This window comes from Lates calcarifer, unplaced genomic scaffold (genome assembly GCF_001640805.2).
Source record: "Lates calcarifer isolate ASB-BC8 unplaced genomic scaffold, TLL_Latcal_v3 scaffold_29_63, whole genome shotgun sequence".
NCBI lineage: Eukaryota > Metazoa > Chordata > Actinopteri > Centropomidae > Lates > Lates calcarifer.
The window spans coordinates 1-56,274 of NW_026118155.1; the positions used below are offsets into that span (position 1 = coordinate 1).

Here is a 56,274-nt window from a genome sequence, read left to right on the forward strand (position 1 = left end):
AGAATGGATTTAAGTTTTAGTTGAAGTGTGTAGAAGAGTGGATCATGTTCACTGGATGTTTTTTCATTTACAACTGTAAGTGAAATGATATTTTCTCTTCTTTTGATTTTAGACAAACACCCTCCATCTTGTAAGTAAAACTTACCTACAGATTAAAATTATTTCAAATTATTGCTCAGATGAACTTTTTCAGAACTGTTTCAGAAGTGTTTCTAAAAGTTCACTGCAGATCAACAGTGTGTTTCTGATCTTACAGCTCCTGAAAACAGCACTGAGCTCTCTGCCAAACTGGATCCAGAACTGAGACTGCCAGACACACTCAGTGAGTCACCTCATATAAACCAGACCCCATATGACTGAAGAGGACCTGCAGGAAGGTGTAGCTGACACAGTGGTGGTTCAGTGGTGGAGCAGAGTCTACATGGAGGAGTCATCAGAGGGAACCTTTACCTGTAAGATCAGCCCAGAGTCAGTGTTTGAAGTCTGCAAAGCAACATCTGGAAAAGACTGATTTTGGAAACAGGTACTGTTGACTCAGGTTAGGACCTTTCCACCAGCAGACATGCAGCTTTATGTACAAAGATACAAAGATAGTATCCTAGTATTCTTTGCTGTGCAGCTTCATTTAGTGTGATTTTATATGATATATGAAATGGCTGAAATGACTGTGATTTGCACTCTCTGTCTACCACTGTGAACTTTCACCTACTTTTGCTGGTGGGATACTTATTTACTAAGATCCCACTAAAAATACTACAGCCAATATATTTGATTGAAATGATGTAATGCACAATATAAGATGATTTTTCAGACACTTCAAGCTGGAAGTGTTTTGATACCTTTGTATATCCATCCTCTGTTTTGTAGGCATCAGTTAGCTTTGGCTAATCAGGCCACACAACTTTTTTTTGTCTTACACGATGTCACCAATGTCAGATTAAGTAATAACAGTGTCATACATTCTTGGTCTCGTCTGGACTGGGAGACTGACAACACTCTGACCAATCATTGTTCACACTGTCCAGAGGTTGCTTGACTTTTCATGGAGGTGTCATGGACCGTCTCAGATGTCACATGGCTGCTCTTCAATTATGTCACACTACAAGGCCAGTTTATTATTGTCAATGCTAATATTAGCAGCCCAACATAATCAGCCTGGATTTGTGGAGCCTGAGCTGGGCCTTAGAGGAGCCTGAGGTTATAGAGTCACACAGTTTTACTGCATCAACACCTGACACTTTACAAGTAATGTCCACATCTCTAAACACATCAAGATCTTGATCATTTTGAATGATATTTTATGGTTTTAGAAGAACTCCATGAACTACAGGGTTCTGTAAACATGGAGATACTGAAAGCAGTTTTCACAATCACTTCTTGTCATGAATTATTCAAACCATGTAAGACAGGACGAGTGACACAATCCATCAAGAGTTTATCATAACAGAGGGGTTGCTAACTGGTGGTGATAGGTAACACAGTGATGGTGGTTGTATTACTGAGCAGGTATTCACATGAAGCTGCCTGTTAAGACAGGTGGGACAGTGTTAGAGGACGGTGTCACCTGTCAGAGGACCCAGTAGATTTACACAGCCTGATACTCATCAGGGCCTAATGACAGCTCAAACATCATTTACAGTGACATGAGAGCATCTACATTTTACTGTGAATTTATAATCATAAATGAAAGTCAAAATCAAATGTATTGTTCTTTATTTTGATGCTGGTGTTTCACTTTTTAATAAAGTCCCAGATTTTCAAACGTTTTTGTAAATTCACCTGCTGATCTGTGACTGTAGCTGCAGTAATATGAATGTTACCTGAGCGTTCAGTATTCACAGAGGAGTTGGATGAGGAGCTTGATAAAAGCATCAACTCTGAGCAGAGTTAACACTCAGACACGTTTAGCGCAGTGTAGCATGAACACTGGGAATAAGAAGAGAAAGCAAACCAGTGGCTCTGTTAATAGTTCTTAACTCAAGTCTGTGGGCCCTCCCCAACTCTGAAGAAATAACCAGTGTTTTTCTAATGTGATTCAAAGTCATGAAGATGTTTCTGTTGTTTTATTTGAGCTGCAGTGTGTTCAGCTCTCTGATGTACCACACAGATGGATGTGAGAGTCTCAGAATGAGAATACTCAGTGAGTACTTGTAGAGCTCAGTAGGTCCATGCAGAGCAGGTTGTTCACAGCTGCTCTGTCAAATCCTTTGTGTTAAATGACAGTTTTGGACTTGAGCAGGTCGACAAGTGCAGGCAGATCAGAAGGAGCCTCTGACAGGAACAGATGCAGCAATAACAGGTAACAAACATTTACATGAAACACAGACGCTTTCAAAATGTTCCAGTTCCATACATGGATCTAACAACAACAAACTAATAACATTAATAATATGCTGAATTCTAATTGGTCAGGATAAAGTTCCTGTTCACCTGTAAGGAATCACTAAGTGGTGAACACGCCTCATATGACAGAAAACAAACAGTCCTGTCATCAAACCAGGAAACGTCATTGGACCAAAGAAAAAGTTCGCATCAGCTGATTCCACTGAACCTTTCAGCTCCATTTGTTTTTCAGTCCAAGATGAAGTTAGAGTTTCACACTTTCAGCAGTTTCACTGACAGAACCACCAACAGTATTTCACTATTCACATAAAATGTCTTAATATACAGGCAGTTCTTAATATGGTTCACTTAAACTCAGTAAACACAAGTACAACACATACAACATGTTTTGTTGCAGTGAGCAGCTTCAAGCTGTCAGTGCTTTAGAAATACCATCATGAGGTGTGTCATCATATTGCTATCTTTTTATAGAGTTATTAGGAACTAACCACAAAATAGTCATGACACAGTTTTCAGGAAATAACACTAAAAAGAGAACCAGGACCATTTCCTTCTTTTTGACCCAAAGTGTTTAAACAAATGTTGAGATGTTCTCAGCTGCAACACGTTTTAAAAACCTGAAATCTGTCTTTGTCTTTCAGTGAAACACTCCCTGACTTTTTTCATCACTGAATTCTCTGGACTCCAAACCTTCTCACAGTTTGTGGTTTTCTCAGAGATGGATGGAGTGCATCTGTCTTACTGTGACAGTAACAAAAAGAAACCTGACCTCAGACAGGTCTGGGTCAAAAAATTAACAGAAGATGATCCTGAATCCTTTATATGGTTCACTCAGGACTGTGCTGTTTACCAGCAGCGGTTGAAATTTGAAACAGTTTGAAGCCATGTGTAAACCAAACTGGAGGTAAGTTGCTGCAAAGAATTATTCCTGGTTATTAAGTCAGATGTAGCTTTTTAACATTTACCTGAACACACACACATACAGTGACTCCTCCATCACAATCATTCATCAACAGGTTCATTCACACAGATTCAGTAGTTTGATGTGAAACAACTTCTTCATTCACACACCTGACTGAAACACAGTCATTCTCATGTCAGTGTGATTTTTGTTTCACCATTTTTCATCAGACTTTCTTTTAAAAGCATGAAAACCAGCATCCTAATGAAGTGGTATCACAGGAGTGTTAGGAACAAGGGAAGGGACAGAAAGCAAGTTTCAGACGGGTTAGAAGAAGATATGTTGAAGTCTATGATTAATGTTGAACTGAGTCATTATACCAGAGACTGAGCCACAGGTACATCAACCACTGAATGATATGAATTTACTAGAGCAGGAGAGAGCTGAGAAAAGAACTGATTAATTCATACCAACATTTTCATTTCATGTGAGAGAGAAGAGAGTCTCTCGACTCCGTCCAAAGTCCCAGAGGCTCTTTTCCAACTTTCAGTTCCTTCTTGGCCGGGCAAGTCCAAGACCTGCAAAGACCTTAGAGCAGAGTCCGTTTGGCTTTCTGTTCTCTGCCTGTGTTTGTTAGGGTTAGGGTTTGGTAACTCCAACAATTTCACAGCAACCATCACCCCATTTCATCACTGATTACTTATAACATAGCATAACACCTTAGGTTGCTTATTTTATGTTACCCTTAATAAACAGCCTTTTCATTAAGCTGTTACTGTGCTGACCTCCCTTCTTTGTTGTGCTCTCCAACAAGCTGGGCAGAACAAGATCTTTCCAAAGTTGACAAATCACCCAGCTCATGTATCGTCTTTCTATTTTGTATCACGTTCATTCCATACATAGATATTCTTTACACATTTAATTTTATGATTATCAATACAACATTATTTTATCCATGATTACAATCATCTGTTTTAACTCACATTCACTGGTGTCATACCCTCTGCCCATATCACTTCCAGTGTAATGACTCACTTCTCTTTTTGACCTCTGCAGGCTTTCAGGGAGTTTCCAACACACGCATGTCTCAACTTATTTTCCTATAAATACTTTTCACTAGTCGTTGTGACACTTAAAACTTCTTATTTATTACAAATCATACAGCTTAATGATTATCTTTCAGCAAAGCACTCTAAAAAGGATTGTGCATCTTACTTTCACAGGGAGAATTTAGCATTAGTGCACTTTCTTTGGCAGCGAGGGCGCTCAGATTTCAACCCTTCTCGACAGTCTGAAGGAAAATGAGGTAGACCGCATTTTGTCACACCTGCTGAACAAGTTTCATCAAGGATATGAGAATGAATAAAGAAATTGGCCAGAGCAGTAACCCTGAGACAAAAGGAGAGAAACAATCCTTAATAGAATAAGACTGGGTCACATTAACATAAATAACACGCTGAGAATTATTGGTAAGCATCCAGCTGATTTATAGATCACGCATCAGCCTTTACAGTCTGTGTGCTCTCTGTATACTATGTCCTAATTGTGTATTTTTAGGAGAAATTCTGTTTTTTTCTCCACTGAAATCAGCCTTAGTAAACTGTATAAACGGATGGATGGAAAGAATGTGTCACATTTTACTGATGGATATGGAAATGACAGGAAGATGCAGGACAAAGAATAGTGGTCAGAAAGTGTGGAGTTTCTGAAGGGAGGGGTATGTCCTTCCTGATTTCCTTCCTGAGCAGCTTTTGTTCTATTACCTGTGGCATTTCAGCATAATTTCACTATTTATTTTTCAGCGCTGGATGTGGAAATGTTGAGTTAAGATAACGATAATGACTGTGTACAGACTTCTACTGAAATAACATTTCTCACCCTCACTCTCTGTTCTGCTCCAGACAGGATGAGGATACAGTAACAAGGAACAAGCCAGAATGCAACAAGCAACATTTTCCACTCCACCAGTGAAAAGTCTTCCTGTGTGGTGGTAACAAGGGAACGACACCCTCAAATTACTTATCCAAGGTAGAGTATCTTTATTTATGTGTCACTTCTGTGAGGTCAAGGAAATTTACCACTGCTAGTCAAACAGGTCAGTGTGCTGACATGGAATAATCATCCAACATTCATTAACAGGAGCAATTATAAAAGACAATAGGAACTTGTATTCACAGACATAATGACTGTAGATATTATATAGACTCGAAGTGCATTCTTTAAGATGATAAACTACATTTGTGGTTTACTTTGATATTCATCCATTATCCTGATTGTGTAATGCTTAATTTCCCTTATTAAGCAGATATTGTTCAGTAAACAACCAGCATAATTAGTAAAAAGGTATTTTCATTAGCACTGTGTACTGTGAGAAATTTAAATCATTTATTGAAATGATAGTGTTCTTGTAACCAGCCTGAACCAGCAATATACCTTGGATCATTCTTCATCTAGTGTTGCTACTCCACCTGGACTCTTCATCTGGAGAAGGAACAATTATGGTGAGAAACAAAGATGTTTTCTTCATCATTGTTTCCTTTTTTGCCCTGAGAAAACCCAAGTTATTTTTGTGAATCTGAAACTATTTCTCCTGTAGGGAAAATACCGATTTTTAACTCTATATGAGAGAACAACCATCAAGCCTAAAAAAAAAAAAAAAAAAACAAGATTAAAGGACCCCAAAATTGTATTTGAAGTTTGTGTAATTTATCCCAGCTTCATATAGATGCATCATCTAATAACATCCTGCTGTGTGGTTAATCTTTAAAAATCTATCACACTTTATAAACTGATTGTATGTAAATTAAGAATTTATAAAGTAACTGCTAAATAAATTCAAAAACAGGATAAGAAATGTTGTGAAGTAAAGGTAAAGTATCTACAAAACTGTTCTCAGGTACAGTCCTTTAGTGATGTCCTACTGAACCACAGTTTACCACCACCCCTAAACACATACACTTTGAGTCTTCATATTACACAATCAGTGCTTTACATTTATTGATTATTGCTAATATTATATCATTTTAGAGGGTCACATTGATTTTATCAGACCGTATTCTTAACACTTCCCCATTTCAGAGTTTCTCTGAGTTTTCCTCAGACTTCTCAGTTTGGAGTATAGCCCTAAAAACAAGGCTTAAATTAATACAAACTGGTCATTACTTGTGGTAAGTGGAGAGAGGAAAGTGGAAATGACACACAACGATTGACAAGATTTCTTAGCTTGTGTAGCTCACCATAACTGATAGAATAAAATGAAACTGTAACACAGAGTAATGTGATATCAGGCACTGTGCTGGGATCTGTCTCTATCTCTCTCTCAGATGTCTACAGTGTCCACAGATGTTTGGCTGTGAATGGGATGATGAGACTGGGGAGATTATTGGTTACTGGTCTTCTCTGTACTTATGATGGAGAAGACTGCATAGCATTGGACCTGAAGACACTAACCTGGATCACTCCCAGACCACAAGCTGTCATTACAAAACACAAGTGGACCCATGAAAGGGCAAAATTAAACTTCAATAAGACGTACCTCACTGAGCATATTACTGATCCTCCCCAACCATGGAACCTTCCAGATGAGAGTTGATCTAACCTTTCATCAGCCTTAACTGCAGACTGGAGGAGGTACGACAGAGGACATGACAGGTGTAGTAAAAGGAATCTTTACTTGGTAGTTAAACAGGTTGATACTGAACATATCAGTAAGTATTTTAATGTATATAGTAAAATGCTGTGTTAGTGGTTGAGTAAGTGCACATGAACAAATGATGTTTTCTTACCTGGAGATGAAACATAACAGAAGAGGATGAATGAAGATTAAACTCTGTTATAGAGAAATAGTTGTAACACTGACTGACTGACTGACTGACTGACTGTTTTCACCTGTGCCTGTTTGTTTGTTTATTTGTCAGCAGGATTACACAAGAACTACTGAACCAGTTTTCACCAAACTTGTTGGGAGGAATGAGAATTTTTTTTAATCACTTTCCTCAACATTGCGAGATCAAGCATTTTTCTACATTTCTACATTTTTCTACACACAATTTCTCAGGAAAAGTCTGAACCATGATGTGAACAATCACACATATTTATGGTGTTGAGATATACGAGTTCATACTGTCTGGTGCCAGTTAGAGCTACACAGGTGTACAGGATTGTTTGACCTTGACAGAGGTATATGTTACTGTATGTTCCTAGTACATTTCATGTGTAGTAACCTCCACCTGAAAGTTCCTGAAAGTTACAGTTCTTCTCTCCTCATTTTATGCAGTGGCAGCTATAACTTTGAAGTTGTTAGAAGGCACCTTTAACAGAGCTACTGGTTAATAATCATAATCAATCATAGCTGACAGTATTCAACTCAAGTCATTTATTCATCCACTGTTTCTGTCTTATGTATCATCCTCAAGGTATTAACATGAGAATATAATGGAATGGAAATAAACAAAAACCAACTGCAACAATGCAGAGATAACAAAATAAATGGTATAATGTAACTAAATATAATAAACAATATGTAAAAACTTACATGTTCCAGAGATAATTTCATCCATTTTGACACCTCACGATGATTATTTTAAAAGACAATAAAAGAAAAAGAGACAAAACTGCTCCATCTTGCTGCCAACACCCGCCTGTTCTCGATACACAGTTCATTTCCAACGAGCTCCACCTTTTTCCATCCACTTGGAGAAAAGACACGGGACAGACGACAACAACTGAATCAGCTCGGTCCTTTACCTGTACGTCTTCATCAAAACAAGATGAAAACATTATTATTGTTGCTTCTTCTCTGTCACGTTTCATCACCAGGTAAGATTCACATTTCGAATATTATCTTCACACTCTACTCAGCTCTACATTTTAATCCTGTGTCACACTGCTGCGTGATTTAGTTTCATTTTCACTTCGTCTTGATAAGACTCTGAGTTTTAACTGAATCCTACTGAATAAATCATATTTATGATGAGTGTTATGGTGAAGTGGTATTTATACTGAACACCTTGTTTGTCCCACAGTCAAACACTCCCTGAAGTTTTTCATCGCTGCATCTTCTGGAATCCCAAACGTCCCAGAGGTAATGGCCTCTGCTCTGGTCGATGATGTTCATGCGGGTTACTGCGACACCAACACACAGATAGCAGACGTAAAACTGGACTGGGTGAAAAACTATTTTGATAAGAACCCCGAGGACCGGGAGTGGTTCGTTGCAGAGTGTTTTGTGAATCTGCCTAGATTCTTCAAAGTCACGATTTCTTTGTTGATGCAGGTCCTCAACCAGAGAGAAGGTACAGTATGAGATATGTCATATTTAGCTTTTTACTGTTCAACCGTTCTGCATCTTAGCAAAGTGACCCTCTACAGTGTGGAGGCGCAAAAGTGACACAGGAAATAAACAGAAATTACCTTGATTTTTAAAAATGATTTATTAAAATGTCTTTTTTCTACTATTTATAATAGTACTACTATATAGTACTATATATAATTTATAATTCCTCCCACAGTCCGATGACCTAACTCTAGATTGGCCGTAGGTGTGAATGTGAGTGAGATTGGTTGTTTGTCCAGCTAGGATAGGCTCCAGCCCCCCGTGACCCTTAATGGATAAGCGGTATAGATAATGGATGGATGATATATTTAAAATATTCAGCTTTTTGTGAAAATTCTTTCCCATTCAAATGAATAGGTGGAATGTTGAAATCCTTGAAAACTTTATCTCCTTTTAAAACTTTCTAGTTCAGCAAACTTTCAGCTAGAAACTTAAATTAAGCTTTAAACAAGTCCCAATAATTTCAGCTATTATTCTATCATTCTGATTTTTGATCTCTTGTATAGTTTTTTAATGACAGCAGTTATATTTATATTTCATCCTCATTTCATGAGGTTTTCTGAGTTTATAATGGGTGTGTATTGCGCTGGCTAGAGTGGGTGATGTCTACACGGTGACATCATCCACCAACCATTCTATCACTCACTCTGTAGAGTGGAGCATGTGTAGACTGTGTAGACTCTAGCTTTCAGCCCCTTAACTTTTCCTCAAATTTTTGTGCTTCACCTCTTCTCCTGCCCACACCTTTCACGTCTCACACACAATTTATACCTCAAATTGTAGATATTTTTGTGCTCTGTCACACAGTGTGACTCCCTAAGCCATAGGATTTACGGTTTTTGAGGTAGCAGTCTCTGATCACCAAGAGGAGCCCTCAGCTGCTCCATTGATCTCCATATAGCTCTCTACAGGTATTATCCAAACCAGGCCAGTTTTTAAACTGCCATCCTGTGGTCATTTTATACTTTATCTACACAAATGACACAAATGACACATGTCTGTGGTAAAGTCTCCTGGAACTGGTAGCCACCAGATTTTATCAATAGATGTTGCGATTTTTGAATTGATATGAGGAGTTCAAGAGGTGCACAGAGCTAAATCTGACTCTGAAGAGAACAGTTACAGTTACCATAGTAACCTGTGAGTGCAGTTGGACTCAAACAGGTGACTGTGATCAGCTGATCTCTGATGTCTGTGCTGTTTATCAAACTCAGACTCACTTTTCTGTCAAAATCCTGCTACAAACTGTCTCCACAGCACATAGAAGACACATGGATTCCTCTTAATCAAACCCTCAGCAGCTGATTTTACCTTTAAACTGTTTCTACCTCATCTACATTTTAACTTCCAAATTTTGATTCTCCATTTAGCTGTTTTTTTTCCTATTCTGCTTCTGACCCCTTTTCAGGTTGTAACTACTCCTTCATAGTTTCTGCTACAGAAACCATTCAATTATCAAAATGTTCGGGACACTTTTGCTTTTATTTGACTTTTCTAAAAATATTTTAGCTCTCATTCGAATGGAAGCTTCAACTATTGTTTTCATGAGGGGGAAATCCCAGGGAGAGAGACATGAGACTGGCTGGGTGTAGCAGGGAGAACATGGTTAAGTAATGCACACAAGACACAGGGAAAATACTCTGACAACAAACACAGGGCAGCCAAGTGCATTACCACTGGGTAAGTGGAACAATCTGGTGACAAGTGACAGGAAAGCCAAGGCTGATATACTGAGAGCTGATGACTTGATGTGGAGCATCTGAGCCAGGCAGTCAGTACTGAGCCATGCCCCTGCAGAGAAACACACACACACACACAAACACACACACAAGCACAGACAGATATGGGGGAGAGACACTGGGAAACAGAACAGAAACAGAAAATAGACAGGGAAGAAACACAGGGGAAACCCGAGTGAGAGGAGGGGCCATGACGAGTACATTAGTTTGAGATTAATCGTTCGGCCTGGAAAGTTGGAAAGGTTTTAAGATTTGATTCTTTTATTTATTTTGGTGAAAATCCAGTAGAACCAGACGTCCAGAGCCAAGAAAGTAAAAACCCAAGTTGTAATAAAGCATTGTTTTCCTTATCATGTTAGTTTGTAATCAGATTAGTACAAACAACATGACACAGTAAGTCTTTAGGTTTCAGGTCTCTGGAGTTGTAGCTTCCCTCTTTGTCCAGTTGGTAATACAACAGTAGTTATATAACGACTATGATTCTGTGAATTCCTGAGTAACTGCCAGATATTCTGGTCACTCAGACCTGAGACTTTTGATTCATTCAGCATCTTAAACCCTAAGCCATGGACCAATCCAGACAGGTGTGACTTTGTATATGTAACAGTTTGATGTGCACAGAACACAAGAAGACAAAGTGTCTTGGTGTACTGCCAGTGGCAATAATCCTTTATTAATAAATAAACCTTTCTAACTTTTAAACAGTAAAACAGAAATTGGGTTTCATCACTCACATTACAGTCTCTGTCTCTGTCTGTCTCTGTCTCAGGTGTTCACATTTTACAAATGACAGAGGGCTGTGAATGGGATGAAGAGACTGGAGAGGTTAATGGTATTCTGCAGTATGGTTATAATGGAGAAGATTTCATATCACTGGACCTGAAGACACTGACATGGATCGCTCTGAAACCAGAGGCTGTCGCCATCAAACTGGCATGGGATTCCGAAGAAGCAACAATAAAAAGATATGCAAATTTCTTGACTCAGCTTTGTCCTGACTGGCTGAAGAACAGTATCGACTATAGGAATACCTCTCTGCTGAGAACAGGTAGATTCACATGATGATGTAGTTTCACAGACATAATATTCATGCAGACTAGTGAGACTGAATTAGCATTGTGTTAGCACTCCAGTCAGTGGGTCTTTGGTGGTTGTGTAGCAAAGGGGTTATTATGTTGTCCTGTCATATGTTTTTAAGGTGAATGTCTGGGTCTGTACATGAAGTGCTTTTACCTGAAAGAAAAGTTAGTTACATGTTGTGAGCCTCATCTGTTGAGTCTTTAGTTCACTTACAGTAAGTATATACATACAGAACATACAGATGGATGAAATGTTGAAGGAAAACCTGAATTATTAACAAGTGAAGAAACACACAGTTAAGCTGTTAACATCTGATCAGACTCTGTGGCATAAAAACTCTGAACATACCCAGCTGATTCTGATTTTTATCAGACTGGAAATAGGAGAAGTTCTACATGACATTGAAAGAGTTTTCATTGTTGGGACACAGATGGCAGGAGGGTCAGTCTCAACGACTGCTCAACTGGCAGGTGTTTCAATAGGAACAGAGACTAAAGTGTCATCTGCATTTAGATCTGTGGAAAACATCAGTGAGAAGGAACTTTAATTCTTTCAGTCTAGTTTCTGTCATAAAGTCTATTCTCCATCATTTAGTATGTGTCCTCTTCTCTTCTCTTTCTCTCTCTCTCTCTCTCTCTCTCTCCAGATCCTCCCTCAGTGTCTCTCCTCCAGAAGACTCCCTCCTCTCCAGTCAGCTGCCACGCTACAGGTTTCTACCCTGACAGAGCCATGATGTTCTGGACGAAAGATGGAGAGGAGCTTCATGAGGACGTGGACCAAGGAGAGATCCTCCCCAACCATGATGGAACCTTCCAGATGAGTGTTGACCTGAACATTTCATCAGTCTCACCTGAAGACTGGAGGAGGTACGACTGTGTGTTTCAGCTCTCTGGTGTGAAGGAGGACATCATCACCAAACTGGACAAAGCAGAGATCAGGACCAACAGGGGTAAGACTGAGATCAGATCAGGTGGTGATTGAAAATACACACCTGTTTGTTTGTCTAATAAAGTAGATCAAACATGTCCTTCTCCATCCAGTGGCAGAGACAGAGTGTGAATGTTGTGTTTTGGTTCCAGTTCCTCCCTCAGAGTTTCCTGCTGCTGCTGTCATTGGAGTTGTTGTAGGACTGCTGCTCCTGCTGCTCTGCATCTCTGGACTCTTCATCTGGAGAAGGAACAATAATGGTGAGGAACAACAATGTTTTCACTCTTTATAAAGACATTTTTACTTCTCTGTTACATTCACCATTTAACACTCTATACTTGAAATAGAAATCTGTGAAAATTATGAAGAACTTCTTCAAAACATGTAAATGTGTTTTCTTTGTGTTTTTTCAGAAACTCAGATTTTTATTGTATTTATTTATATTTTCAGAACCTTAACTACTGTAACCTCTCATCTGTATTTCAGGCTTCAGACCTGCAAACAGTAAGTTTCCCTGTTCAATGTGTGTGTGGTATCATTTGTTTGTGAACATTAACACTCAGTCATTCATGTTCAGTCCTGTTCATATCATGTCTCTTTATGTCAAATGAAACTGTTTCTCTTTGTTTCTCTCTGTAGCTTCAGACTCTTCACCTCCAGATGCAGCCTCTAACTGATCACAGTGAGTCCTGCATCATATCAACTACACTGAGCAGATATACAGTAAATGACAGGAAGTTTTTTAGCCTCATGAGTGTAGTATCTCTGGAACACCTCAAAGGACTTCCTTCAAATTTGGTAGAAACATTCATTTGCACTCAGAGATGAATTGATTAGCATTTGGTGGTCAAAGGTCAAATGTCAAGGTCATGTTAACCTCACAAAACATGTTTTTGGCTCCTTGAATGTGACATCTCAAGATCACCTTGATGAAATTTCTTGCACAAATGTTCACTTGGACTCAAGGTGTTAATTCTAGTTTAATATCACATGTCAGCCTTCACAGTCTGTGTGTACAGACTGTAAAACGTCTTTCAGTTAAATTGGACCGATTTTGGTTTCATTCATTGGATTTTGCCATGTATAACACAGACCCTCCTGAGGTTCAATGAATCTGAACCAAGCCGTACCTCTCTGTATCCACTAGGAAAAAGTATTGGACAGCAGCTGAATCAGCTCAGTCCTTTACTCATACGTCGTTATCAGAACAAAATTTAAAAAATATATTTTTGTTGCTTCTTTTCTGTCACGTTTCATCAGAAGGTAAGATTCTAATTTTAGATGTTAATTTAAGCCTTTAATTCACTTTCTACTCGGCACTGCATTTTACTCCTGTGCCAGATGATGTAGTTTCACTTTTACTTCAACTTGATAAGACTATGTTTAAAATCAGATTCACACACAGTTCTCTCTCCCTCTCTCTCTCTCTCTCTCTCTCCAGACCTTCCCTCAGTGTCTCTCCTCCAGAAGACTCCCTCCTCTCCAGTCAGCTGCCACGCTGGCTGCTTCTTTAGTCTAGCCAGCCCCCCTAGAATTCACACACTAACTAACTGCTATAGAACCAGTAGCAGAAGCATATAACCTCCAGGCAGTATTTCTAGTTTTTTATACGAATGTTGTTTGATAATGAATTACACCAGTCAGGTTTTAATGTGTAGTCTTTAACCCAGTGTATTAAATATCTGTGCTGTAACTTGTTGATATATTTCAATAACTGTGCATTTTGTTTCAGAGAACATTTTCTCTGAGCTGCCGTTATATTCACTTTATTTTTGTTGCATTTGTTTACAGTCGTTGGTTTAAGAATCTGATTTTAGTTTCTTGTTTGTTTAATTAAAGTTAAATCATGTGTCTGTTAATGTGGATGATCAGAAGTCTAAAGAAAAAATATTTCAGTGCTTATTTGTATACTGTATGTTGCTGTGTATTACACTGATTTCAATGTGTTTATCTACCTGTGAATACAGGACATTTTAGATTAAACCACTGAATGATAAGTGTTTAACTAGAGCAGCAGAGAGCTGAGAAAAGACAAACTGAGATAATATCAACATTTTCACTTTATGTGAGAGAGCACTGTTCATGTGTGTCTGAAGGAAAATGAGGACATGGACGGACTCAACAAGTTTCATCAGGTACTATCAGGATGAATCAGGAGGAAAATAATAAGCAGCGTTCCACAGAATCAAAATAAATCTGAACAAGATAAAGAGGGAATGTTGAACAGAATGAGACTGGGTCACATTAAACTACACAACACACTAAAAAACATTCAGCTGATCTTTATATGGTCCAACATCACACATCATGTTTCACAGTCTGAGCCATATGACACTCTGTGTACTATGTCCTAGTTATTTGTAGAAATTCTCCAGGTGGCGTTGGTCACTCGTTTTCCTCCAGACTCCACATCTGCCTCAACACCCTCAGTCACACCTGCTACTTAAGAAGGATTTCTTCAGCAGGTGTTGTTCTAAAATAAAATCACTAAAATTTAAGATTCCTTATTTCTGTCTGATATTTGTTGACAAATCAGGTTAAGAAAAACCCTGGGGTGCAGTGACTGATTTACAGGACTGGGCGTTCTTCCAGCTCTGGGAGAGGAAGAGACCAGGGTGGAGAATGGGCAGCGTCTCAGCTCCTGGACCAATCAGAGGCAGGAACCACAAACAACTACAGAACAAACGAAGGCCCCAACATGTTGTTAATAGTCTGAGGAGGAAGGTCTGGAATCATGCCTGATTCGTTTTTCCACTGAAACTGATCTGTTCCTCAGTCTTAGTAAACGGTATAAACAGATATATTTGTGTGTTTGGAGTCACAGTTTTCAAAAAGAGGACAAGTGAGAGATTTTCTCATCACATTTTTTTTAATCGGCTGTTGTTGTAGGATCAGTAACTCTACGGGCGGTGGCAGCTTCTCTCCACAAACTGCGAAACTTTGATTTTGATTTAACTGGACAGATTCTGGTTCCATCAGTTGGATTTTACAGGATGTCATGTGATTGTCCTCGTTCCCTTTTCAGGCGAGACGAAGTGAATCTGGACCGAGCTCCACCTTTTTCTATCCACTAGGAGGAAGTATTACACAACAGCTTAATCAGCTGAGTCTTTAACTCGTCCGTTTTTATCAAAACAAGATGGAAAAATTCCTTTTGTTGCTTATTTTCTGTCACGTTTCATCATCTGGTAAGATTCACAGTTTAAATATTTATTAACTCTTTTGTTCACTTTCTACTCGGCTTTGCTTTTCCTGCAACACATTCCATAGTTTCAGTTTCACTTCGACTCAATAAGACTAAGTTTGAACTGAATCTTACTGAACACATGATATCTCTAATGATGTATGTATGTATATTGTGTGTATATTTCTAATGATGTATGTGTATTTTGTTCCACAGTCAAACACTCCCTGAAGTATTTCTTCACTACAGCTTCTGGAATCCCAGATTTCCCAGACTTTATGGCTGCTGTACATGTTGATGACACTCTGATAGGTTACTGCGACAGCAACTCAAAGACAGTGGAAATAAAACAGGACTGGGTGAAAACCTATTTAGATAATAACACTAAAGTCCTGGAATGGCACACTAGAGAGTGTTCGAGAGAGAGTCGGCCTAAAACCTTCAAAGTTTGGATTTCTAGTGTGATGCAGCATCTGAACCAAAGTGAAGGTACAGTATGTGAAACTTTTTACTGCTATACTGTTCTGCATCTTAGTTAAAGAACAGAGACCCAGAAATGACACAGGAAATAAATAAATGACCTTGCTTAATAAAAAAGTTAACTAGACCTAAATAAGTGACAGTTACAATTAAATAAATGTGACAATTTGTTTATTTCTACATTTAGTTAATTATTTTCCTTTATGATAGTAAGGGAGGTTGTCATACACCTTTGTCATTGTCAGTTTTTGTCCTCATTGTCTTGTCAGTGTCAGCATATTTGTGTTTCAGTTACACATAATTTATTATTATCATTTTGGTCAACACCAATGGGGACACAGATAAATGATAATGGTGGAAAACAAACAGGTAAGTTGAGGGTCTGTGAATAAAGTATGATGTGTCCTTTGTGTTCCTCTGGCTGCTTTTCCAGGTTCCATTTTCACATTTACATAATTGTAATAACTTTCTACTAAGCAGCATAGTGAAACTTCATCATTTGATCACTTGGAGATGAAACTAAGTAGAAGGAGGCAAAGGGAGCAGAACCAGTCTTTGGGATTGTCAAAGTCAGTGCAGTGTTTTAACAAGAGCCACAGCTACAGAGTCATTCAAGAGATCAAGTCAGACAGAAATCTAACTGGCATGCATTGCACATCACATCACAACAGCAAAATAGAAAATGGGTTTCATCACTATGAAGAAAAGTCTTTTATCATTTTATCATGACTATGAGAACATCACAGAACATCATTGTTAATGACTGTCTCTGTCTCTGTCTCAGGTGTTCACATTTTACAGAGGATAAATGGCTGTGAATGGGATGAAGAGACTGAAGAGGTCACTGGTTTCATGCTGTTTGGTTATGATGGAGAAGACTTCATATCACTGGACCTGAAGACACTGACATGGATCGCTCTGAAACCAGAGGCTGACATCATCAAACAGAGATGGGATGCTGAAGAAGCAAGAAATGAACACCATGAGAACTTCTTAACTGTGAACTGCCCTGAGTTACTGAAGACATCTTTGGCTTATAAGAAGAGCTTTCAGCTGAGAACAGGTAGAATGACACAATGATGCAGTTTCATGAACACAATAATATTCATACAACCTGCTCAGACTGAAATAACACTGTATCATTACTCCACTTAGTCTAACATTACCTTATTTTTGGCCGCTCTCTGTGGGGATAAGATTTGACTTAATCCTGACCAGTGTGCTCTGACACTTTCAGTCAGCTGGTGACAGTCAGTTACTGTGAGTTCAGTAAGTTTCAGATTCTCAGTTTAGATCATTAAGATTCCTGTTTGACTGAATATTTACACCGTATTTAAGTTTAACACTTAAGCACAGAGTACATATCACTGCTCAGCCTCACAGTGCTGCTGTAGACTCTTAGTGTTGCTGTTATGTTCCACACCTTATGTTGTTGATAGAGCTAAGGTTGGTCAGCCACAGTTTCCTACCACTGCTACTGATATGAATCAGCATGGAGACTCACTGTGCATGAAACTGTTATTCAGCAGATTGTGTCTTTAATTCTCTTTCTCTTCATTCTCTGTTGCTCTCTCTAACCTCCATTGTCTCTGACTCTCTCTCTAACCACCTTCTCTCCCTCCAGCCCTTCCCTCAGTGTCTCTCCTCCAGAAGACTCCCTCCTCTCCAGTCAGCTGCCACGCTACAGGTTTCTACCCTGACAGAGCCATGATGTTCTGGAGGAAAGATGGAGAGGAGCTTCATGAGGACGTGGACCGAGGAGAGATCCTCCCCAACCATGATGGAACCTTCCAGATGAGAGCTGACCTGAACATTTCATCAGTCTCACCTGAAGACTGGAGGAGGTACGACTGTGTGTTTCAGCTCTCTGGTGCAACAAGGGACATCATCACTAAACTGGACCAAGCAGAGATCAGGACCAACTGGGGTAAGACTGAGATCAGAGGTTGGTGAATGTGAATTTAGGTCTGTGGTTTGTTCCATATTTTAGATTTTGTCCTCCAGATCCTTGTCACAGGATCAGTGGTCAGATCATATTAGTGCAACAAGATTATGAGCTCCTTTTTATTTTTAAATCATTTTACAGAGCAGATTGTTTTCACCACACAAATAAAAGGTCTAAGCTGCCTGTCCACTGCTGACTGTACTCAGAATAACACAGAATATAGCCTGTGTTGAAACCTGCAAAATCTGATTTTATTATGCTGTATCTACTTTGTTAAACTGAGGAGAACTTTTGACTTTGATCATTTTTAAGTACACTAGTTTTGCCAGCTTTGTTTCTTTAAACTGTGTAACTGTTTATGGCTGTCTTAATTTGTTTATTTATTTAGGGTCTTTCTTTCCAATCCAATGTGTAAAGGCTTTAATATATTTCTATAGACATACACCTCAAAGATAATTGCCACAGCCATTGATTACACTGTTAATTCAAGTCTTAGTTCATAGTAACAAGCCAACACATATACAGCTGATTAAAGTGATGGATGAACTTCTGTTCTGCTTTATCTGTATCAGAATTAATATTTTGTTTTGTGTTGGTTTTTGTTTTTGGTGTTTTTTGTTCAACAGTGAAGCCCACCAACACGACCGTCCTCATTATTGTTGCTGTGGTTGTTGTTGCTCTCGTCCTCATCGCTGTCACTGGATTTGTGATTTACAGAAAGAGAAAAGGTGAGAGAGAAAATGGAAAGATTATCTACCTCACTGACAGTTTCTGTCCTTTGATTTTAGTCTCTGAGTTAATTAATTTATCTACATAATAAAACTGAATGGTAGAATGGATTTAAGTTTTAGTTGAAATGTGTAGAAGAGTGGATCATGTTCACTGGATGTTTTTTCATTTACAACTGTAAGTGAAATGATATTTTCTCTTCCTCTGATTTTAGACAAACACCCTCCATCTTGTGAGTAAAACTTATGTTTATTCTGTTTCAGATGACATGACACACTTTCTGCTGTCTGATTAAAATTATTTTAAATTATTGCTCAGATGAACTTTTTCAGAACTGTTTCAGAAGTGTTTCTAAAAGTTCACTGCAGATCAACAGTGTGTTTCTGATCTTACAGCTCCTGAAAACAGCACTGAGCTCTCTGCCAAACTGGATCCAGAACTGAGACTGTCAGACACCCTCAGTGAGTCACCTCATATAAACCAGACCCCATATGACTGAAGAGGACCTGCAGGAAGGTGTAGCTGACACAGTGGTGGTTCAGTGGTGGAGCAGAGTCTACATGGAGGAGTCATCAGAGGGAACCTTTACCTGTAAGATCAGCCCAGAGTCAGTGTTTGAAGTCTGCAAAGCAACATCTGGAAAAGACTGATTTTGAAAACAGGTACTACTGGTTTGGGCCTTTCCACCCAGCAGACATGCAGCTTTATCTGAGAGTTTTCTCCTTTTTCCAGATGTTGTCTCTTGATTTCCACATTTCCCTTTAACTGCTGTTTCTTAATGACATTTCAGACAATGTAAACTTCAGGCTGGAAGTGTTTTGATACCTTTGTATCAGTTAGCTTTGGCTAATCAGGCCACACAACTTTTTTTTTTTTTTTTTTTGTCTTACACAATGTTACCAATGTCAGATTAATAATAGTGTCATACATTCTTGGTCTCGTCTGGACTGGGAGACTGACAACACTCTGACCAATCATTGTTCATGTCCTCGCATTTCACACTGTCCAGAGGTTGTTTTACAAGTAATGTCCACATCTCTAAACACATCAAGATCTTGATCATTTTTGAATGATATTTTATGGTTTTAGAAGAACTCCATGAACTACAGGGTTCTGTAAACATGGAGATACTGAAAGCAGTTTTCACAATCACTTCTTGTCATGAATTATTCAAACCATGTAACACAGGACGAGTGACACAATCCATCAAGAGTTTATCATAACAGAGGGGTTGCTAACTGGTGGTGATAGGTAACACAGTGATGGTGGTTGTATTACTGAGCAGGTATTCACATGAAGCTGCCTGTTAAGACAGGTGGGACAGTGTTAGAGGACGGTGTCACCTGTCAGAGGACCCAGTAGATTTACACAGCCTGATACTCATCAGGGCCTAATGACAGCTCAAACATCATTTACAGTGACATGAGAGCATCTACATTTTACTGTGAATTTATAATCACAAAAGAATCAAACTTAAATGTATTGTTTATTTTTGTGCTGGTGTTTCACTTTTTAATAAAGTCCCAGATTTTCAAATGTTTTTGTAAATTCACCTGCTGATCTGTGACTGTAGCTGCAGTAATATTAATGTTACCTGAGCGTTCAGTATTCACAGAGGAGTTGGATGAGGAGCTTGATAAAAGCATCAACTCTGAGCAGAGTTAACACTCAGACACGTTTAGCGCAGTGTAGCATGAACACTGGGAATAAGAAGAGAAAGCAAACCAGTGGCTCTGTTAATAGTTCTTAACTCAAGTCTGTGGCCCCTCCCCAACTCTGAAGAAATAACCAGTGTTTTTCTAATGTGATTCAAAGTCATGAAGATGTTTCTGTTGTTTTATTTGAGCTGCAGTGTGTTCAGCTCTCTGATGTACCACACAGATGGATGTGAGAGTCTCAGAATGAGAATACTCAGTGAGTACTTGTAGAGCTCAGTAGGTCCATGCAGAGCAGGTTGTTCACAGCTGATCTGTCAAATCCTTTGTGTTAAATGACAGTTTTGGACTTGAGCAGGTCGACAAGTGCAGGCAGATCAGAAGGAGCCTCTGACAGGAACAGATGCAGCAACAACAGGTAACAAACAAGTGCAACACATACAACATGTTTTGTTGCAGTGAGCAGCTTCAAGCTGTCAGTGCTTTAGAAATACCATCATGAGGTGTGTCATTTAACTGCAGCCTTTTTATATAGTTAGTAGAAACTAACCACAGAATAGTCATGACTCAGTTTACAGTAAATAGGATTTTAAATGGAAGCAAGACCTTCCTATTTCCTTCTTTACCCATAATGTTTTAACAAATATTCAAATGTTCTCAACTAATTGACAACAAACAAAACATGATCCCATTTTTCTTACAGTGAAACACTCAATAAAGATTTTCTTCCCTGCATCTTCTGGAGCCCCAGATTTTGACCTCATGGTTGTTACACTGGTTGATTACTCTGTGGCTGGTTACAGCAACACCAATACAAAGATTAAAGCATAAAGTAATTCATTCATTTATTTGAATGTTGTTAAATAATAAATGACACAGTCAGGTGTCATGGGTTGTCATTTAACCAAGAATGTAAATATCTGTGTATGAACTTAAATAACTGAGAGGGAGAGGAACCAAGGGAGAGAAGAAGTAAACAGTAATATTCAGGAAGAAATAAACAGGCTGGAGTAGGGAGCATATCTCGTTGTATGTCTTTTCCAAGAGAAATCTGCAGGTGGCGTAGTTGCTCACTGACTTTCCTTCACACTCCACATATCATCATCGAGTTTAACACTTTCCCAGCCAAACAAAATCTCTCAAGGCGTTTAATCGCTCGACGTCCAGTCGACGGGGCTCAAGAACTATAAAGACGATGGAGTTAGTTAGTTTTCTGCTCGTCTTCTTTCCTGTCACACATTCAGGTGAGATCAACTTTAAACTCTGATTTAAGCATTTGATGTCGAAACTGATTCGTTTGTTTGTTGTATAAGTTGCAGCTCCTCAGTTTAACCTCCACTTGGATCATATTTATACAGTCCAAAGGCTTTGCCATGACAAGAAGAACAGGTAGGTCTGGTGTGTCAGCTCAATTTGTTGTTCGTATTTTGCATTTGAAATGAAGAACGAATTTGACATATTTTAGTTTTTGTTTTAAAACAACAGAAAAAAAAAATCCTAATTCCCCAAACGCCCTGATATGAAGAATGTAGCTATTATATTCAGGATGTATTTTCTTCTATCTTTCATTGGCCTTCTTTAAAAGAAATATGGCAAAATATGGATTACAGGTTAGATTAAAACAGGGTAAAGAGAAATAGGAAGTTCTGATGCAGCACTGAGGTCATATTGTTGTGTTGACAGAATACCATCAATCACCAGTTTAGCTTCGTGTAGTTGAAATATTCTGATTCAATTTGCTCACCTCTGGATTTAAGTTCAGTTCATTTCATTGACTGACAATCATCTACATAGCCCTTATCAGAGAACCTTCCCTTCTTTTGCTCTGGACTGATCCATACTAATGTCACACTACTTTAAAGTAACCCTATATCATTAGTAATCTAAAAGAAAATCCATAAATTACCAGTTATTGCCATGAATTACATACGTACTCTGACTTCAGGGTGTCACACATAGAGTCTGACTGTCTTTTGTGTTCATGCCTGATATGCGAATTGCTTTTATTTACAGTCCCTGATTTTAATGTCACATATTTGTTTTTTGCTTTTGTTTTTATTAAAGTTTAAATCGTGTGTCTGTGGATGTAAATTTGTATACTGTGTGGTGCTCTGTATTACACTGTATTACACATTTAAAATGTGTTTTATCTTCCTTTGAATGCAGGACATTTTAAATTGTGTTAGTGCATGCATACTTAAAATGGATATGCTCCAGGATATTCAAAAACCTGAAATCTTTCATTTCTCTTTCAGTGAAACACTCCCTGGCGTATTTCTTCACTGAATCCTCTGGACTCCAAACCTTCCCAGAGTTTGTGGTTGTTTCAAAGATGGATGGAGTGCATGTGGGTTACTGTGACAGCAGCAATAAAAGACTCAGACAGGTTTGGGTCAACAAATTACTCAATGATGATTCTGAAGACTTCAGTTGGTACAGTCAGGACTGTGCCGTTTACCAGCAGGTATTCAAAGGCGAAACGGACAGTTTGAAACAGCGTGTAAACCAAACTGGAGGTAAGTTCCCACAAAGAATTATTCCTGCTTATTAAGTCAGATGTAGTTTTTAACACTTTCCTGAACACACACACATACAGTGACTCCTCCCCTCAGTCTTTCAACAGTTTGATTCCACCAGATTCAGTTTGATGTGAATACTCAGCACACACATCACTGAGACCAAAACTACTGGATCCTACTGCACTTTCTGTTGCCATAGTAACCTACAGTGATTATTAGCAGTTCTTCAGTTCATGTTAATGAGACACAGGGTGTTTCTGCTGCGTCCGCGTGTGACAGCAGGAACAATATGTTTTAATAAATCTGGCTGAGAGGACAACATGGAATATGTCTCATTCAGATCGCAGGTTTAAAATGTTTAACAGCACGACTCTGGGACTGACCACAGATTGTCCATCCTAAAATAAATATATTACAGATTACATTAGATCAGAATAGGTGGAAACAGCTGTTGGTTGTATTGAATGATTGACAGATGGATGGACCAATCAGGACACAGACTGCCTCCCAGTCTCCATAATGGTCCTGCTGGTCTCTGCCTTTCTCTGAGCAGTTGTAGTAACACACTGCTGAACAGGACACTGTCCTGGTGGAGCAGGTGGAGTCTACTGACTGATCCTGGACTGAAACTCTCCTTCAGTGGAAGCTTCTAGAACAAACCTGAGGACAGTCTAGTCTGTAGTTTCTCACAGGAAGAGGATGTTGTTGGACTGATCCACAGGCTGCAGAGTTTCACTGGATCTAATGTTCAGTCCAGGATCAGGTTTAACCTGTATCTGCTGCTCAGGACTCCACCTCAGAGTGTGTGTGTGTGTGTGTGTGTGTGTGTGTGTGTGTAGATAAACTGTCTCTGTCTCTTTCTCAGGTCATCACATTTTCCAGTGGATACTTGGCTGTGAATGGGATGAAGAGACTGGAGAGGTCAGTGGTTATAGACAACACAGTTGTGATGGAGAAGACTACATAGAATTTGACCTGAAGACAGAGACATGGATCATTTTAACACCACAAGCTGTCGTCACTAAAACAGAGTGGGACAGAAATCAAGCTGGCCACGGTTTATGGAAACACTTCCTCACCAGTGTGTGTCCTGAGTGGCTGAAGAAGTTTGTGAACTATGGGAGGAGCTCTCTGTTGAGAACAGGTAGAATCACATGATCTGATGTAATTTCATGAACACAACAATATTTATGTGCATTCTCTGTTTCTAATCACAGTTAATACAAAGCAACATACAAATGCACTGTGTAAATATTTAAAGAACATTGTGCAATGCATGTTTTTCTTTCATGTTGATGGTGACAGTTTTAAGAAAAACAATGGTTGATATATGTCTTTGAGTATGAGAAATAATTTATAAATGTGTGTTTTATATTTTAAACAAATCACAGCTACACAAATAGTGTGCAGAGCCTCTAATGAGCAGTACTTTGATTCTCTCTCTCTCTCTTTCTCTCTCTCTCCCTCCAGATCGTCCCTCAGTGTCTCTCCTCCAGAAGACTCCCTCCTCTCCAGTCAGCTGCCACGCTACAGGTTTCTACCCTGACAGAGCCATGATGTTCTGGAGGAAAGATGGAGAGGAGCTTGATGAGGACGTGGACCGAGGAGAGATCCTCCCCAACCATGATGGAACCTTCCAGATGAGAGCTGACCTGAACATTTCATCAGTCTCACCTGAAGACTGGAGGAGGTACGACTGTGTGTTTCAGCTCTCTGGTGTGAAGGAGGACATCATCACCAAACTGGACAAAGCAGAGATCAGGACCAACAGGGGTAAGACTGAGATCAGATCAGGTGGTGATTGAAAATACACACCTGTTTGTTTGTCTAATAAAGTGGATCAAACATGTCCTTCTCCATCCAGTGGCAGAGACAGAGTGTGAATGTTGTGTTTTGGTTCCAGTTCCTCCCTCAGAGTTTCCTGCTGCTGCTGTCATTGGAGTTGTTGTAGGACTGCTGCTCCTGCTGCTCTGCATCTCTGGACTTCATCTGGAGAAGGAACAATAATGGTGAGGAACAACAATGTTTTCACTCTTTATAAAGACATGATTTCTCCACTGATGAATTTAACATGCAGGTTCAACTGATGTTCAGTAGCTTTTCTGTCAAAGGAACACAGTAGAAGTCCTCAACAGATGGAGTGTATCTGTTAAGAGTTGTTCCTCTGTCTTTATATTCAAAGCAAGAATCTGTGAAATTTATGGGGGACTTTTCAAAACATGCAAAAGTGTTTTTTTTTTATATAAACTCTTCTTTTTATTTATTTATTTATTCTTGAACATTAACTACTGTAACCTCTCGTCTGTATTTCAGGCTTCAGACGTGCAAACAGTAAGTTTCCCTGTTCAATGTGTGTGTGGTATCATTTGTTTGTGAACATTAACACTCAGTCATTCATGTTCAGTCCTGTTCATATCATGTCTCTTTATGTCAAATGAAACTGTTTCTCTTTGTTTCTCTCTGTAGCTTCAGACTCTTCACCTCCAGATGCAGCCTCTAACTGATCACAGTGAGTCCTGCATCATATCAACTACACTGAGCAGATATACAGTAAATGAAAGAATTTGCTCCTGATGTTGCTGTGGCACAAACTCATTCATGACTAATTTAGATTTGAATGTTGTTTGATATAAATGACACCAGTCAGACATTTAACCCAGAATATTAAATATCTGTGTGTCTACTTTAATAACTGCACTGTGTTTCAGAGAACACTCTTTCAGCTGCTGTTACATTCACATTATTTTTGTCTCTGTTATTTACAGTCACTGGTTTTAGGTTGTGAATTTTGTTTTTTAATTGAAGTTTAAGTCATGTGTCTGTGGATGTTATAATTCTTATGAAAAATAAACATTTCTATGCTTATTTGTATACTGTATGTTGCTATGTATTACACTGATTTCAATGTGTCTATCTACCTGTGAATACAGGACATTTTAGATTGTTACAACCATAAATACACATGGATCTGAACACTTGTTATGGTTTTACTGACTGAAGCAACCTTTAAGAACCTGTAGAATATTGTACACACTGTAGCCTATGATTTTACTGGCACAGTAGAACAGAAAGTCAATATCCACAACTTAACTTTAACTGCAGATATTTATTAAACTTAGTTTTAGCAATGGCAAAGCAAACAGCTCAAAAATTAGATTAGAACAATAAGAGAGAGAGAGAGGCGGCCTTGCCACGGCTCATCTTCCTCTTTTCTGGCCAGACCTGAGAAGAGAAGAGAATCTTGACTCCATCCAAAGTCCCAGAGGCTCTTCTCCAAGTTTCAGTTCCTTCTTGGCCGGGCGAGCCCAGGACCTGCAAAGTTGATTTATCCTCCCCTGCCGGCTGGCAAAGCTGAATCTTGTAGTCTCCTCTGTTTTATGGTTTTCAGCAGTAGGATCTTCGCAGTCTCTTCCTCTGGATGACAGAGGAACTCCCAGAGTCTGTCTCTCTTGGCGTTTGTCCGAGGAGGGGTCTCCGATGGTGATGATCCACCGTTGAACAACAAAGACCTGAAAAACTGCCTTGAGTTTCTCCTTTTATATAATTTTAGGCTGCTCTCTCTCTCTCTCTCTCTCTCTCTCTCTCCCCCTCACACACCATCCTGCGTCCAGTGTGTGTGTTCTTATGACATCTTTGATGCATTCGACACCTGTGCCGGCCTTAGACCTTAGAGCAGAGTCCGTTTGGCTTTCTGTTCTCTGCCTGTGTTTGGTTAGGGTTTGGTAACTCCAACAATTTCACAGCAACCATCACCCCATTTCATCACTGATTACTTATAACATAGCATAACACCTTAGGTTGCTTATTTTATGTTACCCTTAATAAACAGCCTTTTCATTAAGCTGTTACTGTGCTGACCTCCCTTCTTTGTTGTGCTCTCCAACAAGCTGGGCAGAACAAGATCTTTCCAAAGTTGACAAATCACCCAGCTCATATATCGTCTTTCTATTTTGTATCACGTTCGTTCCATACATAGATATTCTTTACACATTTAATTTTATGATTATCAATACAACATTATTTTATCCATGATAAATGTCATGTAATGACTCACTTCTCTTTTTGACCTCTGCAGGCCTTCAGGGACTTTCCAATACACGCATGTCTCAACTTGTTTTCCCCTTAACATTCGTCACAAGTCGTTGTGACCTAAAAGGTCTTATTCATTACAAATCATACAGCTTAATGATTATCTTTCAGCAAAGCACTCTAAAAAGGATTGTGCATCTTACTTTCACTTTGGCAGCGAGGGCGCTCAGATTTCAACCCTTCTCGACAGTCTGAAGGAAAATGAGGTAGACCGCATTTTGTCACACCTGCTGAACAAGTTTCATCACCTTTACAGTCTGTGTGCACTCTGTATACTATGTCCTAATTGTGTATTTTCAGAAGAAATTCTGTTTTTTTCTCCACTGAAATCAGCCTTAGTAAACTGTATAAACGGATGGATGGAAAGAATGTGTCACATTTTACTGATGGATATGGAAATGACAGGAAGATGCAGGACAAAGAATAGTGGGCAGAAAGTGCTGCGTTGTCAGCAGGATTACACAAGAACTACTGAACCAGTTTTCACCAAACTTGTTGGGAGGAATGAGAATTTTTTTTTTTAATCACTTTCCTCAACATTGCGAGATCAAGCATTTTTCTACATTTCTACATTTTTCTATACACAATTTCTCAGGAAAAGTCTGAACCATGATGTAAACAATCACACATATTTATGGTGTTGAGATATACAAGTTCATACTGTCTGGTGCCAGTTAGAGCTACACAGGTGTACAGGATTGTTTGACCTTGACAGAGGTATATGCTCCTTTATAGTTACTGTATGTTCCTAGTACATTTCATGTGTGGTAACCTCCACCTGAAATGACTGCAGTGAACAGACATGTGTTTCCATGTATGTCACTCTCAGTTTTTCAGTTTTCTACTTCATTCATTGTTGCAGTTTCTTTCTAAATGTCCTATGAGTTCTCACAGCAAAGAGTTACAGGACTCATCCCTGAAGGCTTCTGATAGTGTTGGCCTTGTATTGTTGGCACTTCTCCTTAGTATCACAAAAACTTTGTTTAAAACTACTGCATTTACAGTTCTTCTCCTCATTTTAGGCAGTGGACACGAAAAAAAGAAATGAGACAGAATTGGAAAAGACCCAAGGATTATTAAACCTGATCTAAACTGCAGTTGTCCCAGATCCAAGCTCCATGTCACAGTCCAGCACATTATATCACAACACAGACTATGTGAGGTGTCAAAATTTCATCCATTTTGACACCTCACATTGATGATTATTTTAAAAGACAATAAAAGAAAAAGAGACAAAACATTAAAGAGAAACTGTGATAAAGACAAAATCATAAAGATCACGGTATTCAAACTAGTTACTGAAAAAATACTGACATTGTAAAAAAAACTGAAATCTGCAGATCATCATTGAAAAACACATCACTATGCAAAATATATAATAAAGTAAAATAACAATATTGTGAGATTGTAATTTTGTGTAAATCTGTGTTTTATTTTTCAGTAAAACTTTTTTCAATGTTAACTTTTACAATACAAATGCCAGTGTTTCCTTTTTCACTTCAGATTTTATTTGTAGTGTCAGCATTTTAATTTCTGTTCTTGCTCCATCTTGCTGCCAACCCCCGCCTGTTCTCGATACACAGTTCATTTCCAACGAGCTCCACCTTTTTCCATCCACTTAGAAAAAAGCACTGGACAGAAATCAACAATTGAATCAGCTCGGTCCTTTACCTGTACGTCTTCATCAAAACAAGATGAAAATATTATTATTGTTGCTTCTTCTCTGTCACGTTTCATCACCAGGTAAGATTCACATTTTAAATTATTTAACTCTTTACTTCACTTTCCCTTTGGCATTTCAGAATCAGAATTTATTGCCAAGTAAGTTTGCACATACAAGGAATTTGTCTTGGTATATCGGTGCTAAAGAACAGTGATAGAAGGTAGATTACTGCGTCACACTGCTGTAAGATTAAAAGTATTCATTTTTATTTTGACTTGATAAGACTCTGAGTTTTTACTGAATCCTACTGAATAAATCATATTTATGATGAGTGTTATGGTGAAGTGGTATTTATACTGAACACCTTGTTTGTCCCACAGTCAAACACTCCGCGACGTTTTTCATCACTGCATCTTCTGGAATCCCAAACGTCCCAGAGTTTATGGCCACTGGTCAGGTCGATGGCGTTCATGGGGGTTACTGCGACATCAACGCAAAGAGAATAGAACTAAAACTGGACTGGGCGAACAACTTTTTTGATAAAAACCCCGATGTCCTGGAGCGGCTCACTGCAGAGTGTTCGGACTTTCTGCCTAAGTTATTCAAAGTCACGATTTCTGGTTTGACGCTCGTCCTCAACCAGAGAGAAGGTACAGTATGAGATATGTCATATTTAGCTTTTTACTGTTTAACCGTTCTGCATCTTAGCAAAGTGACCCTCTACAGTATGGAGGCGCAAAAGTGACACCTGAAATAAACAGAAATTACCTTGGATTTTAAAAACGATTTATTAAAATGTACTTTTTTCCTGCTATTTTTACATTTTAAAATATTCAGCTTTCCCATTCAAATGAATGGATGGAATGTTCAAATCCTTTCAAACCTTTCTAGTTCAGCAAACTTTCAGCTAGAAACTTCATCTAAGCTTTAAACAAGTCCCAATAATTTCAGCTATTATTCTATCATTCTGATTTTTTGATCTCTTGTACAGTTTTTGAATGACAGCAGTTTATATTTCATATGAGATTTTCTGAGTTTATAATTGGTGTGTATTGCTTGATTGTATTGTTTTCATTTTTTTTACATTGTTTACATTTAGCTGTTTTTTCCAGTATTTTCTGCTATTTTAAGCATTGCTTCAGCAATCCATTCAACTATCAACATTCACATACATTCTCCACAGGAAATGCATTTTCTAGTTTTAAAATGTATTTATTTATTTATACGTCCCTTATTACTTTCTTTTAATCCACACCAATTGGTAGCAGAAGTGACTTGAGGGTCCATGTACAAAGTGTAACTGATTGATTTCATTGTATTTATGAAGTTATACAGTATATAAAGTTCACCTGCCAAGCTAAACAGTGTTTAAATAGTTTTAAAATTTGTTAACAGGCAGCTGTATGTTAACTTAACTAACTTAACTAACACCTGTACTGACTTGTGGACTGAGCCTACATAGGCAGGTCCTTTGTTCAGCTCTCTGTTCTCCACCCTGCTGCAGCAGCACCTTAGTGGAGCTTGTTATCTGCTTTTCATTCATTTATTCATGTTTCAACAAACCTGTCTGTGATGAACTTGGACCCTGGTGTCTCAACCAGCTCCAACAACTTTGACACTCAGAATTGCGACACTTTCCAATATGCCCCTGCACGGAAACAAAGACACACACACACACAAGCATAGACTTGGTCGACCTGGAAAGTTGGAAAGGTGCTAAGATTTGATTCATTTATTTTGGTGAGAATCCAGTAGAACCAGATGTCCAGAGCCATGAAAGTAAAAACCCAAGGTGTAATAAAGCATTGTTTTCCTTATCATGTTAGGTTGTAATCAGATTAGTACAAACAACATGACACAGTAAGTCTTTAGGTTTCAGGTCTCTGGAGTTGTAGCTTCCCTCTTTGTCCAGTTGGTAATACAACAGTAGTTATATAACGACTATGATTCTGTGAATTCCTGAGTAACTGCCAGATATTCTGGTCACTCAGACCTGAGACTTTTGATTCATTCAGCATCTTAAACCCTAAGCCATGGACCAATCCAGATAGGTGTGACTTTGTATATGTAACAGTTTGATGTGCACAGAACACAAGAAGACAAAGTGTCTTGGTGTACTGCCAGTGGCAATAATCCAGGAATGTACAGAACAATAAATACCTTTCTAACTTTTAAACAGTAAAACAGAAATTGGGATTTATCACTCACATTACAGTCTCTGTCTCTGTCTGTCTGTGTCTCAGGTGTTCACATTTTACAGATGATAACTGGATGTGAGTGGGATGAAGAGACTGGAGAGGATAATGGTATTTTGCTGTTTGCTTATAATGGAGAAGACTTCCTGTCACTGGACCTGAAGACACTGACATGGGTCGCTCTGAAACCAGAGGCTGTCATCATCAAACTGGCATGGGATGCTGACAAACCAGCAATAAAATATTATGAGAATCTTTTAACTCAGCTTTGTCCTGAGTGGCTGAAGAAGAGTATGGAATATGGGCGGAGCTCTCTGCTGAGAACAGGTAGAGAACACAACAATATTCATGCAGAATAGTGAGACTGAATTACCATTGTGTTCTGTGGGCTTGGTGGTTGTGTAGCAAAGGGGTTATTATGTTGTCCTGTCATATGTTTTGGAGTGCTTTTATCTGAATAGTTAGTTACATGTTGTGAGCCTCATCTGTTGAGTTTTTAGTTCAAGAGTTTTCATTGTTGAGGTGTTTGTACCCAATAGGATCTTAACACTTGCAGGGGGCAATGTAGTTAGAAGAAGAGAAGAACCTTATTTGTCCACATCAGTGTTTTAGTTTAAAGCACAGCTGAGCCTCAGTGCAGCCTCACAGAGCTGTTAGCATGGCTGCAGACTCTTAGTCCTGTTTTTACTTGCTCATTTGTTTTGCTCATGTTTCCACACCTTGTGTTGTTGATAGAGCTCATGTTCAGACTCACTGTGAATGAAACTGATGTTTTTCAGTAAACAGAGTATGTTTTTAATTGCTTCTTTCTCTCTTTATTTCTATCCCCTTCACTCTGTTCCCTCCACCTCCACCCTCTCTGTCCCACCTTCTCTCCCTCCAGAGCGTCCTTCAGTGTCTCTCCTCCAGAAGACTCCCTCCTCTCCAGTCAGCTGCCACGCTACAGGTTTCTACCCTGACAGAGCCATGATGTTCTGGAGGAAAGATGGAGAGGAGCTTGATGAGGACGTGGACCGAGGAGAGATCCTCCCCAACCATGATGGAACCTTCCAGATGAGAGCTGACCTGAACATTTCATCAGTCTCACCTGAAGACTGGAGGAGGTACGACTGTGTGTTTCAGCTCTCTGGAGTGAAGGAGGACATCATCACCAAATTGGACAAAGCAGGGATCAGGACCAACTTGGGTAAGACTGAGATCAGAGGTGATGGAGATTGAAAACCAGAGACCTGTACTATGAAACGGGATTTGGGGTTAGCTAGGTAGATTCAGGTTTAACCCTGTATACAGGGATACATCACCATGGTAACTTGCACCAATCAGCCACAACATTAAAAGCACCTGCCTAATATTGTGTACTGTATGAATCCAGCCGTCCACATGATGGCATGAGAAAATGTGATTCATCCCACCTTCTTCCGTTGCTTTATGGTCCAGTTCTGACACTGATGTTCCCATTGTGAGCGCATTTTGTGGTGGACAGGGTTCAGCATGGGCCCTCTGACTGAATACACAGAGAGCTGTGATGCACTGTGTGTTCTGACAGCTTTCTGTCATTAAGGTTTTCAGTTCATTTGTGCTTCAGTAGTTCTTCTGTGGGATCAGACCACACAAGCCAGCCCTCACGTGCATCACTGAGCCTTGGACCCTGTCACTGGTTCAGACCTGACCTGCTCCAGAGCAGGTTATAAGATATAAAAGTATAAAAGTATATATTTATTTTTTATTTTACACTGTTTGACACCACAGAGGTTGTAGCTGAAAGAATAAGGTGTGTATGACTAAAAAAGTCATACACACCATTAGAATACATCTAGACAACACATTATACAAATGTGATTGAATATACAAATGTAATTATAGTTAGATCTATTCATGTTCTAATGATAGGGCAGTGATATTATAAGCCTATTAGCTCACACACTCACACAGCTGTCCTTCCTGCATTTGGCAGCTGCAGCTGTGTTGCTTTTAGTCTGGATTATGTGTTTAACTTCTTTGTATTTTCTAATATTACAGTAAAAGAATTTGTTGTCAGTTCAAATGTAGAAAAGATGTTGACTTGTGTTTTGGTTCCAGTTCCTCCCTCAGAGTTTCCTGCTGCTGCTGTCATTGGAGTTGTTGTAGGACTGCTGCTCCTGCTGCTCTGCATCTCTGGACTCTTCATCTGGAGAAGGAACAATAATGGTGAGGAACAACAATGTTTTCACTCTTTATAAAGTTTCTCCATTTATTTCTCCACTGATGGATTCAACATTTAACACTCCTCTATCTTTATATTTGAAGTATTTTTTCAGTATTCTTGAACATTAACTACTGTAACCTCTCATCTGTATTTCAGGCTTCAGACCTGCAAACAGTAAGTTTCCCCTGTTCAATGTGTGTGTGGTATCATTTGTTTGTGAACATTAACACTCAGTCATTCATGTTCAGTCCTGTTCATATCATGTCTCTTTATGTCAAATGAAACTGTTTCTCTTTGTTTCTCTCTGTAGCTTCAGACTCCTCCAGATGCAGCCTCTAACTGATCACAGTGAGTCCTGCATCATATCAACTACACTGAGCAGATATACAGTAAATGACAGGAACTCAGTTATAATGTTCTGGTGTAATATTTTCATCATATAAGAACTCTTTCTTATTTACTTACTTTACATGGTAATGCTGTTAGGAATTCAAGGATACATGTGTTGTTATGGAACCTTTTAGCTCTGAGGCTTTACTGTATCACAATTTTATTTATTTATTTTTATTTTTATTTTTTTTTGGAATAGTAACACACAAGATCCACTACAAGATTAGATGAAGAAGGTGAATTCTAATGAAGTCAGTGTGGCATTAATTCACAGTGTAAATATCCTTGTATTGTTGTTGAATGACACCAGTCAGACATTTAACCAACAATATTAAACTGTGATTTAAACACTTCTTGTTGTATTTGTATGAAGAATGACTGCAATATGTTTAATGTTCTGTTTTAAAGCAAATACAAGCAAATACGTTTGTAACATACTATTGGATAAATACATTGGTTTAACTATGTTTAAAGTCCCTTCAGACAAAAATGTTTTTTACTTTGTTTATAACTTCACTCAGATATTTGCTCTTGACTGTGCAGAGTGACGTATGTTCAGAGTTTGATATTAAAAGGCTGTTTTCACATCGATCTGATGAAGGGGGAAAGTTTCTCTGTGCTCACTGAAGACCATGATTTTGTCACATCACAACTGGTTTGGAGCCAATCATGGTCCAGTGTTCAGTTTCCAGGAGTGTGATGTTGGAACTTAAAGCTTCCTGTGCTCAGACACTGAGAATTAACTTTTCATTGAAGCAGGAGAAATCCTGTGTCCACCAGCTGAAAATACAACATTCACATACTTGTAGATCTAGGTCTCATAGGTCTAGATTTTTCAATGACAAAGACAGAATACATGAAAATTAAGAACTCATAATGAGCTAACTGATGTTTTGTGGAAAAAAGTATCATGAAAATCACAACAAGCTGACACATCATGATAGTATTAGATCTAATCCTTATGTAAAGAAACCACCAGAGTCCTCACTGGGGAGGAAATGTTCAGATGATGGTAGATGATATTCTGCCATCTGGACTCTATGCAGAATTTTAATAATAAAGAATTTATCCTTTACACAGACTCAGACAAATGCAAATGTTCTTTAAAGGTGTTTAGACTCTTCACAGCACAGACTGAAGGTGAACCATGTCACCAGGGGCTGAGTAAAAACGTATGGCCTGGATTAAACACACCAGCTAGATGTTTATTTGAGTAACTTTGCCGTGGAGAGGAACATAAACCTGAAACTGGTCGACAGAAATCCCTCCTCTGTGGAGAGGAGAGCTGTCAGTCTGTTTTCTCTCCTTCAGTATTTGGTGATCTGCTCCTTTAAGGACGCACCTCTCCTACGTCACACGCACACACCTCTGGCAGGATGTTGGCGGGTTTTTTAAATCAACATGGCGCATTCACTACAAACACACCTGAGGAGGAGGTCCCGACCGGATTCACTCCACCAGTCAACCCCAGAGAAACACCGTCAGTCCCGGGAACCTGCTGCTGCTGAACCGGCGACCAGGAACGGAGGTAACCCCGGAGTCTACGGGAGGTCTCACTCTGATTCTTTTTAGAAAAACTTATTTTGAGCAGAGAACTTTCTTTGTACGGACAGTCTGGAATAAGGACTGAGAGAGTGACTCTGCGGTTTGTGTTGAGAGGGAAACTGTGGTTTGAAGAGTTTTGTGTTTTATCGCTTGTTGCGTTGCTTAATTGCTCTTTGCTGGTTGTCCAATGCGTTAGAGGCTCTGCTGACTCCGGTTATATGATTATAAGTTGTATCTCTTGTCAGAGACTCTGACTGAGACTCCATCATATTGTCAACGAAGGCTACAAGTATTTCACAACATTGTATTTTCCCTTTTAGATGATGGCTGTGAAATTCAACACATCAGGATTAACTGTAATAATAAATCTGGGATTCTTTCATTCTTCATCTTGCACCATCATAAAGTCAAGATTAACATACTAAACTGGTGAACATGTTAACCATTATACTTGCTAAACATTAGCGTAACTAGTCTTTCATACTGAGTGGTTTTCATGTGTTTGTTTTTAATGTCAGATTATGAGGAGTTCACACACACACACAGTGTTTATTGTGCTTATTAAAAAGGAAGAGTAATGTTTCAGTAACTTTCCACTAGAGGGCAGCAACACCTGTAAACTCAGATTCTGAAGTGAAACACTGCCACAACCTTTTCTAACCTTCTAACCTTTTTGACACCTGTTTACAAGTGGAAGATATGATGTGACCTTGATGCCAGAGAGGAGTGGCTTATGAACACAGTGCTGGCTGTTTAAAAATTCCCTGACTGACAGGGGAATTTTTCTTAATAAATGTTTGTTGGTTTTTTCCCCATTCCTGGTTTTATATTTTTTACCCACAATGTAATGTATGTAATATAATGTCAGCCACAGCTTTGAAGTTGTTAGAAAGCGCCTTTAACAGAACGAGTGGTTTGCTGTTTTCTCCCTACTTCCAGTTTTCATGCTAAGCTAAATTTATCTGGTCACTAACCCTGCTGGGTGTTGATATTAACTTTCTCATCCAACTTCTTTGTGGATATTGAATGCTCAAGTAAAATGTAGTTATTTAAAACTGATGCTACATTCACAGATTTTAAATTTTCTGTGGCAGTAAGCTTTGATTCAGAAGAAACTGACGTTTTTGGATGCTCTGACTCTTTCAGTCAGCAGGTGGACAGTTAGTGTGAGTTCATTAAGTTTCAGATTTTCATTGTTAGAACAGAAAGATTGTTGTCTAAATATCAGCGCTGTGTTTGACTGATTTGGTGTCAACCATGAAATCTGGTGAGTCCTTCTACCCTGGCTGTACTGAGTTTCTTTAGTGGTGGTGTAGTTACTGTCTCGGATTATATACAGACTGTGTTATTATGTGGTACTGCGATAAGATTAATGTATGGGTCTGTACATGGAGTGATTTACCTGAAAGAAACTCCTCCCATGCTCCAAATATGTCTTCAACCACTCAGGACAAATATGAGCAGAAGTTCTCGTGCCATATTATTCTCGCCTTTTCAGCATCCCATTTCAGTTTGGTGATGACAGCCTGTGGTTTCAGAGCGATCCATGTCTCTGTCTTCAGGTCCAGTGATAGGAAATCTTCTCCATCATAACCATATTGCATGAAACCAATAACCTCTCCAGTGTCTTCATCCCATTCATCATTTGAAAAATGTGCACACCTGAGACAGAGAGACAACAGAGACCAGGTTTTTGTTTTCCGAAGTCATTATTACAAAATGAAAATCATTTTCATTTTGTTTTGATGAAGACGTTTGGGTAAAGGACCAAGCTACTTCCTCACCGGACCAGAAGTGTTCACGCCAATGTCACTCAAGTCTCTGAGGGGGGTGGGAGTTAAAGGACTTTAGTGTTTGATGAACTGAAATTCCTAACTCTGTCGCTCATTTCACAGTATGTGCCTACAACAGTACAAACAGTCTGGTGAGGAGAGGATGGGAGGGGGATTTAGGGTAAAATATTTTGGTTTGGTTCTGACGTAGCGGCTCTCCATAGACTTGTGCTCCTAACATTCCTAAAATGTTATTTTCTTTTTTAGGCCTGTCTTCATTCTTGTCTCTACTGGAAAAGAACAAATTATAATATCTGAGGAGTTTTAAACGCCTGTCCTCAATGATAGTGTTGATAAAATAGTAATTTTGAACGTTGTTCAAAAGTAGCTTCTTTCTGTTTCTGTTTCCTTAATGAATGTCAGATGTGCAGCGATCACAGGCAGCATACACAACATTTAGTTTCATTGGTAATTACACTTTATTTATCCACATTGCAGTCCACTTGGGTCCATTTGTTTGGAATGTCAGAGCTGAACACACTGCAGAGTTACACTTTTGCAGCACATGATATTATATCAGAAAACACAGGAAGTGCCTTCATAGTTGAGGAGAGTTCAACTTAACTGACCTGCCAGCTTTAAGACACATCTGTGACCTCGTTCTGAGCAGAAAAAACATTAGTTGCACATTTCTTCCTACCTCCAGCTCTGCTGAGTCAATACTGATATTGATCTTCTCATCTAACTCCTCTGTGTGAATTAAACTCATATTGCTGCAGCAACAATCACAGGTGAATATCTGGACTTAAGAAAAAGCCAAACATTTAAAAAGTGGAGACCACCATCACTGCTCATCTACTAACAATAGTTAAATAAATAAAATAATCATAGCTGACAGTATTCAACTCAAGTCATTTATTCATCCACTGTTTCTGTCTTATGTATCATCCTCAAGGTATTAACATGAGAATATAATGGAATGGAAATAAACAAAAACCAACTGCAACAATGCAGAGATAACAAAATAAATGGTATAATGTAACTAAATATAATAAACAATATGTAAAAACTTACATGTTCCAGAGATAATTTCATCCATTTTGACACCTCACGATGATGATTATTTTAAAAGACAATAAAAGAATTTCAGTGTTAACTTTTACAATACAAATGCCAATGTTTCCTTTTTCTCTTCAGATTTTATTTTTAGTGACAACATTTTAATGTCGCTGTTCTTGCTCCATCTTGCTGCCAACTCCCACCTGTTCTCGATACACAGTTCTTTTCGAACGACTTCCACCTTTTTCCATCCACTTGGAGAAAAGACACGGGACAGAAAACAACAACTGAATCAGCTCGGTCCTTTACCTGTACGTCTTCATCAAAACAAGATGAAAACATTATTATTGTTGCTTCTTCTCTGTCACGTTTCATCACCAGGTAAGATTCACATTTTAAATTATTTAACTCTTTACTTCACTTTTTATGTGGCTCTGCATTTTAATCCTGTGTCACACTGCTGCATGATTTAGTTTCATTTTTATTTTGACTTGATAAGACTCTGAGTTTTTACTGAATCCTACTGAATAAGTCATATTTATGATGAGTGTTATGGTGATGTGTGTATTTATACTGAACACCTTGTTTGTCCCACAGTCAAACACTCCCTGAAGTTTTTCGTCACTGCAACGTCTGGATCATTAACTCTCCCAGAGTTACAAGAGTGACACCTGAAATAAACAGAAATTACCTTGATTTTTAAAAACGATTTATTAAAATGTCTTTTTTCTACTATTTATACATTTTTTAAATATTCAGCTTTCCCATTCAAATGAATTGATAGAATGTTCAAACCTTTCTAGTTCAGTATACTTTCAGCTAGAAACTTAAATTAAGCTTCCCAATAAGTTCAGCTATTATTCTGTCATTCAGATTTTATGATCTCTTTACAGTCAGTCTACAGTTTTTGAATTTATATGAGGAGTTCAAGAGGTCCACAGAGCAAAATCTGACTATGCAGAGACTCAACAGTTACAGTTACCATAATAACAGGTGATTGTGATCAGCTGATCTCTGATGTCTGTGCTGTTTATCGAACTCTTGACTTACGTTTCTGTCAAAAATCCTGCTATAAACCATCTCCACACCTCATCCAAGACACATGGATTCCTCTTAATCAGAGATCACTAATCAGTAAATTATCTTTAAGCAGTGTTTGACGCTTCAAACCTCTTTCTCTCTATTTTTTTCTTTGAGTCAAACCCTGAGCAGCTGATTTTACCTTTAAACTGTTTCTACCTGATCTACATTTTAACTTCCAAATTTTGATTCTCCATTTAGCTGTTTTTTTCTATTCTTTTTTATGTTATAACTACTCCTTCATAGTTTCTGCTACAGAAACCATTCAATTATCAAAATGTTCGGGACACTTTTGCTTTTATTTGACCTTACTATTTGTACTTTCTAAAAATATTTTAGCTCTCATTTGAATGGAAGTTTCAGCTATTGTTTTCATTTTTTTACGTTGTTTATGGAAAAGGGTTAAAAGATGTTATAAAGGAACTAAAATTCAGTTAAGATTAAAGGAATAAATCCTGCAGTTTAACGCTTGTGAACGCTAAAGTTGTCTGCCTCTTTGTCTATACGTTCAGACCACGGCAGCAGGGTTGAGGACCACATTCCTCCCTGACACCCCTAGGTCAGGAGGGTAATATTTACATTTAGCTGTTTTTTCCAGTATTTTCTGCTATTTTAAGCATTGCTTCAGCAATTCCTTTTGCCTTTTCCTTTGCTTTCCTCCTGCATTTCAACAATTTCAGCCATTTTCTGCATTGTTTCAGCAATCCATTCAACTATCAACATTCACATACATTCTCCACAGGAAATGCATTTTCTAGTTTTAAAATGTATTTATTTATTTACACGTCCCTTATTACTTTCTTTTAATCCACACCAATTGGTAGCAGAAGTGACTTGAGGGTCCATGTACAAAGTGTAACTGATTGATTTCATTGTATTTATGAAGTTATACAGTATATAAAGTTCACCTGCCAAGCCAAACAGTGTTTAAATAGTTTTGAAGTTAGTTAACAAGCAGCTGTATGTTAACTTAACTAACTTAACTAACACCTGTGCTGACTTGTGGACTGAGCCTACATAGGCAGGTCCTTTGTTCAGCTCTCTGTTCTCCACCCTGCTGCAGCAGCACCTTAGTGGAGCTTGTTATCTGCTTTTCATTCATTTATTCATGTTTCAACAAACCTGTCTGTGATGAACTTGGACCCTGGTGTCTCAACCAGCTCTAACAACTTTGACACTCAGAATTGTGACACTCTCCAATATCCAACAGGTTGTGAGAGAGAAGGTGGGATTATCTCTTTATTCAGGAAATTTATTTTGTGGAAGTTGGAAAGGTTTTCAGATTTGATTCTTTCATTTATTTTGAATCCAGTAGAACCAGATGTCCAGAGCCATGAAAGTAAAAACCCAAGTTGTAATAAAGCATTGTTTTCCTTATCATGTTAGGTTGTAATCAGATTAGTACAAACAACATGACACAGTAAGTCTTTAGGTTTCAGGTCTCTGGAGTTGTAGCTTCCCTCTTTGTCCAGTTGGTAATACAACAGTAGTTATATAACGACTATGATTCTGTGAATTCCTGAGTAACTGCCAGATATTCTGGTCACTCAGACCTGAGACTTTTGATTCATTCAGCATCTTAAACCCTAAGCCATGGACCAATCCAGATAGGTGTGACTTTGTATATGTAACAGTTTGATGTGCACAGAACACAAGAAGACAAATTCCTGTTTATATCATGTCTCTTTATGTCAAATGAAACTGTTTCTCTTTGTTTCTCTCTGTAGCTTCAGACTCTTCACCTCCAGATGCAGCCTCTAACTGATCACAGTGAGTCCTGCATCATATCAACTACACTGAGCAGATATACAGTAAATGACAGGAACTCAGTTATAATGTTCTGGTGTAATATTCTCATCATGTAAGAATTCTGTCTTTGTCAAATCACTGATTCAAAAACATTTTTCTTCTGTACTTTACTGCTGTTATGAATTCAAAGATGAACTCTTACTGAGTGTTGGTATGAAACCTTTCAGCTCTGAGGCTTTACTGTATCACTCTATACCTCAGTTTTATTTTTAGGAACAGTAACAGATATATCCACTACAAGATTAGATGAAGAAGGTGAATTCTAATGAAGTCAGTGTGGCATTAATTCACAGTGTAAATATCCCTGTACTGTTGTTGAATGTGTTTGTTGCTGTGGCACAAACTCATTCATGACTAATTTAGATTTGAATGTTGTTTGATATAAATGACACCAGTCAGACATTTAACCCAGAATATTAAATATCTGTGTGTCTACTTTAATAACTGCACTGTGTTTCAGAGAACACTCTTTCAGCTGCTGTTACATTCACATTATTTTTGTCTCTGTTATTTACAGTCACTGGTTTTAGGATCTGATTTTTTTTAATTGAAGTTTAAGTTGTGTGTCTGTGGATGTTATAATTCTTATGAAAAATAAATATTTCTATGCTTATTTGTATACTGTATGTTGCTATGTATTACACTCATTTTAATGTTTATGTTGCTGTGAATACAGGACATTTTAGATTGTGTAAGTACATGCAAAATGAAAATGGGTCTGCTTCAGAGTGAAGAGCAGGAACGTGTTGGGAATGAGGACAGAGACAGAAAGTTTCAGATGAGTTGGAGGAAGAAATGCAGATAGATGTAGAAGATAAATGACCAATGTTGACTTGAGTCCAACAGTAGTTATACCAGAGGCTGAGCCACATCCACCACTGAATGATAAGTGTTTAACTAGAGCAGCAGAGAGCTGAGAAAAGACAAACTGAGATAATATCAACATTTTCATTTTATGTGAGAGAGCACTGTTCATGTGTGTCTGAAGGAAAATGAGGACATGGACAGGTTCAACAAGTATCAAGTACTATCAGGATGAATCAGGAGGAAAATAATAAGCAGTGTTCCACAGAATCAAAATAAATCTGAACAAGATAAAGAGGGAATGTTGAACAGAATGAGACTGGGTCACATTAAACTACACAACACACTAAAAAGCATTCAGCTGATCTTTATATGGTCCAACATCACACATCATGTTTCACAGTCTGAGCCATATGACACTCTGTGTACTATGTCCTAGTTATTTGTAGAAATTCTCCAGGTGGCGTTGGTCACTCGTTTTCCTCCAGACTCCACATCTGCCTCAACACCCTCAGTCACACGTGGTTCTTACTACTGTTTTTTTTTTCCGGAAGGATTTCTTCAGTAGTCGTTGAGGTAACACAGGAGTCTTTGAATTCTCAAATGTGTTGCAGTTTGTCACATTGTGCTTTTTAGCTGCGTCTCTGCCATTATTACTCGTTAATGCAAAAACAAAAACTCCCGCGAGGCATTTGATCGCAGTTTGACACAGTTCAACAACGTCTTCTTGACAGAACTCACGAGCTACAGAGACGATGGAGTTAGTTTTTCTGCTCGTCTTCTTTCCTGTCACACATTCAGGTGAGATCAACTTTAAAACTCTGATTTAAACATTTAGTTCTCCAAACTGATTCGTTTTCTCGTTGTATTTGAAATGAATAACGTTTCTACATGTTTAATATTTTGTTTTAAAGCAAATACAGAAAAAAAATATACAACAATACATACAATAAAATGTGGGTCAAAATAATAAAACAGGTCAAAGAGGAATAAGAAGTTGTAGTTCAGTGGACTGAGGTCATATTGTTTTGTTGACAGAATACCATCAATCACCAGTTTAGCTTTGGAGAGTTGAAATATTCAGATTGATTTTGCTCACCACTGACAGACATGGTAACGATTTCTACTTATTTGTCTACATAGTTCTTATCAGAGAAAATATAACTCTATACCATAAATAATTTGAAATGAAATACTTGAATTATCAGTCACTTTGAATAATCTGCAAAGCCTCCTAAAAGTCAAAGTACTCTGACTCCAGGATTTCGTAACTCTCCCCATACCGGCCTGTAACTGATCTGAGTCTGACTCTGTTTGTTTGTCTGTGTAAATTTATTAAATGGTAAAATTCACTTTCTTCACATTTGTTTTTCAAAAACCTGAAAGCTGTCTTTGTCTTTCAGTGAAACACTCCCTGACATTTTTCATCACTGAATCCTCTGGACTCCAAACCTTCCCAGAGTTTGTGGTTTTCTCAGAGATGGATGGAGTGCATCTGTCTTACTGTGACAGTAACAAAAAGAAACCTGACCTCAGACAGGTCTGGGTCAAAAAATTAGTAGAAGATGATCCTGAATCCTTTATATGGTTCACTCAGGGCTGTGCTGTTTACCAGCGGAGGCTGAAATTCGAAAGTGACAGTTTGAAGCAGCATGTAAACCAAACTGGAGGTAAGTTACTACAAAGAATTATTCCTGGTTATTAAGTCAGATGTAGCTTTTTAACATTTACCTGAACACACACACATACAGTGACTCCTCCATCACAATCATTCATCAACAGTCCTCCAACCTCCAGTAGTGTAGGTAAACTGTGTGTTGGTCTGTGTGGAATCAGTGTGTCTCTGTGGTAAAGATGTGAAATCAACTGTTAATAACTGACTGTGCTGAGATCTCATTGTCTCTTTCTCAGGTCAACACATTTTCCAGTGGATGCTTGGCTGTGAATGGGATGAAGAGACTGGAGAGGTTGATGGTTATAGAAACAGCAGCTGTGATGGAGAAGACTTCATAACATTTGACCTGAAGACAGAGACATGGATCATTTTAACACCACAAGCTCTCATCACTAAAACAGAGTGGGACAGAAATCAAATGTACAACAGATTATTGAAGGATTATCTCACCATAACCTGCCCAGACTGGCTGAAGAAGGTGGTGAACTATGGGAGGAGCTCTCTGCAGAAAACAGGTAGAATCACATGATCTGATGTTATTTCATGAACTCAATATTTATGTGTCTATTCTGTTTCTAATGACAGTTAATATGAAGCAACACATACTGAGATGCACTGTTCAAATATTTAAAGAACATTTTTGCAAAGTGTGTTTCTCTGTCACATTGATGGTGACAACAGTCATGAGAAAAACAATGCTTGATATTTTATCTAATGTATGAGAAATATACAAATGATCATCTCTCCCTCCAGAGCTTCCCTCAGTGTCTCTCCTCCAGAAGACTCCCTCCTCTCCAGTCAGCTGCCACGCTACAGGTTTCTACCCTGACAGAGCCATGATGTTCTGGAGGAAAGATGGAGAGGAGCTTCATGAGGACGTGGACCGAGGAGAGATCCTCCCCAACCATGATGGAACCTTCCAGATGAGAGCTGACCTGAACATTTCATCAGTCTCACCTGAAGACTGGAGGAGGTACGACTGTGTGTTTCAGCTCTCTGGAGTGAAGGAGGACATCATCACCAAACTGGACCAAGCAGAGATCAGGACCAACTGGGGGAAAACTGGACTCAGATCAGATGGTGATTGAAAATACACACCTGTTTGTTTGTCTAATAAAGTGGATCAAACATGTCCTTCTCCATCCAGTGGCAGAGACAGAGTGTGAATGTTGTGTTTTGGTTCCAGTTCCTCCCTCAGAGTTTCCTGCTGCTGCTGTCATTGGAGTTGTTGTAGGACTGCTGCTCCTGCTGCTCTGCATCTCTGGACTCTTCATCTGGAGAAGGAACAATAATGGTGAGGAACAACAATGTTTTCACTCTTTATAAAGACATTTTTACTTCTCTGTTACATTCACCATTTAACACTCTATACTTGAAATAGAAATCTGTGAAAATTATGAAGAACTTCTTCAAAACATGTAAATGTGTTTTCTTTGTGTTTTTTCAGAAACTCAGATTTTTATTGTATTTATTTATAATTTTGGAACCTTAACTACTGTAACCTCTCATCTGTATTTCAGGCTTCAGACGTGCAAACAGTAAGTTTCCCTGTTCAATGTGTGTGTGGTATCATTTGTTTGTGAACATTAACACTCAGTCATTCATGTTCAGTCCTGTTCATATCATGTCTCTTTATGTCAAATGAAACTGTTTCTCTTTATTTCTCTCTGTAGCTTCAGACTCCTCCAGATGCAGCCTCTAACTGATCACAGTGAGTTTTCAAGAATGAACTGATTAGACTTTGGAGGTCAAAGGTTGCTGCGACCTCACAAACCATGTTTTTGGCCACAATTCATGAATGTTGTTCAATAATAAATGACACCAGACCGTTATGTGTAGGTATTAAAACAAGAACATTAAATATCTGTGTATGTACTTTAATAACAACAACTCTTTCTTGAAGCTTCTTTCACATTCACCTTTTTGTTGCTTTTATTTACATCTGATTTGTGTGTTGTTGGTTTTTTGTTGTGTTTTTTGGCTGAAGTTTAAATGTGTGTCTGTGGGTGTAGATTATTAAAACTCTAAAGAAAATTCAGGATTTCAGTGTTTATCTGTATACTGTATGTTGTCATGTATTCCACTGATTTAAATGTGTTTTATCTTGCTGTGAACACAGAACATTTTACACTGTGTTTGTGCACACAGACTTAAAATAGATATGCTTCAGAGTGAGGAGAGGAAAGTCAACAGAGTGTGTCAGAGGCCCAGCTTGTCTGTAACAGGATTTTTTATTTAAAGTAGGTTTTAAAGGCCCTGCAGACCCCACAGTCCCAATCAGTCACTGAAGTCCTCCCCTTAACAGTCAGTCAGGAAGGATCTCTGTGCAGATGATGGGGCATTAATGGAGAGAGGAAATTTTCCAAGAGATACTCAGGATGATCAATACTCTGGAGCAGGGAGCACCTATTGTTGAAATATTTCCTAGTTTTATGTATTTTCCGAGAGAAAGCACCAGGTGGCGTAGTTGGTCACTGACTTTCCTTCACACTCTACATGTCATTTATTACATTTCCTCAGCTGCAAACTATTTCAGCTCAGACGAATTTCCTCAGCAGCTGGGCGGGGATAAATCGGTCATCTAACGGCAGCTCGATCCCGTTAACTCCAACGTCATCAACTCGACAGGACTCAGGAACCATTCAGACGATGGAGTTAATTTTTCTTCTCGTCTTCTTTCCTGTCGCACATTCAGGTGAGATCAACTTTAAAACTCTGATTTAAACATTTAATTGTTGAAACTGATTCGTTTGTTTTCTTTGTATGAGGAGCAGCTCTTCAGTTTCAGTTTGGATAATATGACTCAGTCTGAAGGCGTTGACATTTCAGGACGAACAGAGCTCTGTCATGTCAGCTCAACTTGTTTTGGTATTTGATAGTTAAGATTAAACATACAGTTAAACAACAGTTTTACGTTTTGTTTTTTTATTTTAGAGGAACAGAAAAAAAATACAAATTTCCCCCAAACCCTGTTATTCTGAATGTTGTGACATTTTTTCCCACATTTTTTTTTTATATAGACCTGCTTTTAAAAAGTATGACAAAGTATGGATTAATGGAATAAAACAGGACAAAGAGGAATAAAATGTTTCAGTACAACACTGAGATTATCTTGTTGACAGAATACCATCAATCACCAGTTTAGCTTTGGAGAGTTGAAATATTCAGATTCACTTTGATCACCACTGGATGTTAAAATCATTTAATTTAATTGGCTAACAAACATTCAAATGATATTTATTTTATGCAAAGTTTTTATGGAGAAAGATCAACCTTATACCACAAATAAAGAAAATACATTTCAGTCAGTGGAATAATCAGCAAAGCCTCTTAAAATCGAGGTACTCTGACTCCAGGATGTCACACAGACTCTCTCCATACCAGCCTTAGACTGATCTGTTCATTTGTCTGTGTTGTTCATGTCTGTTAGTTTGTTGTATTTAGGGACATTGTTGTTAAAGGTCATTTACACTCAGCCTGCCTACTCTGAATATATGTTTAATGATGATACAATTATCCTGTTGTGATTGAACAGGAATCCAATCTGATTAAGTGCTGAAGTTTTTTTTTTTTAATTGTTTCTGAAAAACCTGAAAATCTGTGTTTGTCTTTCAGTGAAACATTCCCTGAAATATTTCCTCACTGAATCCTCTGGACTCCAAACCTTCCCAGAGTTTGTGGCTGTTTCAATAGTTGATGGGGTGCGTGTTGGTTACTGTGATAGTAACAATAAGAAAGCAGAACCCAGACAGGCCTGGGTACGAGAGCTGATTGAAGACTCTCCTGAGCTCATGCAGTGGCACATTCAGGCCTGTATCGATGCCCATCAGGATTTAAAGGCTCTAAGAGAAGATTTAAAACTGCACTTTAACCAAACTGGAGGTAAGTTTATTTTTTATTTAAACACCTAATGTGTATGTTTTGGTAATTGTTTCTTTGTTGAATTAGTATCTTCACATGTACATGTTGAGTGTTGAGTCTCTGACAAGAGTGTGTTCAATGTCTGTAAAGTAAGGTTTGAATCTTTGAAGACAAAAAGCTGTGACAATGAAAATATTACACTACAGACTGTAAGAGCGAGGTAACTATTTCAGACTTTCATTGAAATGTTAAATCGACAGTCCCAACTTGAAAAATGTACTTTCAACCTTTAAAATCTTAGTTATAATTATATAATTTCTGATTGTAATCCAAGCTCATGAAGTTGTAGGTCCTCTGTTTTGAGGTTTGTGGATCAAGTCGTATGTCTCTGTGGTAAAGATATCGACTGACTATAATCTCACTCTGGTTCACTGCCTCTGTTTCTGTTTCTTTCTCAGGTGTTCACATTTTCCAAGAGATGTCTGGTTGTGAGTGGGATGATGAGACTGGAAAAGTTAGTGGATATCAAGAGTTTGGTTATGATGGAGAAGACTTTGTATCATTGGACCTGAAAACACAGACGTGGGTGTACACAAAACATTCCACCAGCTTTATAGAGGGGTGGGAAAGAGACAAAGCTCGATTAGAGTACAACAGTAACGTGCTCATCAACATTTATCCTAAGTGGCTGAAGAAGTTTGTGAACTATGGGAGGAGCTCTCTGCTGAGAACAGGTAGAGTTATATGACCTGATGTGCATTACAATGGAAATGATTTTTGTCAATTCACATACTTCTTTCTCTGCTTCTCTGTTTTAAAGTTTAACTTCTTTTCTCTCTCTCTCTCTCCCTCCAGATCGTCCCTCAGTGTCTCTCCTCCAGAAGACTCCCTCCTCTCCAGTCAGCTGCCACGCTACAGGTTTCTACCCTGACAGAGCCATGATGTTCTGGAGGAAAGATGGAGAGGAGCTTGATGAGGACGTGGACCGAGGAGAGATCCTCCCCAACCATGATGGAACCTTCCAGATGAGAGCTGACCTGAACATTTCATCAGTCTCACCTGAAGACTGGAGGAGGTACGACTGTGTGTTTCAGCTCTCTGGTGTGAAGGAGGACATCATCACCAAACTGGACCAAGCAGAGATCAGGACCAACAGGGGTAAGACTGAGATCAGATCAGGTGGTGACTGAAAATACACACCTGTTTGTTTGTCTAATAAAGTGGATCAAACATGTCCTTCTCCATCCAGTGGCAGAGACAGAGTGTGAATGTTGTGTTTTGGTTCCAGTTCCTCCCTCAGAGTTTCCTGCTGCTGCTGTCATTGGAGTTGTTGTAGGACTGCTGCTCCTGCTGCTCTGCATCTCTGGACTCTTCATCTGGAGAAGGAACAATAATGGTGAGGAACAACAATGTTTTCACTCTTTATAAAGACATTTGTACTTCTCTGTTACATTCACCATTTAACACTCTATACTTGAAATAGAAATCTGTGAAAATTATGAAGAACTTCTTCAAAACATGTAAAAGTGTTTTCTTTGTGTTTTTTCATAAACTCAGATTTTTATTGTATTTATTTATATTTTCAGAACATTAACTACTGTAACCTCTCATCTGTATTTCAGGCTTCAGACCTGCAAACAGTAAGTTTCCCTGTTCAATGTGTGTGTGGTATCATTTGTTTGTGAACATTAACACTCAGTCATTCATGTTCAGTCCTGTTCATATCATGTCTCTTTATGTCAAATGAAACTGTTTCTCTTTGTTTCTCTCTGTAGCTTCAGACTCTTCACCTCCAGATGCATTCCTCTCACAGTGAGTTTTCAAGAATGAACTGATTAGACTTTGGAGGTCAAAGGTCAAAGGTCACTGTGACCTCACAAAACATTTTTATTGAGTGTAACATCTCAGGATCACCTTGAGGAAATTCACTTGGAGTCCAGGTGTTAATTCCAGTTTGGATCAGTAACAGATATCTGCACTGCAGGATTAATATTCACTGTAAACTCTTAAGTTTTAATTAAAGGTTATCAAAGAAGATTAGATGAGGGAAGTGAACTCCAGTGAAATGAATCTGGTATTAATTCATTAATTCACAGTGTAATGTCCATTTATTGTGGTTAAATCTCTGTAATAATGTAGAAATGATGTCTGATCTGTGAATTAGACCAAAGCACTTTTTTTATTCCTCCATGAGGTGACAGCTGTGACCGGAGGCATTGTGTTTTCAGGTTGTCTGTTCTTCCATCCGTTCGTCCCACTCTTGTGAACATGATATCTCAGAAACATGTTGAGGGAATTTCTTCAAACTTTGGTGCAAACATTCACGTGGACTCAAAGATGAACTGATTTTAGTGAGTAAAGGTCAAAGGTTGCTACGACCTCACAAACCATGTTTTTGGCCATAACTCATGAATGTAGTTTAATAATAAATGACACCAGTCTGTTATGTGTAGGTATTCAAACAAGAACATTAAATATCTGTGTATGTACTTTAATAACAACAACTCTTTCTTGAAGCTGCTTTCACATTCACCTTTTTGTTGCTTTTATTTACATCTGATTTGTGTGTTGTTGGTTTTTTGTTGTGTTTTTTGGCTGAAGTTTAAATGTGTGTCTGTGGATGTAGATTATTAAAACTCTAAAGAAAATTCAGGATTTCAGTGTTTATCTGTATACTGTATGTTGTCATGTATTCCACTGATTTAAATGTGTTTTATCTTGCTGTGAACACAGAACATTTTACACTGTGTTTGTGCACACAGACTTAAAATAGATATGCTTCAGAGTGAGGAGAGGAAAGTCAACAGAGTGTGTCAGAGGCCCAGCTTGTCTGTAACAGGATTTTTTATTTTAACCACCTTTATTTCAGTTTGTTGTAATGTCCACTCTGGCTGCATTTCTGCCATTATCACACGAGTGCATCATCAACTCCAACATCATCAACTCAACAGGACTCATGAAGCACAAAGACGATGGAGTTTTTCTGCTCATTTTCTTTCCTGTCAGTCATTCAGGTGAGATGAACTTTAAAACGCTGATTTAAACTGTTTGTTGTTGAAACTGATTTGTTTGCTTTGTTGTTTTGTTCAGTTTCACTTCCACTTTGGGTGGTCATTACAGGACAGGACATTTTTACTTCACTGATGGATTTAACACACAAGTTCAACTGATGTTCAGTAGCTTTTCTGTCAAAGGAACACAGTAGAAGTCCTCAACAGATGGAGTGTATTTGTTAAGAGTTGTTCCTCTGTCTTTATATTCAAAGCAAGAATCTGAAATTTATGGAGGATTTCTTCTAAACATTCAAGTGTCTCTTTTGTGTCGTCTCATAAATTCTGTTTTATTTACTTATTTATTCTTGAACATTTACTTTTTTGTCTCATCTGATTTTCAGGGTTTGGACCTACCAACAGTAAGTGACCCCTATGAAAAATACAATATATTCATTTTATTGTTTTTTCATTGTTAAGAATTTAATGAGTCTGTGATTTGATTTTCTTGTGAACAATATCAATCATTTATTTCCAGTGTCTCTCATATGATTGCTGCATTTTAAACTAAATGATTGTCCTTATTTTCCTGCTCCCAGCTTCAGACTCATCGTCATCAGGCCAAAACTCAGATCCTAACATCATCACAGGTACTATGTAATCATTTCTACTACACTGTGCACATAACTGACACTGACATAACAAACAGTTTCCATCCTACATGCAACCAGAAATTAATAATTGAAGAAGTTCAGGTCCTGTATAAGTCAAAATGTAAAAATACTCTATTACAAGTCCTGCATTCAAAATTCCACTTATGTGAAAGTACTGAGGTCTTATCAGCAAAGTGTACTTTAAAGTATCATAAGTAAAAAGTCTCATTCTGCAGAGAAATGTCTCCTGTCTGATAAATCAGTACAGGAGGAGCTAGTTTTTATTACTTAATATACAGTCAGTAGTTCAGTCCTGTGGTTCCCAACTAATACGTTGAGGCCTTTCTAAAGGTCACAAGATAAATCTGAGAGAATTAAAGAAGAAAAAGTTCTGTCACACAAATTTGTATTTTTTTGCTTTTTTGTATATTTTCTACCATGTTGGGCCTCAGACAGTTACTGAACTGAAAACACCTGAGTTATCTAGAAGAGAAATGTCTGAAGCTGCTTTCACCTCACAGACATCTGAAACATGACAAGGAGCCACAGACCAGAAAGGCTGAGAATCAACAGTTTAACCTCAAAAATACCATGCGATTGTTTTTACTTTCAGCTACTGCCAGAAACATAAATCCCATACATAATGAACATTACTGATGTCCCATGTGAATAACCAGCGATTCAACTCGTGCATTTATTCCTCTCTCTTCTCAGGATCCCAGAGAGGATTAGAAGACGACTCCTCTGATGTTACTGTGTGTGTTTTTATTTAACCTTGAGATGTGAAGTCTGTACGAGCATCACTGGATGAGTCCAACTTGTCATGTAAGACATCTGGAGAGAACTGATGCTGCTGTCCAGCTGTTTCTGCACTTTATCTAAGCACTTACCTCAAAGACATGAAGAAAGAATTATTAAGAATTTACATTAAGCACCAGATAATCATCTAATGTACCAGCTTTGGTGGTCACTTAGTAGCAAGTCCAGTCATGGGAGACACAGTCATACTCAGCCCGTTACTTCTCACTTCATGAATGTGTGTGTGCGTGTGTGTGTGTGTGTGTGTGTGTGTGTGTGTGTGTGTGTGTGTGTGTGTGTGTGTGTGTGTGTTTTGTGTTTGTGTTGTTTCTGGAGTTTGATCTAAACCTGCTCAGTGAGAAAAATGCCCTGAGATAACCTCTAATGACTTGGTGCTATATAAATAGAATAAACAGACCTGACTGATGCTGATGCTTCTGTTTCACTGTCCTTTGATATGATTAAATTCTGACCTCATAACACTTAATGTGGGCAGAATTTAGTGAGGATTAAAAAACAGTGCAACATAAACATGCCTAACACAGATTTTTGTTAACCTGAGAACACTGAATATGAGTGAAATATGTGTGTTTCTTCATGTTACCACTAGAGAGCAACATTACCCTGAAATGTATCTGTTCAGAGCATTTTCACTCCTCCAGCCTCTCACAGGGGTTTCCATTACTTTTTAAAAATTAGTTTTACAGCCTTCAGATCAGACTGATCAGTCAAACTTAAAAGTTAAGTGGAACAGTTGCAGTATATTTTTAAACCTTTATCAATCTTATTCAAGGCAAATTATTACAGAAATTATATCAGAAAAAAACAGCCTCAGTCACTCAGACTCATAGAAATGGTATTCAATTTATCTTAAGATAAATCAGATATACATACATATACTGTGTCATACAAATACAATTTACTGGTGGGTTATAGCAAAAAATTACTCAAAAACGTCACATGACATTATTATATTATTGTCAAACGTTAGAAAACTACAACCCCCCCAAACTCACTCAAAAATAATGAAACATCAACATTCTTAATAAAGTCAGTGACTGAGCCCTTTTTAAAGTAATTTCCACTGATCTCTCTTTTTCTAACCATCATTACAGCTTTAAGTTATTTCATTTAATGATGGAGAATCTGTAGATTTTTTAGAGAAATAAGATTCCCAGCATCTCAGTTGGAGTTGTCTCTGGAGAGGCTTGTTTGTCTGACCTCTGTCTACTTGAGGGTCCAGCTGTCTCTGGAGCTTCTGTTCCTGAGGTGGCTGCTCAAGGACCTGATTCAAGTACAAGGAAATCATACCATACCATACCACCAACGTTCATGACTTTAGTGGGCTGATTTCCATCTGTAGATAAGACTGAGCGCTGTAGCTGATAGTTCAGCTACTGTTCAACACACTGTGGTTTAAGTTGTAATGAAACAGTTAATGGGACGTTGTTTAACACGTTTATGCTTTAAAGGATAAACTGAACACAAAAACACTGAGACCATTTTAATTGGAAACAAAACATGAACATTTCCAAACACTTTTGAAGCAGGTTTCCATATCACAGCCCTGTTTAAAGGTCAGTTTTTCATAAAGTTTTTTTAAATATCTCTCACTCAGTACATTAGAACTATTAAGATTTGTTAAGGGATTATTCTGGATAGTGTTGTGTTGGTCAGAATGGTAAGGCAGCAGAATCTGGCTGTTGGTTTAGTGAACCTGTTCCCTCACTTATAGCAGTCCAACACCAAAAAACAATAAATGTTTTTTCCATTTCATACTTTGAGAAACAACATCGTCACAGGAAAGACAGATGTCAGACACACTCCCAGACAGACAGACAGAAATTTGAATCAATCAATATCCTTGTCATTGACTAAAGTCTACTTCAAGTTCACACGTTCTCTGGGGCGTCTGCAGCCGGCTGCTCATTTTGTCCAGGGGAACTCCACTGACCCCTGAGCCACTGCCAGGGATTGTCCTGATGCAAATCAGGGGGGGGAACCAATTCATCGTCGCACAATTCGATTAGACATCTGCATATTGAGCATCTGCACCCCAAGAAAATCTGCCAATACCTACCCTCCCTCCCCCTGTTGCCCCCACATTCTCTGGCCCCCCACGGGGGTAGCGCCCCACGACCCCAGGGGCAGCCTGTGTCCCTGCTCCCCACCCGCCTCCCCCTGTCTCCCCCTCTTGTCCCCCTCTGACCCTGTCAGGCCCAGCTACAATGCCTGACCCCGCCCCAGAGACGGGACGATTGGAGTTCAAGGTAAATGTCCCTTTCTCTGCGTCCGTCTGCAGGCTGCCCTGCCCGGCCCTGTCCGGCCCTTGTCCGATAATCACATGCACCGCTCTTTTTTTCTACTTTCTCACACAGACAAACACACACACAGTTTTTTTTTTTTTTTTTTGGAAGACATGACTTTGCCTTGAAAATGAAGGCTCTCCTTTCTCTGCAGCTTTTCCATTGTAATCACTTCTGACCACTGGCTCTTATTCAGACGTCTCTGATTTCCCTCCTTTTTTATCGCTCTTATTGATTCATCAGGCTCTCTTTCACTGCTGGAAAGAGAGTGTGAGCATGTCAAGAAGTTTAAAGCAACATGTGTTGAGCCGTACCACACGCAATACAAAGCTGAGATGTGGCACAGACACCATAAAATCTAAACCTTAGATATACCAGCTTTAGTTCAGTTTTTTAAACATATATGTACAAACATTTCTGTCCATTTTCTTCTAAATTTGTTTAAAAGATTATTTGAAGACACCTCTCATACCTTGGTATAACAGAGACCCATATTTGACAGATACAGTGTGTTTAACTCAAGAAAGAAATGATGCAGCTTTTATTCGCTTTCACATTTTAACCCCTAAAAATCCTCTGAATGAAGAACATGGAAATCATCTTTAAAAAATCAACGTACAGAAAACTGTAGTTCCACCTTGTATCTCTCAGGTGTGAATGAGAGTGACTGCATGTTGTGACACTGCCTGTCAGTGGCTGCTCCACCATCATATTCTAGTTAAATTATAGCTTGAATATTTACATTGTAATGATGAAAAGTCAGCTCTGCAAGAGTGAGTAAAGCTGTGGTGTGATTGGAGTGCTGGTCCAAAAAGTATCCCATGTTTAGGAATCCTGTGTTGGGGGTCAGTGGTTTTTATGCTTTAGAAAGATGATAAGACTCTTTTGTGTTTTAATGCTTTTATAAAAACAGCATATCTCACTGAAAGATGTGTGTGGTTTGAGATGAGTATCTCTATAAATGAGTGAAATGTGACTGTTGTACTGACTGATTTTCTGCAGATCTTGTATCGTCATGCATCATGAGTAGGACTGCTGCAGTGAATCAGAACAAATATCAGCACACAACTTAAGTCAGAATAAAACAGAAGCTCTTTCCTAATCTGAAAATCTTAATACAAACGTTATCTAATTTGAACTGATGGATATTAGAGAGACTATACTGGAGGACAAATATAGAAAAGTCACTTATTTTCAGTGTGTTTCACAAATAGCAGTTACAGTGGTAACAGCTGTTGTCACTGCTGATGTATTTATGTGCTAATGGACTGAAACCCATTGTATGCAGCCAACATTTGAATACTTGAGATGAGGCTTGCTAGTGACATGACAGTCAGTAAATGTTATGTAATCTACCAGTCTGACAATCGAGGTTTTGCGGGTGTATCACGGATCTCCCAGCAACCACAGCAGTCTCTGTTGGTTTAGAGGAATATAACAACCAGGCTCAACAGAAAGAGACATCTGAGAGGGTTCATCACAGTGAGTGGGTCAGAGCAGTGAGATAAAGATGCGCTGAGGTAGATATGTGTCTGGATTGTGGTTTAAACTGATGGTTTAAAACACTAGTTCATTATTTTGAGAAGTATGCTTGCTGGGTTTAAGTGGCAGTAATTAAGGTTTTTTGCCAAACAACAGCTGGGACCAGGTGACTTCATACAACCTCTCAGATATCCTGTTCTCGTGAGGTTGGAGAGGATTTTGAAAATCTTAGAAAAGGTCCTAGAAAAGATAAGAATGTTCAGCAGTTGAGGTTTAACACATTCAAAACTAAATCTTAAAAAAACACACAGCAGGGTTTGTGTGTGTTTAAGTGTTTATGTGTTTTCCTCATTGCACGTGTGTCGGTATGTGTGCGACTGATCACTTTGAACCTCGTCTCTCTGATTCTTGGCAGGAAGTGAGTGTCCAGCTCTTGGTCATAAAACTGCTTTTGGTCAGTCTCCCAGAGTGCACTGGGAGGGGAGAGGACAGAGAATCTCTGTGTCATCTCACCATGGCATGGGATGTGAGGATATCGCAGGGAATGTCAATAATGGCTCGAACCGAGGACGAGCTGCTGCTCTCAGTGCAACAGAACCACCTGAATATCAATTCAAGAGGAATTTAAATACAAATTACAACTTTTTGTTTTCAAAACACAGTGATGATACCTATAAAAAGCATGTCCTTTTATCTGTTTAACATGAGCAGTGACGGGCTTCATTCCAAAATGGTTTCAATTTGAATTTATACGACTGAAAAAGGGTTATGAGACAGATTTTACAATATAAACATGGCATCTCGGAGAAAACTGCCAAAATTACTGTGGAGTAATTGTCTATTTTATGATTAAATTCAATGTGAGAAATCTAAATTCCAAGCTAATTTTTTCTGAAGCATGTTACATGTCAAAGGCGTGTCTGGCTGTGTTGTGGATTCACTCTGAGACACCATATAGATCAATGTACTTACAGAGCTGAGGTTACACGTTGGTAACTGTTATTTCTACTTGTCTTATTATTGACAGTAAACATTGTGTTAATGGAGTTTTGGTCACAGTGAGGTTTGCAGTGGAGGTGTG

General features: G+C 38.5%; 4 protein-coding genes and 1 long non-coding RNA gene across 13 annotated transcripts; all 5 read left to right on the forward strand.

Annotated features, from left to right (window-relative positions):
- Positions 1 to 5,032: 5,032 nt before the first annotated feature.
- Positions 5,033 to 6,783, forward strand: LOC108901590 (uncharacterized). The gene is made up of 3 exons (XR_001963941.2): positions 5,033 to 5,272; positions 5,660 to 5,745; positions 6,568 to 6,783. It is a non-coding gene; the product is annotated as an uncharacterized LOC108901590 (long non-coding RNA).
- A 1,111-nt stretch (positions 6,784 to 7,894) lies between these two features.
- On the forward strand, positions 7,895 to 49,305 carry LOC108901538 (major histocompatibility complex class I-related gene protein). 3 transcript variants are annotated; one of them, XM_051069520.1, is made up of 8 exons: positions 7,895 to 8,062; positions 8,269 to 8,538; positions 11,088 to 11,366; positions 12,045 to 12,347; positions 12,478 to 12,585; positions 12,812 to 12,829; positions 44,777 to 44,814; positions 49,193 to 49,305. In XM_051069520.1, the coding sequence occupies exons 1-7, from the start codon at positions 8,014 to 8,016 to the stop codon at positions 44,803 to 44,805; spliced, it is 1,056 nt and encodes a 351-aa protein (XP_050925477.1). In that variant the 5' UTR covers positions 7,895 to 8,013; the 3' UTR covers positions 44,806 to 44,814; positions 49,193 to 49,305. The 3 variants fall into 3 exon arrangements, with proteins under 3 accessions (XP_050925477.1, XP_018558566.1, XP_018558574.1); XM_018703050.2 differs by lacking the exons at positions 44,777 to 44,814; positions 49,193 to 49,305 and adding exons at positions 12,965 to 13,007; positions 13,767 to 14,823; XM_018703058.2 differs by lacking the exons at positions 44,777 to 44,814; positions 49,193 to 49,305 and adding an exon at positions 12,965 to 12,996 and having other exon boundaries at positions 12,776 to 12,829.
- Positions 15,044 to 20,199, forward strand: LOC108901528 (major histocompatibility complex class I-related gene protein). 2 transcript variants are annotated; one of them, XM_018703040.2, is made up of 7 exons: positions 15,047 to 15,513; positions 15,726 to 15,998; positions 16,774 to 17,052; positions 17,614 to 17,916; positions 18,561 to 18,662; positions 18,878 to 18,895; positions 19,059 to 20,199. In XM_018703040.2, the coding sequence occupies exons 1-7, from the start codon at positions 15,465 to 15,467 to the stop codon at positions 19,160 to 19,162; spliced, it is 1,128 nt and encodes a 375-aa protein (XP_018558556.1). In that variant the 5' UTR covers positions 15,047 to 15,464; the 3' UTR covers positions 19,163 to 20,199. The 2 variants fall into 2 exon arrangements, with proteins under 2 accessions (XP_050925472.1, XP_018558556.1); XM_051069515.1 differs by lacking the exon at positions 18,878 to 18,895 and having other exon boundaries at positions 15,044 to 15,513.
- Positions 21,266 to 25,810, forward strand: LOC108901575 (major histocompatibility complex class I-related gene protein). The gene is given in 8 exon segments (XM_018703108.2): positions 21,266 to 21,562; positions 22,574 to 22,834; positions 23,703 to 23,981; positions 24,308 to 24,610; positions 24,741 to 24,822; positions 24,824 to 24,846; positions 25,151 to 25,168; positions 25,304 to 25,810. Coding segments are annotated over 8 exon segments (1,053 nt in total). The 5' UTR covers positions 21,266 to 21,513; the 3' UTR covers positions 25,342 to 25,810.
- LOC108901566 (major histocompatibility complex class I-related gene protein) lies at positions 28,495 to 49,199 on the forward strand. Of its 6 annotated transcripts, none has more exons than XM_051069518.1 (7): positions 28,495 to 28,669; positions 28,970 to 29,239; positions 30,833 to 31,111; positions 31,668 to 31,970; positions 32,864 to 32,971; positions 33,126 to 33,143; positions 48,740 to 49,199. In XM_051069518.1, exons 1-7 carry the CDS (start codon positions 28,621 to 28,623, stop codon positions 48,778 to 48,780), a joined length of 1,068 nt encoding a protein of 355 aa, XP_050925475.1. In that variant the 5' UTR covers positions 28,495 to 28,620; the 3' UTR covers positions 48,781 to 49,199. The 6 variants fall into 6 exon arrangements, with proteins under 6 accessions (XP_050925475.1, XP_050925473.1, XP_050925476.1 ...); XM_051069516.1 differs by lacking the exons at positions 31,668 to 31,970; positions 32,864 to 32,971; positions 33,126 to 33,143 and adding exons at positions 43,857 to 44,183; positions 44,290 to 44,397; positions 44,624 to 44,641 and having other exon boundaries at positions 28,502 to 28,669; XM_051069519.1 differs by lacking the exons at positions 28,495 to 28,669; positions 28,970 to 29,239; positions 30,833 to 31,111; ... (1 more) ...; positions 32,864 to 32,971; positions 33,126 to 33,143 and adding exons at positions 42,017 to 42,229; positions 42,832 to 43,098; positions 43,340 to 43,618; ... (1 more) ...; positions 48,253 to 48,360; positions 48,587 to 48,604.
- Positions 49,306 to 56,274: the final 6,969 nt, after the last annotated feature.

Bases quoted from the DNA above. Each gene is read 5' to 3' on its own strand.
- LOC108901538 (XM_018703050.2), top strand. From the start codon at position 8,014: ATGAAAACATTATTATTGTTGCTTCTTCTCTGTCACGTTTCATCACCA. The intron at 11,367-12,044 runs GTAGATTCACAT...CTCTCTCTCCAG, and splicing joins TACCTCTCTGCTGAGAACAG to ATCCTCCCTCAGTGTCTCTC. The intron at 12,348-12,477 runs GTAAGACTGAGA...TTTTGGTTCCAG, and splicing joins AGAGATCAGGACCAACAGGG to TTCCTCCCTCAGAGTTTCCT.
- LOC108901528 (XM_018703040.2), top strand. From the start codon at position 15,465: ATGGAAAAATTCCTTTTGTTGCTTATTTTCTGTCACGTTTCATCATCT. The intron at 17,053-17,613 runs GTAGAATGACAC...CTCTCCCTCCAG, and splicing joins GAGCTTTCAGCTGAGAACAG to CCCTTCCCTCAGTGTCTCTC. The intron at 17,917-18,560 runs GTAAGACTGAGA...TTTGTTCAACAG, and splicing joins AGAGATCAGGACCAACTGGG to TGAAGCCCACCAACACGACC.
- LOC108901566 (XM_051069516.1), top strand. From the start codon at position 28,621: ATGAAAATATTATTATTGTTGCTTCTTCTCTGTCACGTTTCATCACCA. The intron at 31,112-43,856 runs GTAGAGAACACA...CTCTCCCTCCAG, and splicing joins GAGCTCTCTGCTGAGAACAG to AGCTTCCCTCAGTGTCTCTC. The intron at 44,184-44,289 runs GTGATTGAAAAT...TTTTGGTTCCAG, and splicing joins AACTGGACTCAGATCAGATG to TTCCTCCCTCAGAGTTTCCT.